This window comes from Pinus tabuliformis, chromosome 7 (assembly GCF_031772625.1).
Source record: "Pinus tabuliformis cultivar Carrire ecotype Pingquan chromosome 7, CPIR1, whole genome shotgun sequence".
In the NCBI taxonomy this organism is placed as follows: domain Eukaryota; kingdom Viridiplantae; phylum Streptophyta; class Pinopsida; order Pinales; family Pinaceae; genus Pinus; species Pinus tabuliformis.
In genome coordinates, this window is record NC_142293.1 from 729,897,773 (window position 1) to 729,969,861 (window position 72,089).

General features: G+C 38.0%; 1 long non-coding RNA gene across 5 annotated transcripts; it reads left to right on the top strand.

Moving 5' to 3' along the window:
* Nucleotides 1-12,171: 12,171 nt before the first annotated feature.
* On the top strand, nt 12,172-48,374 carry LOC149249613 (uncharacterized). Of its 5 annotated transcripts, XR_016265880.1 has the most exons (12): nt 12,172-12,246; nt 12,332-12,608; nt 12,797-12,880; nt 12,969-13,076; nt 13,329-13,706; nt 46,084-46,163; nt 46,338-46,384; nt 46,536-46,717; nt 46,801-46,912; nt 46,992-47,056; nt 47,337-47,612; nt 47,818-48,374. It is a non-coding gene; the product is annotated as an uncharacterized LOC149249613 (long non-coding RNA). The 5 variants fall into 5 exon arrangements; XR_016265882.1 differs by having other exon boundaries at nt 12,209-12,608; nt 46,338-46,438; XR_016265884.1 differs by having other exon boundaries at nt 12,209-12,608.
* The last annotated feature ends 23,715 nt before the right edge of the window (nt 48,375-72,089 follow it).

A 72,089-nucleotide genomic window follows, 5' to 3' on the forward strand; every position in this document is an offset into this window, starting at 1 on the left:
GGCATTGCCATTGCCAACTATCCCTGCACTGCAAACTGCTGCTGCCACTGAAACAAATTTTCAACCATACCCATCTGCTCTTTGAATTGAGTGAACTTAGCTCTTCTGAGAACCTTTGTGAGTATATTGGCCACCTACTTTCCTGTGGGAACATACTGTAGCTGTACTGCCCCACGCTGAACACAGTGTCTGATAAAGTGACAACTGATATCTATATGTTTCGACTGATCATGAAATACTGGATTCTCAAAGAGTTTGATACAACTTTGATTATCGCAATAAACCTTGGTCACTTCCATCCTTTTTATGAATAAGCTCACAAGCAATTCTCTGAGCCATATGGCTTCGCACGTAGCTGCGTTGGCTGCCATATATTTTGCTTCTGCTGAACTCAATGCTACCGATTTTTGCTTCCTGTTGCACTAGGATATCATCCTTGATCCAACACTGAAGCAGTAACCTGAGGTACTTTTTCGGTCTACTAAATTACCTGCCCAAACTGCATCAGTGAACCCATTCAAATTAACATCCTCCCCTCTAGAGTACTTCGACCCATGTTCGACTGTTCCACATACATACCTAAGAATGTGTGTTGTCGCTGCCCAATGCACCCTTTTTGGTTCCACCATGAATTGACTAAGAGTGTTGACAACAAAACAAATGTCTAGCCTAGTGTTGACCAGATACATAAGTGACCCAATGAGCTGCCTGTACAAGGTGGGATCTACTTCTTTGTCCTCTGATGCATCTATTTTCTTCCAGTTGGTGATCATGGGAGTAGCCATGGGTCGGTAATCCTGCATTCTGAATCTCTTCAGAATTTCTATAGCGCTTGTCCAAGGAAGATCTCCCCATTCTTCTGCCAAACATCTAACACCAAAAAATAATGCATCAATCCCAAGTCCTTCGTGTCGAATTCTACTACAAGATTCTTCTTGCAGTTTTGGATGAGCCTAGATGACCCAATTAGGAACAGGTCATCCACATATAGTACCAGAATAAGTGGCTCATTCTCTACCAACAAATAGTAGAGATTGGGATCAACATCACTCTTGACAAATCCCAACTGCTGCAAGTAACTATCAATCCGACCATACCATGCTTTGGGTGTCTGCTTGAGCCCGTATAGGGATTTCTTTAACCCGCAAACATGAGTTTTCTTCTCATGAGTTTCGAAGCCTTCGGGATGTTCTATATACACCTCCTCTTCTATCACTCCATTAAAGAATGTTGCCTTGACATCCATCTGGTGAATCTCCCATCCCATTTGAGCTGTTAGGGATATAACAGATCTGATAGAGGTGTATCGAGCAACTAGGGCGAAGGTCTCTTCATAATCTATTCCTTCTTTCTGAGCATACCCCTTTGCTGCTAACCTTGCCTTGTACTTCTCTATGATGCCTTCTGCAACATACTTGATCTTGTAGATCCATCGTGATTCTACAACCGATCTATCTTCTGGTCTAGGTACTACTCCCAGACATCATTCGTCATGATGGAGTTGTATTCTTCGACCATGGCATCCACCCATACTTGGCGTTGAACAACTTCCTGAAAGCTAGAGGGTTCTTCAACCTGAGCTACCAATGCTTAGTATGTATCTGGTTGTCTACACTGCCTCTTCTCGGTTCTAGGAGCTCCAACAAAATCCTCTACGTCCCTCGGTGTTTGTTGCACTTCTCTGCTCGTTCTGCTCAACCAACTCTTCCTCCTGATCTTGTCGTTTCATTTGTTGAGAAGCATTTGCATTTCCTCCTTCTGAGGAGATACTGGTGTTGGTTATTGTACTCGACCCAGGTGTATGTTCTCTTGCCTGTCCTTCTTGCTGCCCCTGCTTCTCTTGGACTAACAGAACATCTCCTCACTGATCTTCTGCAGGAATTTCACGAGATTTCCTGAAAGCTCTATCTTCCATGAACTTTGCATCTCGTCTTACTACAATCTTCCTGCTGCTAGGAATGTAGATTCTATATGCCTTTGAGGTCTCGCTGTATCTTACGAGATACCCCTTCTCTACAGTTTGATCCAGTTTGCTGCGCTCGTTTGGAATGTGACAATAAGCCACGCTTTTGAATATCCTGAGATGACTGACTTCCGACTTCTTCCCTATGAAAACTCCTTCGGGCGTTCTCTTCCCCAATGCTCTATGAGGAGTTATATTCTAGATATATATTGCTGTGTTGCAAGCTTCTACCCATAGATACCTAGGTAGATCTTGATCATACAACATGGCTTTGGCTGCCCCAACAATAGTTCTGTTCTTCCGTTCTGCCACTCCATTTTGCTCCGAATTATATGGAGCTGTCCGCTCTCTTTTGATGCCCTCCTTTGCACAGAAAAATGTGAAGTTTTTGTCTGTATATTCTCCACCATTATTTGAACGCAATACCTTTATCTTTTTCCTGTCATATTTTCAACAAGAGCCTTAAACTCTCGGAAACGATCAAAGACCTCATCCTTGGTCTTTAAGAAATAGATCCAGGTTTTTCTGGAGTGATCATCGATAAAAGTGACGAAGTATTCGCCACCACTAAGAGCCCTTGTTGACATAGGACCATAATTATCTGAGTGTATTAATCCTAATACACATTCTGCTCTATTGTTACTTTTGGAAAAAACTGCTTTAGCATACTTTCCTAGTGCACATCCTCTGCACAAGTCATCATGTTCACTACTAAGGACTGGTACCCCTGTAACAGTCTCTCTGAGCATCCTCAGTGCTCCATGGTGTAAGTGCCCCATTCGCTTGTGACATAATTCATTTTGCTCCTTCTCACCATTATAGTTGCTACCTAGCAGTGCCATTGGCGATTCGAGCTGCAACCTATACAAGTTGTTGCTTCGAACCCCAATTTGCTTTTTCTTCTTCGTGCTTGGATGCTTAACGTATATTTTCTTTCCTATGAAGTATACATCATATCCCTTGTCCTGTAACTAGGACATTAAAATTAAGTTCATTCCTAATCCTGGCACATGCAGAACATTGGTGGCTTGGATGTTGGTCCCTGCTTCGATCTGAAAAGCTATGGTGCCTCTCCCTATTGGAGTACATTTCGTTTTGTTTCCCATAGTTATTTGGAAGTCCATTTGTTCTTCTTGATAGCTCAAGAAATGTTCTTGTACTCCAGTCATATGAGGTGAAGCCTCGCTATCAATGTACCAAACATCAGCTAATGTAGAATTTGCTAGGCATGCGAATCCTTGTTGAATCTTCTGCTGCGCTGTCGCTTCTACCATTGATAAATTTCGATTGGAAAGACTTACCTCTCTGTCGACTCACTTAGAGAGAGTTTTTCCCACGAATTCCAATTTCCTTGGCTTGAGTTGCCCAATCCTTTGGGAGATTCAAATTTCTAGCCCTGCAGGAATTTCAAATTCCCTTCTCTTCTCAACGCTGGATCCTCCGACTTCTCTCTTTTGCTTCCCTGTAACTCCAATACCATGTGAAAATTTATAAATAGAAATCCTACTGCAATGATTAACATTATTTCTTCTACTTATTACCTCAGAAATAAGTTATCTGTAGTATTCTTACGGCAAATATTGAAATATATTCTACTGCAGCCTTCACAATTAAAACATTGTAGATAGTAAATGTAAGTAAAATACTGGCACAAATACAACCGCAATGACAATTATTTTTGGACAATTGTCCCTGTAAAAACCCAATGTGGGAAAACTGGTGCAATAGATGAGGGTTTTATTATTCTTCAACAAAATCTTCATGTACAAATTACACCCAACAATATATAACAAGACTTTCTGAAAAAATTATAGACGTTCCTGAACAAGTATCTGACTCGAGAGGGAAGTTCCTCCACCCTTAGCATCTCTCTGGCTTGCCCAACATCACTTTCTTTGGCTCCAGGATTGTCCTGTGTAGTGCCAGCGTCACCCAAGTTAGCGCTGCCTCTCCCAACGTCAATCTGCCCAACACTGTCCTTTTACTGCTTTGTGTCTTCGCCCCTATCTCCCTGACTGATGCTAAACCCTCTCTGTCCCTCCTCCACCTATAAATCTCCCTCTGAATCAATTTTCTCTTGTCGACTTCAACTAGTGAGAAAATCGATTTTACTCGGGCAACTGAGTATCTGACTGGTGTGTTTTCCAAATGACCATCAAGCCCCTTCTTATATCTTCCTGTTGGATAACCAACGACCTAGATTAACTCCTTATCAAAGGCTTAGATCATTTTGACTTGATCTCTGTCTTTATCTAGAAGATTCACCCACAATTAGATTAATACCCATTAATATCTTAATTTAGACTTAGGAACCCCATTAAAAATATTAATTATTTTAATAAAACCGTCTCTGGGTGGAATTTCCGAAAATGGTTTTTGGGTTCTTTGGAATACATGTGCCCAAGCATCCTTGCAAAATTTGAGGCCTAGAGCACATTCGATGCTACCCCAAATCAACAGCTCTTGCTCTAAGGACTCCCTCAGAGCTCTGGACTCCTTAAACCTCACATTCGGCCTGAGAACCTTCTTCTTGAGTCCTGGTAGATACATCCTGTATGCTAGAGTTGTCTCACTATATCCCATGAAAATACCCTTTTTTGTTGTGGGATCCAACTTCTTACTATCTTTGGACAGATGGCAATAAAGTTTTGTGCCAAAGATACGGAAGTGTGAAACATTAGGCTTTTTGCCTATGAAAGCCTCCTTGAGTGTAACTCGACCAATATCCTTGTGTGGGTAATATCCCTTTCAGAAATTTTGTGGTATTTTTCTGACAATTTTCTTGATAAAAGTTTATGCCGATATTTTTGCCAAAATCCCATGAAATTAGATCAAAATGCGTGAGAAAATAGGAACCCAGAAATTATACAAGCACGACAAATAAATTGATAATTTGCAGAAGTAAACCCAGAAACTCAGATGATCAGAAGATGCAGCACAAGGAATGACTTAGCTTGATTTATTATAATATAGCATGTAGAGTACAACTGGAAATATCTAAGGTAAAATAGAAAATATGATAGTTGTGTGGACCTCCAAAAAATCTGTTGCTATGTTGATCAGATCTCTCAAAACTCCACAATGGTTGCACTCTCCCTCCAACAACGGCTGCCACTGAATCAACTGAAAGGCGATGAAGCACCAATTGAGGACCTGAATGATCCTCACTCCAATATTCTTAAAGCTTTATGCAACTCTTGGATGAAGTCTCCTCAAGGAGAGTTGACTTTTCGTCCAACACTCAACAACATACCCGAGGGTTTTCGTCCTGGGGCTAGAGAAGTTGGGAACTAAGTTCTCCAAACCTCATTAATAGAAAATATCAACAATCCAAGATGTTCTCAAATGGTCTCCTCCTATTTTTATAGAACCGATGGACCCCTCTAGAAACCTTTATTTTATTATTATTTTAATAAGTAGTACCTTTTCCCTCCTTTTATTTTAATTAAAATACCTTTTTAATTTGGGAAAATGGTAAATCGACTGTCATTCCTCCTCAGACCAAACCAAAAGTCACTTCCCACTATCTCATCTTTTATATCTTCTCGTTCTGGTTCCAATGAGCTATTACATTAAGGTGTTCTATCAAGTATTCCTCCTGGAATGCCACCTTAAGCATAATTAATTGATTTAGGCTCCATAATAACAATGTTTTACAAAGTTGTCAGAATGCAACTAAACAAAAGACAAGATGTGCGGATGATGGAATATGCTAAGTGAATGCCATCAAATCCCAAAGAAACTCCTCGAAACCCCATAAAGCCCCTTCAAAATCACTTGGGCCCGCTGATGGAGTAAACTTGCTCCTGTGACCTAGCTGCCTCCAACCATGGAAGTCCATCCTGACCATGTTATAAGGGAAACCAAAAAAGGGAACATGACAGGTGGACTACTAAAGTGTTGTATGTCTCTGCCCACACGAACATAGGCAGACCTTAATCATGCAACATGGCCTTAGCTGCTTCAACAATATTGCGGTTCTTCCTCTCAGCCACCCCATTCCGCTAAGGTTTGTGGGGTGTTATCAATGCTCTTCTAATGCCCTCTTTCACACACGAATCCTTGAAGGCATTGGATACGTATTTTCTACCATTGTCACTTCTCACTGCTTTGATCATATTTTCGGTCTAGTTTTCTACTAAGGCCCTAAACTCCATGAACTTGGTTAAGACCTCATCTTTCTTCTTCATAAAAAATATCCAAGTTTTCTAAGAATAATCATCAATGAAATTAACATAATACCTGTTTCATAAGAGACGGAGAAGAGAAAGGGCTCGCATACGTCTGAATACACCAGCTCCAAAATCCTGTTGGCTCTCCTACCTTGGCCCTGAAAGGAAGCCTTGGCATACTTTCCAAGTGTGCACCCCTTGCACACATCATGCTAGTCAACATTGCATGTTGGTAATCCTGTGGCTATTTGTTGAAGAATCTTCAACGCCCCATGATGCTAGTGTCCCATGTGCCTTTTCCAAAGTTCTCCAACATCTCTACTCTACTCACCACTTGCTTTGTTGCTCAAGGCTCCACATGTCTCAACTTGCAACATGTAAAGGTTCTTCACCCTCACACCTATTTGCTTCACTGCTCCAAAATCTAAGTGCTTGGGGTATGCCTTACCTCTGCTGAAGATGACATCATATACCTTGTCCTCAAGGGTTGCTACTGAAATAAGGTTCTTCAGTCTTGGAACATAGAGGACATCTCTGAGATGGAGAGGGCTTTCAAACTCCCTCTCAAAGTCGACAATACCAACTCCCTTAGATGCGTACTTGCCATCATCTCCTAGCTCGATCTGAAACTACATGTGTTTCTGCTTCAATTGCCTGAAATACTTCGTGTTCCCAGTCATGTGGAAGGAGGCTTCAAAATCAATATACCACGTGATGCTCCCTTCTGAGCTTGCCACGCAAGCTATCAATGAGAAATATTTCACGAACTGAGAAGCAAACCCATCTACCTCAATTGATGTAACCGCATGATTCTTACTGGACCTCTTAATTCGATTAGGACACTTAGTAGCATAATGTCCAAACTAATGAAAGCACTTGATCTTACACAAATCCTTCTTCTTCTTCTTGCTCTTCTAACTAGACTCGACCTTCCTTTTTCCTTTCTTTCCCTTGGCTTTGCTTGCCAGAGCAAAGTTCTCCTTGTCCTCTGTTTTTGCTTTGATCTACCATATTTGGTCCCTCTTTAGATCTCTTCTTGAATGCCGTCAGTCCATAACCTTTCCCGACTGGGAAAATTCTCTCTACCATTGACAACATCCTATAAACCATACCAAGACTTGTTAAGCCCTAGTAAATCAAAACTAAGGTCCTACTTCTCGAATTGAAGCAAAGGCACCACTTATAATAAGATGCATGATTTGTTACTTTTTACATCTCAAAGGTTGTCTTCTTCTCATGGATATGAGGAACTATATTATCTTTGACCCCTTCTAGAATAATCCTTCTGTTCTTGGTATCATCCTTAGTATGTTAGGTCAACTATTGGGGTTCTTGCGGTGGTGGTATAGCGTTCTTGACGAAGTCTCCCTCCCCATTATCCTTCAAAACTATCATGATCCTCCCTTTCCAAGAAAAGAAGTTAGAGTCTTCCTCTAAATAGTTGGTTGGTCTCAATCCTTAGAACACCATCCTGCTTACGCAGAGAGATGTCCTTCACAATCTAGCACTAGCCTTCTTGACTGATTTGCATTGGTGACAAACTGATCTTAGTGTTGTTCTTTATATTGATCTCTGCTATGATTTTATTGAGAAAAACTGAGCAAACATAATTCTTTACAACTGTTTCAACAGAAAAGAAAGTTGCTCTCACTGCGAATACTTAGCTCAAAACCTCCCTGCAAGAACTCGACACAACTCCTATTTCCTTGTGCTATCTAGCTCCTATTTCCCAGTGTTGGAAATCCCTATTTCCTAGCACAAATCTAAGCCCTTATTTCTTAGCAATTTCTCCCTAAATCCTAGCTCACATCACAAGGAAAATTTTCTTTCACAAACTGCGCATAGGTTGCTCCTTACATGCTTTGTTTGCAAGAATTCTTTCTCACACAAACTCATGCTCAACAATAATGGTTCAATGATGTGCCTTCGACCTCCTTTTAAGCTTTTTGACTCATGCTAAATCTGGCAAGTTAACTTTTAGAACCCATTGTTGTGATTCATTGGTTAACTGAGTTGAACTGACTCTTCTAACTCGTCCTAACCTCAATTAGACACTGAGAGTCTCACTTATCCTTTTCCAAATATAAACTCGCAGTTGAAGACAAGCAAAACTGAGCCTCCAAACTTTGCGCATGAGTTAATTGCTCCATGACTTGTCCTTGAACTTGTGCATGCTAAAGAAGGATTGATCGAGGTCTTTCTTGACTAAGGCAGAAATCAAGAAGACCTTTTAGGATTGATCGAGGTCTTTCTTGACTAAGGCAGAAATCAAGAAGACCTTTCTCGCTTCTATTTTCAACATATTTCTCATAAGATTTTTTGGTCTCTTTTAGTTTAATTTGTGCTATGCATTGTGTTCTTTGTTAGCATGTGGATGCATTTTGGGGTTGCAAAGTAGAGTTTATCTCTAATGTTTCCCTCTATTTGTTCGTTTCTCTTGTTTTTTGCTATTATTTGTATCTTTCACTATTGCTGCTGCTGTTTTTTATTATGATTATTAGTTTTGAATTTAATTTATTTTTTTATTTCTTTTAATTTAAACGTTTGTGAACATGACTAATCTGTTAAAATTTAGATGTGATGTAGTGTAGGTGTAGGAAGATGGAGGATTTCGATGAAACTCTTGAAATATCTTTGTGAGAGAGATGTGGGCCAGTGCAACAAAGGTAAGGCAGATGGTGAGTTCTTATTTGGTGGAAAACCCTTGTATGCTATGCTATGAAACTATTGTCATTTCAAATAAAAAGTTCTCCTCCCTTGGCTATTTAGGGTATGCGATTTTGGTCTTTGAATATATTGTATAATCAATTTTGCATAATATTTTTGTTTTATTTTTTGTCTTTTCAGGATTTTTAATAAGATATTTTTTATATTTATTTAATATTTTATGGTTTGATTTGTGTTTAGTTTAGTGGGTGGGAGATTAATGTAGGTCCTAATGGTCGAAGATTTCATAGATGTACTGGGTAACGGTGAATGTTGTGGTGTATCTATGGTCACATACATGTGTTTGTCTAAATTAGAAGCATTTTACATTATTGGTCATTTGTTTAATTACGAGTGCAATGAAATATAGTTAAAAGAATGCAGAGGATCACTAATGAAAATACTGAAATATCTTCATTGAGAGAGACATTACAGTGGAGTGCAGATACAAATGTGGAGGTAAGTTTTCTTATCTGTTACAAAATCTTCTCGCTGCAAACACTATAGTTCTTTTCCCTCTTTACTTATTTAGGGTTTATGATTTTTGGTGTTTGAATAAATTGTATCTTTTGGTGCATAGGATTATTCATAAGATATTTGGTCTTTGTTTAAGATTTTTGTTAATATATTTTTATTTCTATTTCATATTTCTCACAATATTTGTGTATTTAATATTTTTCATAATATTTTCTTGTCTCTATTTAACACTGTTTTTTTTTATGTGCAGGGTTTCCTTGGTTGGCCATGGACACTTATGCAGAGGATCACTAATGAAACTACTGAAATATTTTCATTGAGAGAGACATTATAGTGGAGTGCAGATACAAATGTGGAGGTAAGTTTTCTCTTGGTGCAAAATCCATTCATAATCTTCTACAAAATCTTCTCGCTGCAAACACTATAGTTCTTTTCCCTCTTTACTTATTTAGGGTTTATGATTTTTGGTGTTTGAATAAGATATACCTTTTGGTGCATAAGGTTCATAAGATATTTGGTCTCTATTTAAGATTTTTGATAAGATATTTTTATCTCTATTTCATAATATTTTCTCATCTCTACTTAACACTTTTCTTTTATGTGCAGGGTTTCCTTGGTTGGCCATGGACACATTTTGGGGTTGTAAAGTATACTCTTATTTGTCTTTTTATGCTTTTTCTGTTATTTTTTATTTTGTTTTAATTGTTGATCATATTTTTTGGTATTGTTTTTTTTATTTTTTTAATTGTTTTGGTTCTTATATCTTTGAATTTATGAGCATGGCCATGCTAATTTGTGGTTTAGTATTTTGTTTTGCTTGTGCCTTTTGATTTATTTTTCTTATTTTTTTGGTTCAATGGGTGGAGAAATCTAGAAATACCTTAACAACCCATAATGTGGGTGGAGGGTTGATGTGGAGTCCACAAGTGTAGTGGGCGAAGGTGAAGAGGTATGTAATTGGGGAATTTACTTGTTTATGGGCAAAGGTGAAGAGGTATGTAGTTGGGGAATTTACTTGTTTATGGGCAAAGGAAAAAAAGGTATATATAAAGGGAATTTACTTTTTTGTTACTACATAATTATGTTGTTTGATGCCCATTTTAATTTAACTGGTTTGTTGCTTCATCCTTATATCATGTGTTTGTTGAAATTAAATGCAACACTAAGTAAGAAAGGTGAATGAACACTAATGATACTATTGAAGATCTTTGTGTGAGAGAGACGTGGAGCACTATAGAAAAATTAAAAGCAAAGGTAGAGGGTAAGTTATCTTTTGGTGCAAGGCTCATGTAACATGTATGTTCTACTATAAAGTCCTCCTAGTTCTTGGTTCATATGCCATGGTTCTCCACCCTTCTTACCAATTTGGGGTTTTTAATTTTTTGTAGCATAAGATGTATTTTTGTTTAAATTATATGCATCTTCTATTATTTCGAATTCTCTTATTTATTGGATGTAATGCAAATGTAGGTAAAGGAAGGTGGTCGAGCAAAGGTGGAGGAAAAATGTTGAAACTTCTTAAATATTTCGTGTAAGAGAGACTTGGAGTAGTATAGGAGAGTGCAAAGGTTGAGGGTGAATTCTCTTTTGGTTCCAATATGCTTATCTTCTTATTTTAAATATAATGGTTCTTCTCCCTCATTCCTTATTTAGGTTTATGAGTTTTGGTCATTGAATAAAATGTACTTTTGCATAATATTACCGATATTTTTTTTGGTCTTGGCTTATGATTAAGATTTATTACAATATTTTTCAATGTTTGTTTAATATTTCTTATAAGATTTGTGTTGTTTGTCTTAGAACTTTTTTGGTTTTCATTTAATATTTTATGGTTTGGTTTTTGTTGGAATTAGGAAGTGGAGATATTGAGGCAGGTCCTAGGAATGGTGCATATTGCATAGGTACATTTGGTGAAGGGGAAGACTAAGCGGGAGGAGGAGGTGGGTATGGTTTCATGCGTATGTTTAAATTAAATGCATTCTATATTATTTGAGATTTATTTGTATCGTGAGTGCAATGCAAATCTAGGTAAAGAAAGGTGGAGGAGCACTGATGAAACTATTGAAATCTTTTTGTGTGAGAGAGACTTGGAGAAGTGTTGGAGAGTGCAAAGGTACAAGGTGAGTTCTATTTTAGTTCCAACATGAATATTTTCTCATTTCGATACTATGGGAAGCTCCTTCACATTTGTCACAAGATATTTTGTGTCACAAGATATTTTGTGTATTTGATATTTCAGTTTTTGCATCATATTTCTCACAAAATATCTTGTGTGGTTGATATCTCTTTTTTGTTATTCAATGGATGGGAAAATTAATGGAAGACCTAGTAGCTCATATTGTGGGATTACAGTTGATGCAAATTCCACACATGTAGAGGAAAAAGGTAAGGGGGAGGTATGTATCACTTGCTTTTGTCTACATAATTTTATAATTCCATGGTGTTTTAAATTAACTCAGTTGTTGCTTCAAAATTATATCATGTGTGTTTATTTAAATTTAGAGGCAATGCATGTAAAGTAAGGCTGAATGCTAATGAAACTATTGAATATCCTTTTGTGAAAGAGATGTGGATGCACTATAGATGAGGCAAAAGTAGAGGCAGAGGAGTTATGGTCCAAGACCCATGTACGTTTTGCATAGATGGTTCTCATCACTTATTAATTTAAGGTTTACAATTTTTGGCCTTACATAAGATGTTCTTACTTTTGCATATGATTATTCATAAGAGTTTTGTTGTTTGTTTAAGATTTCTCATACTTTATTTTAGTTTCTTTTGAATATCTCTCATAAGATTTTTTACTCTATATTCGATATTTTTTAGTTTGATTTTTGTTGGTTTTAGGTGATGGAAAAATAAAGACAAGTCTCAAGGCTGTTGTAGATTCTACTTGTGCTTTCATTAAAAAACACAACTCAAGATGAGGAGGTGTGCATGGTTCTGCTCGTGTTTGATTAATTTAAAGGCATCACATATCATTTCTGATTTATGACAAGTCTCAAGGCTGTTGTAGATTTTACTTGTGCTTTCAATAAAGAACATGACTCAAGATGAGGAGGTATGTATGACTCCACATGTGTTTGATTAATTTAAAGGCATCACATATCCTTTGTGATTTATTTATTTATTTATTGATGAATACGATGAAATGCATGTATAGTAAGGTTGAATGCTAATGAAACTACTGAATATCTTTTTGTGAGAGAGACATGGGATGCACTATAGATGAGAAAAAAGTAGAGATGGAGGAGTTATGTTTGTGGTGCAAGACGCATGTATGTTTTGCATAGGTGGTTATCCTCGTGACTTATCTATTTAGGGTTTACGATCTTTGGCCTTTACATAAGATGTACTTTTGCATATGATTATTCATAAGGGTTTTGTTCTTTGTTTAAGATTTCTCATACTTTGTTTTAGTTTCTATTTGATATCTCTCGTGATATTTGATATTTTTTAGTTTGGTTTTTGTTGGTTTTAGGCAATGGAGAAATAAAGACAAGTCTGAAGGTTGTTTTAGATTCTACTTGTGCTTTCAGTGAAGAACACAACTCAAGATGAGGAGGTATGTATGATTCCATGTGCATTTGTTTAACATAGAGGTATCACATATCATTTGTGATTTATTTATTTACAAATGCAATGAAATGTAGATAAATAAAGGATGAGCAAAGTTGGAATTGCACTAATGAAATGAGTGAAATATCTTCATGCGAGGAAGATGGTGGCAATGACAGAGAGTGTAGAGGCGAAGGTGGATGGTGAGTTATTTTTGATTGTGTTATGAATTTGATTGATGAAACTATTGAAATATCTATGTAGCAACACTACATTATAGTGAAGAGGTAGTAGTAAAGGTGAGTTCTATTTTGGTGCAAAATCCATGCTATGCTATGAAATCCTCATGTTGGTCTTTGTTTTATATTTCTCCAAAGATATTTGGTATATACTTAATATTTTGTATAAAATTTTATTGTCTCTATTTAACACTCTTCTATTTTTTTAATGTGCAGGATGTCCTTGATTGGCTGTAGATGCATTTTGGGATTGTAAAGAAAAGTGTGTCTACTATTTTTCTTTGTTTGTTTTGTTTTTGTTATTTTCATTTTTTTTTTGCTATTGTTGCTTTTAAATTTTGCTATTCCTTTGTTTTTGTACAACTAATGTTATTTTTTTTACATTTGTGAGCATGGCCATGCTAAATTGTGGTTTGGTATTTCGTTTTTCATGTTTGCTTTCTTGTTTTTATAATTTTTTGTTTTATAAACCTTTGTTCTTGGTTTCTGTTTTGGGTTCTATGAGTGCGGAAATTAAGGCAAGCCTTAACAACACATATTGTGGATTTAGGGCTGATAAAAATTCAAAAGATTGAATGGGCAAAGATGAAAGAGGTATGTATGAGGTTCCATTTTGTTTTAACTGAACTCTTTTGTTGCTTCTTATATCATGTGTGCTCATGTAAAATTATTATAGTCAATATGGGTAAATTTATTATAAGAAATATGGGTAAAGGAAGGTAATTTGAATCTTCAAGCATAAAAGCCAAACTTTCTTCTAATTGAGTAGAGTTTATAGACATGGATGAAACAAAACAAAATTTTCAACCCAAGATATGACATACTAGTTTTCATCTACATTTGGGAGGGGTGCTAAGCACTTTGTTCAATCCAAGTTATGGCATACTAGTTTTCATCTAGACTTGGGAGGGGTACTAAGCATACTAGTTTTCATCTACATTTGGGAGGGGTACTAAACACTTTGTGCAATCCAAGTTATGGCATACTAGTTTTCATCTACTTTTGGGAGGGGTACTAAGCACTTTGTGTCACTGGGGAGTGTAGGTTTCTTAATCTCAACATTTTCATTAAAACATGAGACATTTGTCCTTTTAGCCCCATAATATCTACAACTTTCTATATTGTTGCTTCAAGAAAACTTGCATTGAGTAGAGAGTTTGTAGATATGGATGAAACAAAGCAATTTTTTCAATCCAAGTTATGACCATACTAGTTTTCATCTATAATTGGGAGGGGTACTAAGCGCTTTGTGCCATTGGAGAGTGTGGGTTTCTTACGTGTGCATTGCAATCTCAACATTATCATTAAAACATGATGCATTTGTCCTCTTAGCCCCATCTTATCTAACTTTTTATATGGTTGCTTCATGTTTTTATGAAGGAGCCAAAAGCATCATGAACTTCTTCCATCATTCTATCATAGTGGAATGCATCTTTGACACGAACTTATCACAGTTAGGCAATATAAAGGACATAAAAAATATGGCTTGACATAAAAGATATGGCTTCCTAGAGGCTAGAAGTCTAGGAAAGAGTGCATCCAACTTTGACCTCACTCGAACAACTCCCTTTAGCCCTTATCCTACATACATTTTTCTACCATTCCTCAATCAACATTAGTTGGGCCTTAATTCACACGCTAACCTATATTGAGATGAAACCTCATGCTTCATCCTACATATGCTTTTTCCATTCCTAAATCAACTTTCGTTGGGACTTAGGTCCACACACTAACTTGTCTTGAGACCAAGGCTCAGAAAACCTAGGAACATGGTCTAGTTAAAAATAGATAGGGTCTCTAACTAGACAAAAAGGTGGATAAAGCAAGCCTTAAAAGAAACAAATACATTAGAAGATCGAAGCCATGGCTTTCTCTTCATTCTCAACACCTTATTTACTTGGCACTTCCTAGGATTCTTCCATCTTGCCTTTTCACACAATATTGTGATTTCTGCAGAGGGTGAAACAATTTCTAAGCCTTCTCTTGGTGTTAAGATCCATCATTGTCATACCATGAAGTTGCATGGTTCTTCACCCTACTTTGTCATGTTGGTTTGAGGTGGAGGTCCAACACATGCTTGCTCTCCTATACTCATGATAGGCGTGACCACTTCCGGTAGCCACTTGTCCAAGCTTTGTTGCTTTATAATGTTCTCATTACCCCAGGCATTAGCATTGCTATATCTAAGCAATACCCTCAAAATAATTTAAGAATACAACAACTAAAGGGAACATGATCTTTTACCAAACAAAAGGGAGATAAAAGCATGCAACAAAAACAACAAATACATAAGAATATTGAATCCATTTATTTATCTCCATTTTCAAGACCTTATTCACATGCACTTTCTATGGTTCTTCTATTTTGCCACTCCACTTAGTAATGTGACTACTAGCCATTAATATTGGTAGAGGGGAAATAACCTATATTTGATCCTTCTCTTTGGGGCTAAGATACATAACCCTCATATCATGAGGGTGCATGGTCCTTCCCCCTGCATGATTGTGATGGTTTGAGGAAAAGTAACCACATTTATTTGGGTTAAGATCCCCCCTTGTGTGATTGTGCTGGTTTGAGGCAGAGTGATCACATTTATTTGCCTTCATGCACGCGTGAAATTTTTCAAAATTTTCAAGCAAATAAATCAATTGTTGGTAATGCACTTGGTTGTAAATAAATTTAATATTAAATAAAGCCAATTGGGTTCTCTTTGTACAATTCGAAGAATACTAGTATATGATGTTTAATTGTAACGCCCCCAACCACCTTGGGTGATGCCACTCAAACACACCTTAGAATTTTACTTTTACACTCAAAATCCTAGGCAAAAATTAAACCAGAAATATATATATATATATATATATATATATATATTGACCAAATACATTTAACGATTTTCATTGTTGCAAAGCATAACCAGAATTATAAGCACAATTTAATTACAATACACAAATTGAGCACAATTAACCACAAGATTATAGAACCATATGTAAATGCAGTGGAATAAACATAAAACCAGTTCTCAAATACTTATCTGTGAATGTTGCTGCAGGTTACAGATCTCTGACGTTCCTCTCAACCATAGACCTTACGGTTCATAAACTATCAATCGTAGGTCACCCTCGAGCTAGGGCTCCAACTCCACATGAAACGATACCAATAATAATAGCATATCCATGGCCAAGGCACCAACCAAACAGTGACGATTCCAACCACTACGCTTTGCTTCCCGGAATCTGGGCCCAAGTGGCACATCGTTCTCTGGCACCTGGAAGTCCCTCTATGATGCCCACCGTCTAGGGCACCTCATGGCGAGCCAAGAAATTCTCAGCACAAGTCTCCAGTTAGTTCCAGAACCCAAGTGGTACTTTCTTCTTTGTGGCCTGCCAGTCCCTTTGCGGTGCCCACCTTCCAGGGCTAACCAAATCACCCAAACTCTAGTCGGTCCCTGAGTCTTGTTGAAAAATGTGTAACTAGGTTCAGTCTTCATATACATGAAATGTACTTTTGATTCTTGTATATTGTAAAATGAAAGAAAAATTATTATTATTTTTGGAGCATGGGTCATGCTCAAGGTCTTTTATTTTAGAGGTGAAGCACCCATTGAGTGCTTCAAGGGTTTGTCCTAGGTCAAGAAGTCAAAAGAGCCATCTTCATAAGTTGAAGACCCCATCGGGCACATTGTAACTTGTAAAGAGAATTATTTTTGTATTTGAAAGTGTCAAAATACCCTTCGAGACCAAGTCGGCTTGGTAGAGGATCAAAATTGCTAAAAGAAGGGCCTAATAGGTCACCTACTGGCCCTAGACAAGGAAGCAAGTCAAGTGAAGTGGTTGGGAAGCTTTGGAAGGCTAAATTTCAATCACAAGTGTGGATGCAATAGTAGTTGCAAGGGTTCGAAAATTTCAGACCTTTAGTGGAGGCCGAAATTCTGTAGCTGGGGGTTGAAATTATGCTGCTGGAAGATATTTGATTGGGTTTGACTTGGACAAAGGAAGCACATCAACAGGAAAGGTCGGACTTGGTCTTGGAAGGGTATTGGTCTTGGTCTAGAGGTCTTGAAATTCATCAATTGAAGAATCTATAAGAAGAGAAGATATTTACGGGTTTTCCTCTCAAGTGGAGAGGTTTTGGCCCTGGCTTGCAGCTTATATTTTGTGTTCTTGTGTACTATTGTTCTTCTTGTTTTGGCATGATAATAAGAACGAACATAATAATAAGAGAAGAAGCTAATAAGTAAGAAGAAGTAAAAAGATATCACAAGCAGTTATCAAGAAAAGAGAAATCATCCTAACTATTGCCCTATATATTTCTCAACATGGTATCCGAGCTAAGGTTGGCTAAGGGCATGATGAAGATCTCTACTACATTGAAGAAGTGTACAATGGTGGCAAGTCTTCTCAAGAAGGGCATCAAAGAATTATGGGATCTCCTATTTTCTCTCAAGAAAGATATGACCAAGACATCTATAAAGGACAAAGGACTATTGTCAGTACTCACTGGCACATTTGAAGATGAGAATATTTGGGTGATTGATAGTGGAGCATCAAGACATATGATTGGTCAACACAAGCAACTAAAAACATTGTTAAGAGGAAAATCTTCTTACTCCGTTGAGCTTGGAGACAAGAAGAGCTACCCTGTGAGTGGAATTGAATCAACCTCGCTAGATCTGGGGAATGAAGGAAATATTCATCTCAACAATTCCCGTTTGTTCCAGGTTTGCGTAAGAATCTACATTCCATTTCATGTCTAGAAGACAAGGGTGACAAAATTTCTTTCATAGATGGAAAGGTTGTAGTATGGGACAAAAGCTCTATTATCAAAAATTCAAACATGATTGGGATCCGTGAAGGAAGATTCTACAGATTACTAACTCCCCTCACTCAAGCTTTGGTTCACATTATAGCTAGCCCATGAAGTTTTGCCATAGAAGGTTTGATCACCCTCACTACAAAATCTTACGATCTCTAAATACAATGGTAAATGGCATCCTCGAACTCAAGGAAGATCATGAAGGAGTATGTTAGGGATGTGCATTAGGTAAAAATACTAAGAGACCATTTTGAATCAGTACTTCAAGGTCAAAAGAAATATTGGATCTCATTATTTTCGATGCCTGTGGTCCTATGATTCTAAAGCCTTGGAGGTCATCTAGATTCTATACTATGTAACATTTGTTGATGACCATTCAAGGAAAACTTGGGTTTATTTGATGAAATCCAAGGATGAAGTATTCGTCAAATTTCAAGAATTCAAAGCTGAAGTAGAGAACCTTATAGAAAGGAGAATCAAGATATTAAGGTCTGGTAATGGAGGAGAATATACATCAAAGGAAATCATAGCCTTCTGTAAGAAATATGGGATTAAGAGGGAATTTATAGTCCCATATAATCCCAAACAAAATGGAGTTGTAGAATGGAAGAATCGATCTATTGAAGAAAGAGTAAAATCCATGTTACATGATCAAGATTCGCCGAAATTTCTGTGGGCTGAAGATACTAAGACAACTATATATCTTCAAAATCGAAGTCCCCACAGGTCACTAGATAACATGACTCTCGAAGAAGCATTCATTGGGAATAAACCAAGCATGGACCATCTCCTAATTTTTGGTTGTCCTGTCTATATTCATATATTGAAGGACGAGAAAGAAATTGGATCTTTCAGGCATGAAGGGAACATTTGTTGGCTACGTTAATTCTTCTAAGGCGTATAGGGTCTACATAAAGGAAGGAGTTAGTTGAGATGTGATATTTGATGAAAGTATTGCATTTAAGAAATCATAGGATCTTCTGGTGGACTCTGATGATGAAGAACTTCCTATATTTGAAGAGGAAGGCACTAGGGAGGAAGAATAATCAAATCATGAAGAAGGTCCAAGTGAACCCGTGCAACCTATGGTCATCCCCAAAACTAGAAAGACCTAACTGGTTGAAATCTACTTTTTTAGATGCAGAGGGACATGGAGCAGCCAAGGGCACATTCAGGGAAAGTAAGAAGCCCAAAAGATATTTTGGGTATGCAGCATATATGACAAAACTAATAGAAGCAGAGCCATCCACCTTTGAAGAAGTTGTCAATCATCAAGAATGGAAGGATGCCATGGATGAAGAGTATCAATCGATAATGGAAAAATGGAGTTTGGGAGATCGTGCTTAGGCCTCAAGACAAATTTGTGGTGACTTCCAAAAGGCTTTACAAGATTAAACATGCGGCAAGTGGAAGTGTTGACAAGTATAAGGCAAGATTTGTGGCTAGGGGTTTCTCTCGACAAGAAGGTATCGATTATACAACAAGGTATACAACTATACATTCACTGGTCTCTTTGCTAGTATCGAAGGGATAGAATATTCATCAAATGGATGTCAAAATTGAATTCCTAAATGGCACGATTGATGAAGAAGTCTATATAGAGAAACCCTTGGGATTTGAAGTCAAAGATAGAGAGGCTTATGTTTGTAGGTTGAAGAAGGTATTATATGGCCTTAATCAAGCACCAAGGGCATGGTATGCAAGGATGGATCCATACCTACAAAGATTGGGCTTCACAAAGAGTTCTACTTATCTGAATCTCAATATCAAGGTTGTGAAGGATGAGCCTATAATCATTCTTCTATATGTGGATGATCTTCTCTTAACAGGTGTGGAAGCTCAAATCCAAGAATGGAAGAAGCAACTAGTAGCAAAATTCAACATGAAGGATCTAGGGTTGGTGCACTACTATTTGGGACAGGAAGTTTGGCGGGGACCTGATGAGATTTATCTAGGTCAAGGAAAGTATGTGATCGCGATGCTGAGAGGTTTGACATGATGGATTGAAAACCTATGACAACCTCCATGATCACAAACTTGAAGAGGCTAAGGAGTTTTTAATCGAGCGTGGTGAATACTCGACCACACATATGTTTTGCAGTGAATGTTCTCAGTCAGTTCTGAGTTGAGCCGAAGCATGATCATTGGATAGTAGCCAAGCATATACTGAGATTTATACAAGGAACAATCAACTACTTCCTGAAATATGATAAGGGGAATGATGTCCACTTGATTGGATATACAGATTATGACTGGGGAGGCAGTGAGCAAGATGGAAGAAGCACTACAAGAGGATGTTTTAGTTTGGGATCCTCCATGGTCTCATGGATGAGCAGAAAGCAAGAATCAATTACTTTGAGTAGTGTTGAGGCTGAATATATTGTAGCCTGTGAAGTAAGCAGGGAATTTGTTTGGTTGAGGAAGTTGTTGTCTGACTTGTTTGAAGGACCAATGGACCCTACAATGATACATTGTGATAACACCAGTTGTATAAGGTTGTTTGAAGACCCAATGTTTCATGGAAAGACAAAGCATATAAATAACAAGTATCACTACATTCGAAAGCTAGTACAAGATGGTGTATTGCAACTACGGTATATCTCCACCAATGAGCAGGTAGTTGATATATTGACAAAATCTCTTCCTAATAAGAAGCTTGTGTATTTAAGAGACAAGCTTGGTCTGGTTGATATATCCTCCCTAGTTGAGAGGGAGAGATAGGCACATCATTCTTGTCTTCACTTGGGAAGAAAGAATGGAGGATTGGGTAAGCATCTGACATCCGATACTCTTTAAGGACGAGGTAGGGCATCCAAGATAAGAGTAGTCATAGAGGGCCAATATTCTTTGAGGATTGGCTATCCAAGATAAGAATAGTACTGAAAGGACATACTCTGTGAACACCCGGGTGGGGTATGTGCCTTGAGAGACAATGATGATGGTGTCTATAAATCATTGGTCTTGCCAGCATTGTGCTCTCTTCTTGTGGAGAGATAGAATTGTTGGTAAAGCCTTGCTATGTGACAATTTTGGTTGTTATGATGCTAAACAGATGGGTTACCAATTTGACTCTTCTTATGAGATCTTTTTAGATTGAGAATGTCCATGTACCATTTATGAATACCTCCCTAGTTAAGAGGGAGTGTTGAAAAATGTGTAACTAAGTTCGGTCTTCATAAATATGAAATGTACTTTTGATTCTTGTATATTGTAAAATGAAAGAAAAATTATTATTATTTTTAGAGCATGTGTTTCATGCCCAAGGTCTTTTATTTTAGAGGTCAAGCATCCATTGAGTGCTTCTAGGGTTTCTCCTAGGTCAAGAAGTCAAAAGAGTCATTGTCTGAAGACCTCATCAGGCACATTGTAACTTGTAAAGAGAATTATTTTTGTATTTAAAAGTGGCACAATACCCTTCAAGACCAAGACTACCCGACAACTAAGAAGTCAACCTAATTTGAGGAGCCTCGTCCACCTTAGAAGCCTATATAACGGAGGGAACTCGACCTCCTTTGGACACACTCACACTTCTCATCATCCAAGCGTAGGAGAAGCACAAGAAGGCTAGCGAAGAAGGAGAAGGACAAAGAAAAAAGGTTTATGGGCTAATTCTCTCTCACACGTGCGAAGAAGGAAGGCTAGGGTTTGCTGCTTCAAGGTCGAAATTTTCTAATAGTTGGAAGAGGATCAAAATTATTGGAAGAAGGGCCTAGTAGGTCACCTACTGGCCTTAGATAAGGAATCAAGCCAAGCGAAGTTGTTGGGAAGCCTTGGAAGGCTAAATTTTGCTCACACGTGTGGATGTAGTAGCAGTTGTAGGGGGCCAGAATTCAAACCTTAGTGGAGGCCGAAATTCTGTAGTTGGGGTCAAAGTTGTGCTGCTAGAAGAGATTTGACTGGGCTTGACTTGGACAAAGGAAGCACATCATCAGGAAAGGCCAAACTTGGTCTTGGAAGCGTATTGGTCATGGTCTAGAGGTCTTGGAATTCTTTATTTGAGGAATGTATAAGAAGAGGAGATTTACAGGTTTTCCTCTCAAGTGGAGATGTTTTGGCCTTGGCTTGCAGCCTATATTATGTGTTCTTGTGTACTGTTGTTCTTGTTTTGTAACTGTTTGATGATAAGAACGAACATAATAATAAGAGAAGAAGCTAATAAGTAAGAAAAAGTAAAAAATATCACAAGCAATTATCAAAAAAAGAGAAATCATCCTAACTACTGACCTATAGATTTCTCAACAAGTCCAAGCACAAAATTCACCCACTGAAAATCCCTAGTCAGTTCCAGAACCCACACTGGGTTCATTAATTGGTATATAACCATGAATCACTAAATAATCCTCTTGAATGAATGACTGGGTAACCAACTCCCCTCTTCTATAAACATATTTCTCCTTTATTTAATATAATATTTTTTATTATATTATTAGAATATTACCTCTCATCCCGAAACCTATTTTCATGTCATGGAGTCATGGGTTCCCCATACTCCTTTGCCTAGGTTCGCATACACCCATTATGTGTTTATTAATATTCATAAATTAAACATCTTTACCATACTAGGCCTCCCAACGTCATAGCATTTAAAACCATAATCATGCAGACACATCGATTCCAACACATAGACACACATACACATGGGCGTACCGCCCCAATAACAACTTTCGGCTCACCAACGTAATTAATTATGTCTCGGCTCACTAGCCTAATAATCACAGTCCTTAGACCCATTACATAAGCACACAGGCCTTAATCATATTTGTTACTTGGTCCATTGGCCTAACATGTACATACACACAAAGGCATACCGGCCTCACGAGTCTCAGGCTCACCAACCAATGCATTTTATACATGGTTATTACATTACTCATTTGAGGGTGGAACTAGGGGTGTTACATTAATTATAGACATTTTTGTATGGTGACATTTTTAGTCCCCCCCCCCCCCCCCCCCCCCCCACTCTAGCCAAGGACTATAGTTTTTGCGTAGCAGTCAAAATCCTTTGAACGTATATTAGTTTGCTCAGTTTCATCATATTTATTCTAAGTTTTATCAAATTTTAATATTTATTTTATTTATTTAGAAAAAAATGAATTCATTTTTATATTTTTGAAATTTAAAATATCCCTTTTTCATGAGTTTCATTCTTACATGATTTGACTTAAATCTCGAGTCTGGATTTATTTAACTTAATTGTTAGGAATAATTAATCATTGATTTTTGTATTGGTCACTATGTAGGCTTTTTATATTAAATAATTATGAGATTGCAGAGCTCCTTGCAATCAATGCTTTGCAATTCATTGTATTCCATGTTGTAGGTGAGACATTGCAGTCTTGTTCAAATTGCAGAGTTTGCTACAACCGATGCTCCACAGTACAATTCTCTAACAATTGTGGGTGTGTCAATTCTCTAACAATTTGTGATACTTGGTAGCACATTCAGATGACATTCCTCCACCACCTCACAAATAGACCATCAACTGAACTGTGAGTAAGTTCTAGTGTCATCCTAGGCGTCTAAGGCATATCCAAAGCCATAAGCAGAGGAAAAGGCACTAGACTCAACATTCCTTCCCGTTCCACCTACTTTCTTGGTGGAAGCATCCATTACAATTCTCTAATTTCCCAACATCTGATGCAACCTAGGTATGCTCTGGCTTCCACTGAGACATGCACATCTACAACAATAGTTATGATGACTACATATGCTTAAGGTGAGGGAACAACCTCTAGCTACTGCGAGAAGAAGCATAATTGAAGATTCAATTGGAAAAAACAAATGAGAGTGCTATTTTTGATGTGGTGATTATTATTGAAGCAACAATCGACCTAAGTTTTTTTCTTCGTAATTGCAATTGCATTTACCAAGGCCATTGCCTGAAAGAAAGTGAGAAGAGTTATACCACTTAATACAGATTCCCAAACCCCACACTGAGACAAATGTTAATGATAGACAAAAGGTTGGGAAGGGGTAGGATGTGAAGAGGAAGGAGATTTCAGAACAAGAGGAACCAAAAGGGGAGGACTAAAGTTTACTACTAGATGGATAGGGTGGCTATGGATACTACTTACCACAACTAGTCATGCATGTAATGACGTGGACAAGGTGACCACATTGAATTGCCACATCAATTACATCACATGACCGATATACATAATATGATAATATAGGTACACGACATGACATTTATGCACAATGATGGGTAATAAAAGGATTAAATACTTCTGAAATTGAATCAACAAGCTTGCATCATCTTGATAAAAAACATTGCTACTGATGAATTTGCTCAACATGTGGCAGAAACATAGGCAGAGTAGTACAAAGGGAGTGCTAGGGTCTTTGCTCCTTTGATGGAAATGAAAAATCTCATTCATGTGGGAAGGTATATAACTCGACGGATAGTAGATCGTAGTTGGTTTCCCTGCTTAACAGTGGGAGGTTCTCATATTGAGAGGATTTCACTGAAAATGCCAAGCATTTATAGAGGGTAGACACCTTAGGAGAGAATCCTTATGGGTGCAATGGTGGAACAAAGACATAGGTAGAGCAGGACAAAGGGACAAGAATTGGAGCACATAACATGTTTCTATTCAAAGAACTAAAAGCTTCCATTTTGAAATCCATAACAGGTGTTCGATATACTACATGAATGGATGGAGTTGAAAATCCTTAATAAGGGCTGTAACCTAGGCCAACATCCCATCTTGGTACAACTTCCCTTCATTCATTTCCACATGCTTCGAAGTATTCCTTCATGGACCTTGTCTTTCTTTAGTTTTCATTTCAATAATGAATATTTTTTGGCATGCAAGTTTCAAGTTTTCGAACAACCACTATAATGTGGTTCTCCTAACACAATTCTTCTGACGTTATATATTCCTCAGTGAACCTGATTAACCTCGATAAATATTGCCCAAAAGAGTGTCTTCATGCAAAAATTAGTTAATAGGGCCCCTTTAATAACGAAGGCCCTTGCCAAGCCCCATATTAGTATAACGTTTGCTCAAATACCCCCTTATCGAGAGCCCTGCTTCTTCAAATAGGTTTGCCTAGTTGGTTGGTCTAGATTGGAGCATGGTTGGGTATGGGGGTATGAGGCCTTGCCAAGACTTTTTGTCTTTAATGTTGTAATGATTAACATACCGGGTATGCTTTCCTCTTTGGGTCTTTAACGAAGCACTGCCTTGCCTAACTGACAGAGTCATTTCCCGACCTTATTGTAATGCTATAATGATTTACATATCAAGAATTCTTTCCTCTTTGGGTATTGGGCACCAACTCCAATTTGCTCAGGGTCGAGCCATTAGCTATGGACTATGAGCCTTTGAGGGTGGAAAGTGAGGCCCAAAACAATGCTTTCAATGAGGATGGTGATGATAGTCAATTCTATTATAGATTCTCCTCATAGGGTTTCTAATCCACCAGTAGGGAAGGTAGAGTTAGTTATAGCAGGAACAATGCAATAAGGAGTAGTTGCATACCTAGCAATAGTTCTAGTTTACGTATAAGCAACAACACTAGCAACGATGGTGATATAAGGATCATTAGCTACAAAACTATCGACACCTAAGGTAGTCGTAGGAAAAACAAAGGATGTTGAGATAGATGCATATTGAAATAAATATAGAGCTGTCAATTCCAGGTACAATAGTAGTAGAAGAGGTAGGTTTATTTTTGTATGGTTGATAAAGTTGGTTGCATGGCATGATTTTCCATAACAACAATACACTTGGCACCTCATTACGTTCAATGCAGGACATGTCTAATGTTATATATAATGTGAGACGTCACTGAAGTGGGATTCATGTGAGATGAAATGTGTGGCGAAATATGAATCAATGCATTAGGGCGAGCAACTTCTCTAGCTTAAGTTGAGCAACACAGTGTCTTGAGTACCTTGACCTTCCTTCCATGTCACTTCCTAGCCACTGGGGAAAAACTAAAATATTTAGGGACTTCTGATTGTACTATGATATAAGCTTCGAGGTACAGAGAAAAGGCAATATTGTATTCATCTAGATTGGATTCCCAAGTCATGCCTTTGGATTAAATCAATCGAGTATGGGCTTTGTTTTGTAGGTATATCTCTATTTTCTTCTTTCCTTCGTTAGAAGGAGCTTTTAGTTTCCATATTGGTGACCCACACGGGGCTTTAAAATGAAGACTTGAAAATTCAAGTCTACATTTGGTCATCTTTACTGAATTCTAATGGATCCCTAATACCATTCTCTCAATACCAATTCCAGAGATGGCTCAATTGAATAACACAAGAAATTCTAATCTTACTTCGTATCCCCTGGCAAGAATAGTAATGCTAATTTATTTTCTTGTTTATTTTTGGTCCATCTCATGAGTAGTAGAAAATTTGGAACAAATTATAATGATCGGTTCTAGGGTGTAATTTCTTTATCTACAGGGTGATGAGATGAAACTTACAGTGTGGAATTGAGGACAAGTATGTTGGAACTTATGAACTTGACATTTTGAAAATTCAAGAAGTCTTTCTTCCTAGATGAATCTAAGGTCCAATTTGGTGTTTGATATTGGAATTTATTTGGTTAAGCGACACACTATAGGTGCCTTTGGTTTTCTCTTGGCTGAGGATTTACATATACTTAATTCAAACAATGTTGGACTTATTCTTATTGAGGAGCGACAAGGGTCAAGCTATCTATGAAGAGGCATTGGACATTTCTTTATAGAAAGACAAAAAATTCAGCTCTTATTTAAGTTGTCGAGGAGTGACAAGGGTCAAGCTATCCATGAAGAGACCTTGGACCTTTCTTAATAGAAAAACAAAAAAATTGTTATAAAAGTTGATGGTATTGGGAAAGCTAGGCAACTATTGAGAATTTGGGCCTATCCTCTTAGGCTGGTTCTGAGGTTAGTTTAGGTTGTACGTAGTCATGTTGCATTTGAGGGATATTTGTAACAGCTCTTGATTGTGTGTAACAATCAAGTTCAAACTATAGCCTTCTTTGGTTTCGAGTTTTGTTATGCCAATGCATTTTTTGTCTTTTTTGTCATGCTTTGAATATTTAGTAGAAGGGTAAGAAATTTAACTCAATGCTTGTTTTTCCAAATGTTCATTGGTTAGATTGGGTTTCTCAACTTCTTACTTGTCTAGTATGTCATAGAGCATCGTCCTATGATTTGGCCATCTTGTTAAACATAAGTATTTTATTTTACCTCTATCTCTATAGTTTTTATGAATTTGGATACATCATAAGAACTCTCATGGTCAATTTGATATTTAAATTTGTTTTGTCATCTTATCTAATTGCAAATAATATCCTTTCATAACTCTATTTCCATCTTCAACAGGATCTTTCACTGTCTGAGAAATAGAGAAGTTTGGAGATTTTGTTTCCTTAATTCACTACCATAAATTTTCAGATGATCTTGTTTTTTAATATGAATGTCCATATCTAATAACTCGTGATGTGGTATTGGATCTACCATTTCTACAAAATTATTGGTAGCACCCAAACACCAATTAGCTTTTGATTCTTGTGAGATACTAGAATTCACCTCTAATCCCACAATTGTAGAATGCCTTTTCTAGGCTTGCTAGCTTTGCTTCCTGTGCTTATTTCTCCACTTTTTTGCAACTCATGTCTTAATCCCTTGGAGAAATAGCTGTGGAAAAGTTTTCTCCTAGTTCTTGTGAACATAATTTACCAACCTTGCTTCCTGTGCTTATTTTGCCACATTCATATCCTTTAGATGATATAAAAATTTGCAACTCATGTCTTATTCCCTTGGAGAAATAGCTATGGAAAGTTTTCTTCTAGTTCTTGTGTACTTTATTTACCAATTCCCATGTATGATGTTATCAAGTTGTACCGCTAGGCACTCCCTACTTGTGTATTCTTCTATTTTCCTAGCTAGCACTTGAACTATGTTTGAACTTGGTATCCCTTCAAATACAATGATAATATGGTTCCCGATTAAATGGGGAAAGCATCCATAGAGAGGAAAACCATTGTCACAAGTGCATTGATCCATTTAACATACTGATCGAAAAAACATCAGATCCTATCAACATCCTTGGCTCACAATATTTTGTTTTCTCTAATATCCCATACCCCCTCCCACACCCATCATCCATCAACATCATTCGCTCACATTTTTTTGTTCTCTATAATATTTCTTCCCACCCCCACCCTCAACTTCTTGGAAACTTCTGATAATGTTGTGCACATAGAGAATGGAGAGATAGTGAACGAGCTCAGCAAGGGAAATTCTACTACCACACCAATCTTGGAAGAGAGGATTTCAAGGCCCATGCTACCACAACAATCCCGGAAGAGAGGAATTCAAGCCCCAGCCATCGACTACTCAATTTCTTGCTTGCATGCAATGTTTTTGCATTTGCAATATCCTGGATTTTTTAGTAAATATCACAAGTTTATCGGATCTAAAATATCTAAAATATAAAGGCATTCGAAAAGCTTTATTCAGATAAAGATCTTTATTATTATATAAGCACTCTTTATTTTTTAGGAATTGCAAATGCAATAAGGTGAGAAATTAAAACTGATCCATTCAAGATTAAATGCATTTCTGCTTCTGATGATGGGAGGGGATCTTTTCATGTGTAAAGATGAAGAATCCATCTACAAAAATTCTAATTATAAAGATGATATTTTTTCTATTTAACATTTTGTTAGCTCAACAATTGGCTCTTATTGAGATAATCTTTAATTTTTTGTAGTGTGGATGTGTTTAATCAAGATGGTAAGATATTAAATGGAACTACATAACATCAATGCATCTACTAGCTTTCATAGTGTCCTTATAGATGAAACACATGCACTGGGGGATGGGGAAGTAAATCTATTATTTAAGGGTAGAAGAAATATTAATGCACTTACAAACTTGCCTTTTGATGAAGGTGTTTCTAGTATGCCATCTACAAAAGATGGGTTGTTACAGTTTTGTTAGCTGCCAATAGGGATATGGAATTTTCTCCTTTACAGTTCTTCCATCTTGACCAACTATTTACCACATCCACAGACTCAAAACTCCATGAAACTAGCATTTAAAGAGTTACCACATCCACAGACTCAAAACTCCATGAAACTAGCATTTAAAGAGTTACCACATCCACAGATTCAAAACTCCATGGCACACGAAGCAACTATCATTTAAAGAGAAATGCAGTGGTTGAGCATTCTATTTTTGATGGTGCTACTAGTAGTTGGATCCTATGCGTAGGACTCTCTGCTTAATCGACTAGAACCTTGGTATCATGGATAAATATAACTTTATTTATAAATGGATAATATAACTTATGTTAGATTGATTGAAGTAATCTAGTTGGAGCTTGTGTATGCTAAAATCTCAATGATTTTCACCTTTCTTGACTGCTGCTTGATCACAATGATTTTCACCTTTCTTGACTACTACTTGATCACAAATTCTAGCACTTTCATTTTACCAACAATTCCATCGTCCACTGGATCAACAACTTACCATTTGAAAGTGTCTTTAAAATCCACCATCGACTTTCCAATATTGGCTCCTTGTGTTTGTATGCATGGAAATATGTATCTATTGATGCATAGAGTACAAGATTTAATGCAGTGGAAAGATGGACACAGTGGATAGATGGGCACATCAAGTTTTAATGTTGGATCAACATTCTTCATCAAGTTTTAATGTTGGATCAACATTCTTCAGTGCCCATGTTTAAATTTCAAAACCTCTCGTGCCCACTCATTTACCAGTGGATCCCTTGTTTTGTTGATAATTTCAAGTCCGCTCATCGCCTCTAATTTCCTATTTTGTTGGTGAAGCATGATTTCCACATAGCAACCCCTTACACTTGATATCTTGTTCTTCAGCAAGATTAAGGTGAAGATAAGGAGAACCATCCTGCTATTGATGATTCCTTAACTCACTGAAACAATTTGCTTTCCATCAAGATAAATGCTTTATAGACTCTTATAAAGAAGGCTCTAAACAGGGAAAATAAACCACCTTCAACATTTATTTTATTCCCCAAAGGATAATGGACGCAGTTGGGTCTTATGAGAAAACAAAGGTCAATCTTGAAGGAAACCAAATGCTAATTTTTTTTATTCTAAAGGGAATTAACCCAAAAGTTTACTTTTGAAACAATTTCCTATCCATTGGGATAAATGCTTTATAGACTCGTATAAAGAAGGCTTCAAAGAGGCCAAAGAAACCTTCTTCACCATATAATTTTTTCCGCCAAGGACAATGGATTCAGGTGGGTCTTACGAGCAAACAAAGGTAGATATTGAAGGAAAACAAATGCTAATTTTTTTTTATTCTAAAGGGAATTCAACCCAAAAGTTTTCTTAGTGGTGCCCTGAAGGGATTTTAGATTCTTTGTGATCTTTAGTGCTCCATCTTATCATCACATGCACATGGAAAAAATGCACATTTCTGTAATGTTATCCACAGTGTCATACACTACTTTAGTCTATTGTAAACCAAACAAAATATTGGATGCCCTTTTGATTTGCCTCTGCATATGTTATTATTGTCGTATAAGAAAGACTTTGATTTTTATTATATGAATGCTTCACATGTTTTTTAAGAATGCTCATTTTAATTATTTGCTCCAATTCATTATGTTCTATTTTTCTCCCCAAGGAAAAATCGCAATTTTCATTCAGACGTTGAAAATTACATGCTGTAGATGCTTGGAAGCATATGCTGTAAGGGTGGTTGTTGCCACTATCTGTGTTTTACTATAAAAAATAATACTATCCCAAGTTGGGAGACTAATACGTTATACATATGATATGTCTGATAAAAAATATATACACGAATAAACTGAGAAAAATTATGATCACAGTGATATCTCAGAAACCATAAAATCAGGGCTTGTCTGCCCCAAACTGCTGTTGGTCATCATAAGTATTATGGAAGTATCTATAGAATTCTTGCACTGTCTGCTCTTGGATCATCCAGAGCCCCCATGGCTGGAGTGTGACCTCCTTGGATAATTTGTCAGAAACTTGGTTGCATTCCCTGTATATGTGATGACAAGAGATATAGTCAAATTGAGATTTCAGAAGCATAGTCTCATCCAAAATGTTCCAGAGTGTGTGCACGTTACATGCAGATTGTTGGTTAAACCAATTTATGATATGTTTGGAATCGCCAAAATTCTGAATGCGACGACATCCCTTCTCAAGTGCAAAATACAACAAATGCCTGAGTGTAATAAGTTCTTTAAAATTATTGGTTCCATTTCACAGTCCCATTTGGATTTTATAAGAATGATTTTCAACAATATTGTTAAAATTGGAAACTATGGCCAAACTCCATGTGGGTCATCTTATTTATGGCCGCTGATATTTTTTCTTGGATCCCTCTCATCGAGAGGTGTAGGATTGATCTAAAGATCATCCGATTCCAATAAGTATTCATGGAGTTATGAATTTATTTGTGTTATAAGACAATTTGTCAAGGTCGGCCAACAACCAAATAAACCCCACTTGTGCTCAACATTTTAGTATAAAAGGAGATGACTCGAGAGTCATTTCTCACACACACTTCTATCTTGATTTCTCTCCACTTGTCTTGGGTTTTAGTGGAAGAGAAATCTAGGAGTGGAAGCCCTAGACGTTGGAGGAAAAGAGGCTGCCCTAGATGCAGATAGAAGGCATCCCTAGATGTAGATGGAAGGCAACCCTAGATGCAGATGGATGGCAACCCTAACACTATGCTAAGGTAACCCTAACCTACGCTATCTCAAGGGTAAACTAGCAGTAGTCAAGATAAAGATATACGCTGCCCTAATAGGTCCTAGCCGTAACAAAGTCATGGGTCTTTTCGAGGACTGAGCTGCTGTTAGGAGGGCCTAGGAGCTGGGCTAGAAGGCAACAATGCAAGGCCTACTTCAGCGAAGGAGAAGGGACATTAAGGTCACCCTTGTGACCCCTTGAAGAGGCAACAAAGTCCGTGTGAAAGCTGCAGGCCTGTAAGTATTGTTTTGGTGGTCAAAACAACCCTCTACATGGAGCTGTAGGTGTCTCCTCAACCAGCGAGGTGACCTACCTTGTAAAGAAAGGGAGGCCACATAATTCAAGGTGAGTTATGGACTGATCGTTGGACTGCTGTAAGTTACAGGTGGGTGCCCTAACTAGTGATCGAATTCTATCCATGAACAATAGTACAACGATGTTGGATACTGCCACATAAGAGCTGTAATGTCACTAACAAGTAGGACAATGGGATAGCAACATGTTGGGACGACAACTTTGATGGGACAACCCAATGACATAGGATAGCTATGACTATTGTGCAGCAGTGGCACAAGTAAATAGGATAGCAAGGTACATAGTGCTGTATAGATGCATGGGACAACAAGGTACATAGTGTTGTATAGATGCATGGGACAACAAGGTACATGGTGCTATATAGATGCATGGGACAACTGTGACATGGCAAGCATGGATAGTAGCAAGCATGGTGAAGCATGGACAACATGGCAAGCATGGTGCAACATGGCAAGCATGGACAACATGACCAGCCTGGTGCAGCATGGCAAGCATGGACAACATGGCAAGTATGGACAACATGGATAACAGTGGCAAGCATTTGCAAGCACATGAGACATGTTGTATGACAACATGATTATGACACATGGGACAGTAGTGGAGCGTAAGGTGTAGCAGTATGATGTGTATAGCATGGTCATGAGGTCCAGCATTGTGATGATGTGTGCAGCATGGTGCAACACGGTGAGGTGCAGCATGACGACGGGATGTAGCAAAATGATAGGTGAAGGAGTCACCTTGGAGAATCAGTTGAAGTAGCATGTCTTCAACTGATCTCATGTATCATCTTCTTAGAGATGATCTATGCTCTTATCTAGATAAGTCAAAGTGTTGACTTCTGTTGTAAATGTACTATCTCTCTCTCTCTTTGCTGAACTACTGAAGAACATAAAAGAAGAATTGATCAAGGGTTTCCCCACATTGGAGTTTGTCCTTGGCTAGAACCACATCTTGTGTCCTCTTCTCTTGGCTTGTCTTTTGCGATTTATGTTTATGTTCTATCTGTAGTTTACTTTAATGCTGATGTAATTGCTAATCTGGAAAAGATATTGAGCTAACTGTGAAAACTGAAATAAATTGCTCTAAGCATAGAACATACCTAAAATTAACATGGTATCAGAGTTGAGGTGAAGACAATGCCCAAGCAAGAGTGATAGAGTAATTACCGAAGACAGTTGGGAAAGGACAAAAGGATCAATGGATTCCTCATCCTTTTTGAAATTCGCCAAGGGTGAAGTCGAAGCAGAGAACATTATCAGAATGGCGCAACAGAAGCTTCTGATGGCCTACCTAAAGACCACATCATTGGGAAGTCTAGATCTAAGGGTGGAAAGAAAGACAGATGCCTTGTTTGTAATAAGTTCGGCCATTATGCGAAGGAGTGCTCGAATGGCAGGGACACATCTCTTGATGAAGATAACAATCATTCTAGTGACATCATCAATGATCGAGGGAATGACAGGTAATGCGGGTCATCAAGGAAACGACCGACTCTTCAAGAAAGCAAGGAACCCTAGGTATGAAGAATCAAATGTTGTTTCTGATAAGATAAAGAAGCGTTATCTTGTATTGGCCCTCTCTTTTAGATTCTTTGGGAATCTGGCTTATTGATTGTAGTGCTTAAAGGCACTTCATCAGATAGGAGGACACTCTCTCTGACTTAGTAGAGATGGAAACAATCGTGGGATTATACTTGGAGCCGATGCCACCTATCCCAGGAAGGGTGTAGGGAATGTTACCCCTCAATTGAATGAGGGTAACTCGATTCATTTACAAGAATCTCTTTTGTGTACTTGATCGCAAGAAGAACCTGGTGACCATTTTGGAAGGGAAGTCAAAGGTTTTAGGGTGGAATTCATCGATGGAAAGGTACGTATTTGAAAATGGAATTTTTCACATATGCTTTTTAGTTCAGGGTTGTATCAAGTTGTAGGAGGTCCATTGGGGATCATGTCAGTTGTCACATCTCATCTATAGCACTAAAGGTCTACTTATCATGGGACCCTACTCGACGTGAGTCAGATGATGACAGGAATGCCCGAATTCAAAAGGAGCATGAAGGTACATGTCTGAGATGTATCGAAGGAAAATCTTACAAGGGGACCATTCCCCTCATGTAGCATGTCCACAGGTTTGGAACAACCTGAGGGAATCTCATGTATGCAGGTGGAAGAAAGCCCTCTATGGCTTGAAGCAAAACACCCCGGGCATAGTATGAGAGGATTGATCACTTTCTGATGAAGCTGAGACTCACTAGGAGTGAAACTGACCCAAACCATTTCTCAAAGGTTGTGGATGATAGACCTCTCATATCGGCACCTTATGAGGATGACCTATCTGTCAGGTGCAGACCCTCTCATTTGCAGAAGTAGGAGGGAGTTAGATTTTGGATTTGGAATGGTGAACAACAAGCCCGTGACTACCTCGATGGAGCTTAACTTTCAGAAGTTATGTGGTAGGGATACCGGACCTGATTTGGGAAATGCCATTGAGTTTCACAAACCCATAATAGCATTGATGTTCTTGGTGAACTCTCGTCCAGATATATGTTTTGTAGTTAGCATGATGAACTCATATATGGTTTGGCCTCACTGGATTGGTGCCAAGAACTTTCCGAGATATCTTCAGGGCACAATCTCTCGTGGATTGAGATACACTACCGGAAATGTGAAGTTGCATGATTATTCGAATAATGACTGGGCAAGCAATGTGGAGAATCGCAAGAGCACTTCCAAGTGCTGGTTCTCTTTGGGTTCTGTTCGATATCCTGGATGAGCAGGAAGCACAAGTCGGTTGCTATAAGCACTTCTAAGACTAAATACATAGCTATGAGTATGATCTCGTGTGAAGCTGCCTGGTTGTGGAAGATGTTTAGCGAGCTGTTTGTACACATGATGGATACCACTAGGATCCTCTGTGTCAACCGGGGGGGGATTTGATTGTTGAGGAATCCCATATTCTATGATTTGCTCCAGCATATAGACATCAAATACTACCTTATCTGGGATATGGTACCTCGATGAGTGAGGAGGCTCTACTGCATTGAGACTAATGTACAGGTTGCAAACATTTTGTTAAAGCGCCGGGGAAAGGTCAAATTTTTGACTTTCTCGAACGACTTGGAGTTGTTGAGAGACCTTCTTATAAAGGTCCTGTATGATGCATGCATTGAGCTCTGGGAGCTTCGGGGGGCTTGGGGTACTGCTTGGAGCAACAAGTGACCATAGGGTGATTCGCCCTCCCCTAATGGTGCATTGTGTACAGGGTGAATGGCTTAGCCTTCCCCTGTGATACCTTGAGGCGACTTAGGGACAGGATGAATGGTTCTCCTGTTGAGGCATCCTACCCATGTAGTCTGGGACTCATGGGAAGTACCTCTCATCTGGCCAATGAGCAGGGAAATAGGGTTAGGGACCATAGTAGTATTAGCGATGGACGCATCATTGTATCTACCGTACTCCCTATGCTAGGATGATCTCCATTGATCTGGGATCAATGAAACTGATCTGGGATTAGTATGAGTGATTTGAGACACTCTCTTCTGATATTGATCTGGGATCAATAAAACTGACCTCGGGTCAGTACAGAATGGTATGAGACATTCTCGATTAATTCTTCTTCTTCATGGTTCAGCAGAGCAGAGCACTATAGGGCACTGATAGTACAGTCGGACATATGGATCAATGGATGGAGTTCTCCCTAGTTGAGAGGGAGTGTTAAAATTGGCAAGTAGGGCCAAACTACATGTGGGTCATCTTGTTTATGGTAGCTGATATTTTTTCTTGGATCCCTCTCATCGAGAGGTGTAGGATTGATCTAAAGATTATCTGATTCTGATAAGTATTCATGGAGTTATGAATTTATTTGTGTTATAAGACAATTTGTCAAGGTCAGCCAACAACCAAATAAACCCCACATGTGCTCAATGTTTTAGTATAAAAGGAGATGACTTGAGAGTCATTTCTCACACACACTTCTATCTTTATTTCTTTCCAATTGTCTTGGGTTTTAGTGGAAGAGAAATCTAGGAGTGGAAGCCCTAGACGTTGGAGGAAAAGATGATTCCCTAGACGTAGATAGAAGGCAGCCCTAGACACAGATAGAAGGTAGCCCTAGACGCAGATCTAACACTATCCTAAGGTAACCCTAACCTACACTATCTCAAGGGTAACCTAGCCGTAGTCAAGATAAGGATATACGTTGCCCTAATAGGTCCTAGTTGCAGCAAAGTCATGGGTCTTTTTGAGGACTGAGCTATTGTTAGGAGGGCCTAGGAGCTGGGCTAGAAGGCAGAAATCCAACACCTACTTCAGCGAAGGAGAAGGGACGTTAAGGTCACTCTTGTGACCACTTGAAGAGGCAGCAAGGTCCGTGTGAAAGCCACAAGCCTGTAAGTATTGTTTTGATGGTCAAAACAACCCTCTACATGGAGCTGTAGGTGTCTCCTCAACCAGCGAGGTCACCTACCTTGTAAAGAAAGGGAGGCCGCATAATTCAAGGTGAGTTATGGGCTGATCGTTGGACTGCTGTAGGTTACAGGAGGGTGCCCTAACCAGTGATCGAATTCTATCCATGAACAATAGTACAGAGATGTTGGATACTGCCACATAGGAGCTGCAATGTCACTAACAAATAGGACAATGGGACAACAACATGTTGGGACGACAACTTTGATGGGACAGCCCAATGACATAGGACAACTATGACAATTGTGCAGCAGTGGCACAAGTGGGACAGCTGCTAACTAGTGCAACAAAGTAAATAGGACAGCAAGGTACATAGTGCTGTATAGATGCATGGGACAGCAAGGTACATAGTGCTGTATAGATGCATGGGACAACAAGGTACATAGTGTTGTATAGATGCATGGGACAACTGTGACATGGCAAGCATAGTGCAACATGGCAAGCATGGTGAAGCATGGACAACATGGCAAACATGGAGCAACATGGCAAGCATGGACAACATGGAAAGCATGGTGCAACATGGCAAGCATGGACAACAGTGGCAAACATGGTGCTGCAAGCACATGAGACATGTTGTATGACAACGTGGTTATGGCACATGGGACAACAGTGCAACAGTATGATGTGTACGACATAGTCATGAGGTCCAGCATTGTGATGATGGGTGCAGCATGGTGCAACACGGTGAGGTGCAACATGATGATGAGATGCAACAAAATGATACGTGAAGGAGTCACCTTGGAGAATCAGTTGAAGCAACATGTCTTCAACTGATCTCATCTATTATCTTCTTAGAAATGATCTATGCTCTTATCTAGATAAGTCAAAGTGTTGACTTCTGTTGTAAATGTACTATCTCTCTCTCTCTCTCTCTCTCTCTCTCTGTGCTGAACTATTGAAGAACATAAAAGAAGAATTGATCAAGAGTTTCCCCACATTAGGGTTTGTCCTTGGCTAGTGCCACATCTTGTGTCCTCTTGTCTTGGCTTATCTTCTGCAATTTATGTTTATGTTCTATCTACAGTTTACTTTAATGCTGATGTGATTGCTAATCTGGAAAAGATATTGAGCTAACTGTGAAAATTGAAATAAATTGCTCTAAGCATAGAACATACCTAAAATTAACAAATATGTAGTAACACGCCCCCACCACAACCTTGCTATTGTGTTGAACCTTCGAAATATGCCCAAGGGATTTTCCTGTCGATAATCTCAGCAGAGATATTGCGTGTAGTGTGAGGGCAATCATCCTCCGGTATACTGTTATATATTGATCTGAGATGTGCTATTGCTTGAGGCCATAGTGAAGCGGTACCTGCAAAAATAAGTTTATTTCTTTGCAACCAAATGCACCAACATATCAGGAGATGGAGGTTCCTAAACTTGGTTAGGCGTGCAACAGACCACCACGATTGCCATGCTTCCAATATATTAGCTCCATGCCAACGATTGGGAAGGTGTAGATTTGCAAGTACATTATGCCATAAAGAAATGGTAATAGGACATAATAGAAATAAGTGTTCAATAGATTTTGATGCCTGCTTGCATAGTATACACTAGGTTGGTCTGAAATATGATCGCTTCTGTAGATTGTCCCTTGTAGGGGATTTGTTGCAGAGTATACACCACATGAATAATTTATCTCTGGGAGGTGCCTTTAGCTTCCAAAGAGCGTGCCACCACCAATCAGAAGCGGGGGGTTTGTGTGCAGAGTAGATGAGAGGATATCCTTCCTTAGGAGAATAGGAACCATGTTGCGAGTGTGCCCAGATGAGCTCATCCTCTCCCTCAGTGATCCGAACATGTGATTCTGAGAGTGCACTAATATAGGATTGCCAATCATTGTGCTAGATGTTAGGTATACCCAATAGTTCAACAGATTTCCAGGCTTGATAGAAAATAGTGGAATTGTCTTGATCAACAAATTGAGTAAGTCTAGTGATACCTACGATCGAGAGGAAGTGTAGGTGCTTAGGGGGAAGATGAAAAGCATTCCCACATCTAGACCAAGGATCCATGCCAATGCAAATGAGGTTACCATTACCAATCCTCCAGGTTAATCCATCATAGATGTATGATAGAGAGTTCAAAACTGCTCCATGTTGGTCGCCCGATCCAATCAAGAAGATGGACTTCTATATGACCACCTCAGTCCATAGATTCTTTGTAGTAAGAACTTGCCATCCCATTTTTGCTGCTAATGCTTTTGCAAAGGTATCAAGGTTTTTCATGCCCCATCCACCCCATTTATTTGGGAGAGCAATGAGGTCCCATCTTACCCATGCATATGTATGACCTTCTTGTTTCCCTTTCCATAAGAATATGCAACACAACTATTGTATTCTATGCAATATGCCCCTTGGAATCCAAGCCAAGGACATCTAGTACACTGGTGTAGCTTCCAATATAGATTTGATAAGAGTGAGTCGGCCAACCCTAGAGAGCCATTTTTGATGCCATATATTCAGTCGCCTTTCAATTTTTGCCACAAGCCATACCCAGTCAGCTATATTATAATGTATGGGCTTGAGTCGAAATCCAAGATATTTAAGACCATCATCAAATGGGAGAATAGTGAAGGGAAATCGCTGATGAGCATTGTGAGTTTCATTGAGGGAGCAACCAACAGCATTCAGAGTCAATTTATGTTGATTGCATTCCATTCCTGTGGCAAAGCAAAAGGATCTGAGGATAGAAGAAAATGTAGTTGTGTCACCAATCGATCCATTGAGGAAAATGAGGACATCATCAACAAATAGTAGATGGGTAAGGATGCAACTGTTGGTGATTTTAATACCTTGAAGTCTTCCCTATCTTTTTTCCTCAGATATAAGTCGGCTCAAGCCTTCCATGATCAACAAGAAAAGCAGGGGAGAGAGAGGACAACCTTGTCTAAGGCGCTGCTTAGCATGAAAGAAGAGGCGGAACCATTGATAAAAACACTATATGAAACATTAGAAATACAACACATGATCTATTGGATGAAAGCTATGGGGAAGCCCAAATGAGTCAAAATCATTCTCAAGTATAGCTAGCTAGTACGATAAAATGCCTTTGCTAAATCAATCCTTAGGGTCATACCTTTTAGCCTCTTGATCTTGATGGAATGGAGGACCCCCTCGGCGGTGCCGACAACTTCATGAATTTGACGATGATTAAGGAAGGCAAACTGTTCCGGAGAGATATGCTCAGATAAAATAGGTTTAAGGCAATTGGCAATAATTTTGGCTATGATCTTATATATGCAATTGCAAAGAGAGATGGGCCTAAAGTCATTGAAGGTCAGAGGGGAGTCAGATTTGGGAATGAGGGCAATGAAGGTTGAATTAAATGCATCATACATTCGACCACTTACCTGGCATTCTTCAATAACTTGAAGCAGATCATTGCCAAGTACTTCAAAAAAGGCAAGATAAAATTCTACCGGCCATCCGTCCGGTCCAGGGCTCTTGTCTTTCTTGAACCATTTGAGGGTGCCTTCCAATTCGCCCATAGATATTGGCTTGATGAGATCCTCTGCAGCTTCATGATTGACAAATCTAGGAAACAAACCTGCCACTTTGATAATCTCAGCAAGAGTAGTTTCCTGTGGTGCTTTGTAGAGCTGACTAAAATGAGAGGTACTGAGAGTAGCTAGATGATTGAATGATTGTACCCAGTGTCCAAAATCATCCTCCAAATTCCAGATAGTATTGATGGCCCGTCGACCATTTGCAAATTGATGATAAAACTTTGTATTATCATCCCCAGATTGAAGCCAAATGGCTTGACTCCTAAGTCTCTAGGTTTCCTCTCTGTCCTTTAGGATTTTGTTCCTCTCTGCTTCAAGTTTGATAAGGCGATCTTTTGCTTCAGCAGATTCAAATCCTCGACCATCCGCTCCAACTAGATTAGCAAGTTCAATTTCAATATCATTAAGGAGGTGATCATCCCTTACTCTTTTTTCTCTGGCCCAGTCAATTGTTTTGTGCTTGAGGCAGAGAAGTTTTTTAGCAAAACATTTAGTGTGTGACTGTCTAGGAGCAGGGGGAAGTGATTTCCAATAATCAATGACCATTTTGGTATACTCCTCATTCTTGAGCCAGGTCGAGTTAAACTTAAATGGGGCTTTTGGCTTGCGATTTGCGATTCATTATGTTCTATTATATGAACGTTTCACATGTTTTTTAAGAATGCTCATTTTAGTTAAGTGCTCCAATTCATTATGTTATATTTCCAATAGCTGAAATATGAGAATCCAAATACCATTTTCAAGTATATGGTAGCCATTTTGAAAACTAAATGGAAAGCATTGAACATAGAAGAGAAGAAATCATGTGAAGAGAAACATGAGGATGAAAAGAAAGCACACTGATGGGTAAACTATGGAATTATAAAGACTTTATTCACTATGTTATATATTTTTCCATTAGGTTTCAGAGGCTCGCAAGTTAGAATTTTAAAAGTTGTGGGGCTACAGAAACATGAGACTAAAGATCTAAAGCCTCTTTTAAACTATCAAAAACTCAGGTGAACATTTAAGCTTTTGGAACAATATATGTGCTCTCTAGTTGTCTAAAGACTTTAAAAATACAAATGAATATTGTCATTTGTTGCAATTATTTTTGAAAGTAGAAATGAATTATTGTTGTTTTCCTCAATTTTGTGTGGCAGTAAGCATTTGTGACTCTTGTTTTGGTTGTTAAGCTTTGTACATTTGAAATATTTATCCACGATACAAAGGTTTGTGCTAAGCTATCCTACTTGTTTATTTTTATTACACTGATAGGCGTATGCCTATTTTTGTTGCCCTCCTTCGAATGACAATCTAACATCTGTACTAGTGCATATAACAGTTGGCATAGCGGAGTTTCAGCCCATGTTGGAGGGAATTACCGCTGAGAACAGTTCGCCTCGTTAATGGCCACCTTCTGCGCACAAGCAGGTATAGCTTCATGCCCACTACCGCTTACAATACGTGCGAACAAGCAGTTGCAACGCCGTGCCCACTACTGCGACAAATCAATGCTCAGAGTTCAGACTTGGAACGATTGATTCTTTCTAGTTCTTATTGATTTTTTAGTCAAGAATATCGAAATCAACCAAAATTGATCTCTTAAGTTCCAACAATAAGGTGGGAGCAGGGCATTGAGGCAGTGCGTGAACATTCAGAGGATCAAGAGACACACCTTCAGCTGACCCTTAATGGCTTTAGTGTAGGCGTAAGCAGGTCCTTACCCCATTGGTTCCCAACACTTCTCTCTATCCTCCTCCCAGAAGTTCGTTTAGTTAGAGAAGGCACGAGGCATTTGCAGACAATATGTTCAGGACAATATGTTCAAGACTACCACGAATTTACAGGTTTTTAACATAGAAAAAGGTATTAGTTGCAAGCTAAGAGCATCTGTGATGGTCGTTTTGCTTTTACTGAAAGCAGAGGAAGCAGGTGAACTAATAATATTATATTTAGTTTTCAATTTCTCTTTTTATGATGACTTGGGCTTTATTTTAGGGTTCATTTCCCCTATTTTTGATGCTACGTTTTTTGTTATGATGTTAATTATAAAGCACAGAGCTTAACCCTAAGCTTTTTCATGCTTGCACTCAATAGCAACTTGATTTCACATATTTAGATAAAAAAGCTTGACAAATGCCCTCCTATAGGTATCCCAGATGCCCTGCAAGTACATTCATTCGTTATTGGTTTCATACCTGTGTGTGGACAAGTACATCCAAACCCTTGGCCTCGTTATTTCGTGCAGTTACTGATATTAAGCTACTATGTTGAATAACTCATCTCTAGAATTATCTAGTATTTCTATATCAATATGAATGGATCTTCTCATTTGACCAAATCAAATTTTAGTGATGTTTGATTTTGGATTTGAATTTGCATATGCCTCAGTGCTTTATTAAACCCACATTTTCAGTATGGCTTGGGAGGTTTGATAATAGTTTCTCATATAGATTATATATCTTGTTTAACGAGGGCTCTATTTTCTAGGATTGAAATAAGTTCTGTTTTGACTGAACCTCGAGGGTTTTGACCTTAACTACACTTCTTATTATGTATGATATTTTACAACTAATAGAAGGTTTCAAGCTACAACATGGATAAAGAGCATGGTTGGATCTCTAGATATGCCATGCAAGCCATCTGAGGAGTTTTATCTTTGCTTGAGAAGTGGGATCATTTTATGTAATCTTATCAACATGGTTCAACCAGGAGCAATGTCTAAGGTGGGATACCATTTATGCCCAAATGTTCACATATTTGATGAAACCTGTTATTGTCCTGAAATCTAGCCTTCCTTTTCCTACCCTGGTAATTGACTTGGGCTGGTTAGCAGTTCGTTGCAAATCATGTTTCATCACTTCCTTTAGAAGGACGACCTTTATCTACCTCTCAATATTTTGAGAACTTAGGAGTTTCCTTGTCGCTGCTGAAGAGATGAAGTTGCCTACTTTTGAAGCTTCTCATTAAGAACAGGTGAGCATGCCAATCACATTGATATTTGTATGGATGTTTGCATTTGAATCTTTGATTTTAACAAGTTTTTGTTCTGCCTCGTGAATCTTATTGTTTCTTTAGGAAAGCTTACAGCAGGGTTCTACAACAAAGATTGTTGACTGTATATTGGCGCCGAGGGCTTATCATGAATGGAAACAGTGTGGAGGAAATGGCTCTTGGAAATATGCAAGCCCTTTGAGGTTCCCCATGGTTTTGCAAAACACACGAAATTTCTTTTAACACTCAACTCCTTTTGTTCCTGTAAGGGACCTTGAAACTTAGCCAAACCCATCAGTTAGAAACACGGATGAGGGAGAAAAACAACTCTTTAACATCTCTTTCAAACTAAAGGTTCAATTAATGTGTGGTTATTGAGTTTATTTCATGCTCTGAAGTTCTAGAAACTATTCATGCTTGAAAATTAAAAATTCTTTGCTTTACACATCCTTAACGACATGCTATGGTTGACAGACGTAATGGGAGCTTTATTAAAGCGGTTTGCTCAAGAAATGACATATGACAAGGAAAATGTTGATCAGAACCTTGTTGAAGCCATACAAACTGCTACATCGGTATGCAAATATCATACCTATTCTTTTGCACTAATCCTACTCGACTAAGCACAAAACATTCTAAATGCAAAATGTGCTTCAAAACCCTAGTCTTGTTCAGTCATACATATTAGATATGAAAAATTTCTCTAAGCATATTGAACACTAGGTCCTCAAGAGTTCATTTTTTAACTCTTTGTTGTTGTGTAGTAGGACTAGATGCAAGCATTCATGAATCTTATCATTGCAATTTTTGCGGAGAATAGACAAGATAAATTTTCCCTGGTGAGCATCAATTGTCCTTGATGCAAAATGAAATAAAAATTATCTCATTGCACAATATCCATAGGTTTCATGAGTAATACCTATTATCTAGATACCTCAATAGGGAAATGACTAAACAGTGAACACATCGCTTGAAGTAAAAAAGAATAAACCAATGTTCCACCAAGGTTCCGAGATGAGGGGGCGAGGGAGCGAGGATACAAGGGAGCGAGGATACGCGGGAGCAGTCTATGCAAAAACTCCCCACCAATTTTTAGGAAACGTGGGGGGACGTCAGGGTCTTAAAAACTTATAAATATAAAATATAATTTATAAATTGAGTCCACTGTGACAATTGGGTTTGAATTGAAAAGCTGCAAAGCATGATCATTGATATGAATATCATTATCTAATATCATATAAATTTAAAATTGTAATTTATAATCATACATCATACAAAATGATTAAAGTTTAAACCATATTGATGTTCCACTTCTTACTATGAACATTGAATACTGAACAATGAATATTGACATAAAATTATAAAAGTCAAGTCTGATACATCATACATCAAGAGTCAAGTTTTATAGAATTACAAAAGACTAAAGTCAAGTCTAATACACCAAGAGTCAAAATTTTATAGAGTCAGAATAACATAAGAACATCAACATATCAAAAGATAAACGAGAATAATTTTGCTCAAGCCTCAAGGTAATGCCTCGCTAGTCTCTGCATCCAGCTGCTGTATGAATAAATAAGGATCAACCATATCACCATCTGAATCTGAATCACTAGCATTCTCAAACATGCTAAGTGGCACACCAACCAACCCCATTTGTCTCTCATCAAGTCTCTCCGCCATATCTACCTGTGCATCATCCTCTGGATCAACATCCCATCGTGTTGTTGGTCCCTTCAATACTCAGGTGTCTTCCTATGCTCAAGACGTAGGGCACTGTGCACAACAACTAACTTCTCCACTCTTTTAGAGGTAAGCTTGTTCCTCTTGATAGAGTGGATGAAGCTATATGTGGACCAATTCTTCTCTGCAGTAGAGGAACTAGGAACGTCTTGCGAATGGAGTGGCTAGGGCGAATAATGAATTAAATTTATTAAAAAACGAATTGAAACCCTAAATTATTAAAACTAATGTTAAATTTTAATTATAAACAAAAGTTTATTTAAAAAAATCGGGCCCCTCGACCCCCCACGTCCCCCCTCAACCCCCCTCAATTCCCCCCCTCGGTCCCCCATGACCCCTCATGACCCCCTTTTTGGAAACGACCCCAGCACAAGGAAACGGCCCCCTGGCACAACCCCCTGCGTACCCTGTTTTTTGGGAGCGTGGGGAAATGACCCCTTCTTGTCCCCAAGTCCCCGGAGCGCGGGGGAGCTAGGAAACTAGACCCCTAGGGGGGGGGGGACGAGTCCCCTTGGAACACTGGGATAAACCATAAATACATATGCTATAGAGATTCCATCAGGATGTGTTGATTTTCACTCAATCTTCTCTTTGTTTGTGTTTAAGATGAGAATGAGAAGTTCTCTTGTCCAGTTTGATGGCAATTTTCATCTTATGCTAACTATAAATTGCTTTGAAGATTCAGAAAATCCAGGATCAAGACAATTATTTCCTTTCGGATTCTCCAGACGAGAAAAATGGTGACTGTCAAAGTCAGGATCCAAAACCTTTGCATATTAGTCAGGAACATCAAATGCGTTTGGAAGCACAAAGAAAAGAAGTCAAGGTGAGTAATATTTTAACTTTTCACTAAACATAATAAAATTTTTATGCTGTGGAGGCAAATCAGAAATGTAAACAAATGTACTGCAGCATGAAATAAATTCAGTCGCCATTTGATTCAGTATAATGAGGACTATTGTTTGATGAAGAATTCCATGTGATATGTAGAACATTTTTTTGCCACTCTAGGAAGATTATCCTACCATGTTTGCATTGTCTCTGTTTCCATGATGATGCGATAACCAGCGTAGCTTAAAGCCTGATTACTAGTATCTCTTTTTGCCTCATCCCAACATGTTCCTGCTGTCCTAGAGTAGTCTAGTAGAAAACATGTTAAAGAGTTATTTCTTACATGTGCAGATACAGAGTATGCAATCAGGGAGCACCAGTTTCTCTAAATATAAATATGCAATCGGAGATCACAATTTTTTCTGATTCTGTTTGAAATAATGAAACTAAATCATACGAATACTGCTTTTGCTGTACTAAAGCAAACTCATTAATCATTTTGTGATCCATGACTGCCTCATTATTGATTACCATCTTTTAGAAACTTCACAATGCTCATTTTATTAAACAGTGGATATGATTTTCAGGATATAAGAGACATTACTTAGAGCACGGGAAGATGTACAAGTGTTACAGCCAGAGTGGTGAAGGGATTTTGAATTGTTTGGTAAGTTAAAGCCAAACACTTCTACACCTCGACATTTATTGGAGGATTCTTAATTTCTTTAATGTTCGAACTTTGTAAGCTATACATTTGTTTTGTTGTTGTGTATTGCTAACTGAGTAAGCTATTATAAGGAATGACACTGACTTCTTTCTCTCTAAAACATTATTTTTACAGATAACCAGGCCACAGGAATTTCTAATGCTGCCAGTGGATATCACAGAGTAAAAAACAACATCCTTTATACATCCTTTATAATAGCCTTCAAGACCTCAGAGGTGTTTGTCCTGCAATTATTGCCAGAATGGATGCCATAGTTATATTATGACAATTACAGTAATCTCTAATTATAGTTACTGTTTTGTTGGGGCTCAGGATGCATAAGGGTATATTGCAGAATCAAACCCCATTTTGGAGGTCAATCTGATGCCCACGGTGCAGTGGAATTTATTGGGGAAGATGGATCCCTCGTCAATACATCCAAGATGGGAAAAAATGTACAGAGCATATTCAACCTTAATAAGTTTTTTGGGCCATCGGGCCGTCTCTAACACAAGGTACTGATTAAAGATTCTTTTGACCTCGTATTCTGAGATAATTTGCATACAATTACTAACTTGTTTTTTCCATGAATTGGCAGAGGAAATTTACATGAATACACAGCCATTGATCCGATCTGTAATCCAAAATGGGCAAAGATGTACAGAGGATATCCAATTTTAATAAGGTTTTTGGGCCATCTGCTACACAAGGTACTGATTAAGAGTCATTTGGCCTCGTCTTATGACATAATTTGTATAAAATTACTAACCTGTTTTTGTCCGTTGTTAGAGGAAATTCACATGGATACACAGCCATTGACCGATCAAACGGGATATGGAAAGACCCACACCATGGTGAGTATATTTCTTCCAAGGATTTTGTTCTAAAAATTTGATGGTTTCCCAAAAATATATATCTAAAATGGCTTAGCTGGGAAAGCAGCTTCTGATTCTTAACTAATAGATTAATTTTAAGATCTTTCTCAAGGTAACCTGGCCTGACACTTTGGAGTTCTAAACTTCAGAGCGGTCCAACAGGTCCTTTTGAAAAGGAAATGGGAGTCAACTATAGAGCTTTCAGTGACCTCTTCGAGTTATCTCAAATCATTGATTCTTTGTTTTTATGACTTTTTAGCTCCAAACAGACATGCTGAGCGAACTTGCAGGACACCACCTGATCAGCAGTAAATGAAGGTGGGAAAACGAAGGTTGTAATAACCTGTGTTTTGCCCTTGTGGACATTTTAATGCTATCTCGGCTAACCGTTGTTAAGATCAGCAGTCGATGAAGGTGGGAAAACGAAGGTTGTAATAACCTGTGTTTTTCCCTTGTGGACATTTTAATGCTATCTCGGCTAACCGTTGTTAATTGATGTTGTATAATAGATCCAGCGTCTGTCATGAGCCATCAGGTAGGCTTATGGTTCCTATCTAGAGGAAATCAAAGTTAAAAGAAAATTATAAATTGTAAATCGAGTGTAAATCGATGTAAAAGAAAATGCAACGCATTGGGACTACAAGTTTGAATGTCCACTTGAATATATGCTTATAGTTTATTACTTGCAATATGCACCGACACTTTTCTTCTTGTAATTTAATTATTATATTGGTTTGCAGGGTAAAGGCTACTTGTGAAAAATTGGATTAATATATAGAACAGTGAGAAGCGTTGTGGCATGATATGTGTAAATTCAAGTTCACATGTCATTTTCTATGGGACCAGCGTGTTCATTTCAGGATGAACTCGAATCCTTTATGGAATTCAAAATATGAAAGTATGGAAGGTGATTAAGTTAAAGAAAAAAACAGAGTTACCTCCAGCAAAACCCAAAGGATATCAATCCGGGTGATTTTTTTTTTACTTAATATTTTCGCATATGGAAAACAGAGTTACCTCCAGCAAAACCCAAAGGGAAGTCAATCTTTATTTTCCTAACAAAGGGTGGTTTTCTTTGCTTATATGTCGGTCTAGCAGAGGACAATAATTTCATATACGGAAAACACTGTCCATATATATTCCCGCAGGACATATATATTCCCGCAATAAAACACTACGTCCATATATAGGTGGAAACGACTTAGGTGGAAATGACTTGAATATGTTCATACTTTCATAATTGGAGCTAGCAATGTGTTTAATGTATTTTCAATTTGAATATTAATATTATATACAGTTGTTATTGATTTTTTGTTATTAATTTTTTATGTATTTTTAATTTGAATATTATTGTATATACAATTATTATTGATTTTCATTTAAAATTTGTAAACCAATGAGTTATGAATTTAGATTTTTGTAATTAAAACCATTTTTCAATTTTAATGAGTTGGTATATGAATTTAGATTTGTATAATCAAAATGATATTCCAATTTTAAGATCTTAAGTTGAGATAAGATTGAGATGGATTGATGGGTTGGTAAATTAATGATTTTTGATATGGTTGGTTTAGATTTTTTCAGGAAAGAAAAAGCGTAATATATTATATAAGGAGTACAATGATCGGAATACATTGGTAGACAGGAAGCTGCAAAAAAGCTGGATAACGGACAAAAAATCAGTGACAAAATCCTGATAAAGAGGAAAGAGATCCCCGAAAACAGATCGTTCATAAAGACAGTCAATCTTTGTAGAAGGGGCCTCATAAAAGAAATTTTGCAAATGGTTGGTTTAGATTTTTGTAATTAAAAAATTAGATTTGTGTAATTAAAACGATCTTTCAATTTTAATGAGTTAGTATATGAATTTAGATTTGTGTAATTAAAATGATTTTTCAATTTTAAGATCTTAAGTTAAGATAAGATTGAGATAGATTGATGGGTTGGTAAATTAATGATTTTTGATATGGTTGGTTTAGATTTGTGTAATTAAAACGATTTTTCAATTTTAATGAGTTAGTATATGAATTTAGATTTGTCTAATTAAAATGATTTTTCAATTTTAAGATCTTAAGTTAAGATAAGATGGATTGATGGGTTGGTAAATTAATGGTTTTTGATATGGTTGGTAGATAAATTAATTGATGTGATTTGTAAATTGTGATTCTCTACCTTTAGAGATTTAACATACTTCAAATTTATTTATTTATTTTTATGATAAACTTTATTTTGGAATGGTTTAGTTTTTGCCTTAAATTATCATATAAGCATGGCATTATCTTTGGGTGATTAAAATTTTGGGTATTATGGGTGTTATGAATGAATGCATTGTGTTCTCTTATCTTTGTGATTTAATATATCACAAATTCCACATGATAAAGTGAGATTTAATATATCACTAATTTCACATGATAAATTGTATGAGAGATTTTGGTTATTTTGAATGAATGCCTTTGCTTTGGATTGGAAAGTGCATATGTTAAACTGAATGGCGTATACATAATGCTATCTTTTCTTCTGGTTTCACAATCTTTTTTTTTTTTTGAGAATTGTGATCAAAATTTTTATGAATGAATGTTTTTGCTTTGGATTAAAAAGTCCCTATGATAAACTATGTTTTGAAATGATTTTATTTCTCTCTAAAATTTATAGGTAGTTGTACCCTCTAAAATGAACTGTGATTAGAGTATTATGAATGAATACATTTGTTTTGAAGTGAAAAGTGATTACATCTTACAATTGAATCAAATTGTACATAAAAACTATAGACATTATCCTGAATTGTAAATTACAATGTAGTTAAAATTGAGGTTCAGTTCAAGAAAAAAAAACCTTAAAAATATGAATATAAATTGTAGTTAAATCAATCTAGTACAAATTATCTCCCAAATTTAAATTACAATGAAATGATTTTTTTTTTTTCACAATATAGATTCTTTTTTAAATTATAATGAAATGAAATGAAAACTTTTTCTACATTATTGATCCATATTTAAATTACAATGAAATGATATTTTATTTCTTCCATACTACAGATTCAACTTTTAAATTATAATGAAATGAAATGAAAACTTTTTCTACAATATTGATCCATATTAAAATTACAATGAAATGATATTTTTTTTCTTCCATAATATAGATTCACCTTTACAAATTTAGGGAGCATTTTTTAAGTAGATGAAATGCGAAGAAAAGTTAAATATTTTTTTGATGGATAAGATAACCTATTCTTTGCATCATTTTTGTCTCAGCGAGTTTAAGGTTTGTTCTAACCAACAGAAAATCCGTCTTAAGCTACTCATTTGTTCTACCCAATAATAAATCCATACTAAGTTGTTCCAATTTAAAGTACAATAAATTCATAATCCATCTTAACCTTACAAAGAGCAAAGTCTAAAAAGTAAAATTTTCAAATTTCAAATTTTTTTATTCTTTAAATGGTTGAACATTTATTAAAATGACAAAAATTGTTAACAAAGTTGAGATATAATAATACATAGTGCTGAAATCAATAATGCATTGACAAAACAAGAAAACAAGCTTTTCATTAATAAGCGTATGAATTAATATTTTAAGAATGAAAATGTTTTTAAATTGTTTTTGAAAGGATCTTTCATCTTAAATAGATGGTCGAACTGATTTTTTATTCATTGAAAAAGATTGACGTGTCCCCTCGAGTTGCTGAGATAATACGATAAACAAACACTCACACTGCTCCTCTCGTTATCGCATTAAGCCTTACCTCTTTTATCTCTATAAATTTGTTCCGACATAAACATTAGAAATATACACCTTCCTTTAGAAGAAAGGAAAGGTTTGAAGTTGTAGGAAGGAAGCAGGGCAACCAAAATGGGTTCACACTAGAGAGTCACAAGCACCATATCTATATTGTCAAAAGCGTTGTGCTACGCTATGGTAGGATTAGGAGTAAAAAAATCGCAAGAACTATGCGCACTGGAGCCCTAGATTGGGCACCCTCAATCTTACACCACTTGGTAGGGCCCAAATGTCCTAAATATGACAGCTAGAAAGGCTTAGATTTTCTGGCCAAGATCACCTAGATCAGATGACCAAGATCTACCAAATCTCATGGGCATGATTTCTCAAATCAGACAACCAGAAAGATACATATTTTAGGGCCAAAATTTTCAAGTTTGGATGACCAACATCTACCAAATTTGATGGCTATGATCGCTCAATTGGACAACCAAGATCTACCATATCTGACAACTAAGATCTACCATATTTAATGACCACAATTGCCCAGATTGGATGGCCAAAATGTTTGTGATCTGGTGGTTACAATTTTTCAATTGTACAACCAAGATTGCCTAGATCTAACGACCATGATTTACCAGATCAGATGGCCAAAATTTGCTAGATCTGATGGTTGTGATTGCTTAAATTTTACGACCAAGATCTACCAAATCCGATGGCCACGATTGCCCAGATCGGATGGCTAGAATGGACCAAATTTGATGGCTATAATTTTTCAAAATAACCAAGATCTATGAGACCTTATGTCTGTGATTGTTCAAATTGGACAACCAAGATCTACTAGATTTAACGACCACGATTGCTAAGATTGGATGACCATAATGGCCCATACCAGACGACTATAATGGCCCAGATTTGATGGCTATAATTTCTCAAATCAGATGGCCAAGATCTACTAAATATGACACTGTGATTAATCAAATTGGATGGCCAAGATCTACTAGATTTTACGTCTGTGATTGCTCAAATTGGACGACCAAGATCTACTAGATCTGAAGGCCATGATTGTCCAGATCAGACGACTATAGTGGTCCAGATCTGATGGTTATGATTTCTCAAATCAGACAGCCAAGATCGACTAGATATGACAACTGTGATTGGTCAAATTGGATGGCCAAGATATACCAGATTTGATAACCACGATTGCCCAGATCTGCGACCATGATTTACTAGATCATATAGCCAAGATCTATCATATCTAACGGCTATGACTAGTCATATTTGACGGCCATGATTGTGCAAATCAGACAACCATAATGGACCAAATATAATGACTACAACCGCTCAAATTGGATGGCCAAGATCTCTCAGATCTAACGACCATGATTTGTCATATTTGACGGCTATGATTGCTCAAATTGGATGGCTAATATCTACAAGATTTGATGGCTAGAATGGCCCAGATATGACGAATGCAATTTCTCAAATCATACAACCAAGATCACCCAAATCTAATGACGACACTTTACTAGATTAGACAGCCAATATTTTTCAGATGTGATGGTCCAGATTGTTTTGATCGAACGACTAAGATTGTCCATATCAGACAACTAACATCGCCCAGATCTGACAACCACTATTTCTCAGATTTGACAGTGGGTATTGCTTTGATAGAATGGCTAAGATTGTCTTGATCAGACAACCAAGATCACCCAAATTTGATGGCCACGATTTCTTAGATCTGATAGTTGAAATCACTCTGAACAAATGACTTAGATTTTCTAGATCTGAGGGCCAAGATCGCCTATATCTAAAGGCTACAATTTACTAGATCAGATGGCTTCAATTTGTCATTTGACGGTCACAATCACTTTGATTGAATGGTCGAGATTGTCTAGATCAAGGGGTCAAGATAGTTTTGATCGAATGACTGAGATTGTCCATATCGGAGGACCAATATCAAACTAGATGGCCACGATTTCTCATATTTGATAGTCAAGGTTGCTTTAATTGAATGACCAATATTGACCAGATTGGATGACCAAATTTTCTTGGAGCTAGAGCCCTTTATCTAGGTAGTGGATCTTGTGCCACTTGTTAGGAGGTTGACATCTGATGTGTATAAGCTAGTCGACAAATGACATCCCTAGAGTTGTAGATAGCCTGTTGAAGGTTCGATCTTCATAATGACATGCAGTTATGACTGATGTAAATGACGTAATAAAGAGAACAAAATTATTATTGTAAACTTGCTTTGCGGGTTTCATGAGCAAGTGATTTTAGAATAATAGGATTTGTCATTTAAAGTCTAGAATTAATGTCATGTATGAAGAGCTCTTCTTGAGTCTATGTTTAATGCATACAAGTATATAGAAATGTCTAAAAGCCCTCCAAAGACAAGCACAACCCCTCTTGAAGAAATCAACCTCCAAACAAGATAAAAAGTAGTCATGTCGGCTCATATAAGGAGACACATCGGTTCATTGTCATGTCAGCGTAATATGTGGGTCGAACTACTATAAATGGCCAATTAGGGTTTGCGCAAAAGAATAGGGTACATAACTTGGATCCTATGCAATTTTCGGATGGGTACAGTCCTGAGATTTTCGCATCACAGTTCAGATTTTTGGATGGACAACATCTTTGTGTTTTTTCAAAAAGGTACCACAGGGATGAAGTCTCAGCATCCTCATAATCACGATGATCACAATCTTGACATAGTTGTGATGATGAAGATCTCAGTGCATGGGGAGGACACAGTCATAGTCTAGGCATAGTTGAGATGAGAAGGATCACATTGATCCCATAGTAATACATTTTCAACATATTAGACACAATCATGATCTCGGCATTGTGGTAATCGTGGTCTCGGTAATAGTCTTCATAAAGATCTTGGTGCAACTCTCATATGCATATATATATATTTACATATCTCAGTATAGAGATCTCGTTGGTATGGTAAAGGCCTTAGTGAAGGAGCAACAATTATCTCAATGAAGGTGCATCAATGATCTTAGTGAAGGTGCAACAATGATCTCAGTGAAGGTGCAACAATGGTGCAGCTATAATGATCTCAGTGGTGCAATAGTAATGGCCTCAGTGTCGCAGCAGTGATGATGATGATCTCAGCAATGATATAGAAGAGGATTGGTGTCTTGGTCTTGGAGTGGCCTAATAGGTAAATGGTCATGGTCTTGGTATTCATTAACTGGAATCTCTAGAAGAAGATTTTTTTTGCGAGTTTTCCTCTCAAAGTGTGAGAGGTTTTGGCCTTGGCAGAATGCCAACATCTTGTGTTCTTGTCTCTTTTGTTTTGGTGACTATTTTATGAACTAAAATACACACTCTAATAATAACAAGAGAAGATTGTGATAATAAGGAAAAGTCAAAATACCTCACAAATAGTTATCATGGCAAGAAGAATCTCATTAACTTAATTTTCCCTAGATTCTTCAATGTGGTTTCAGAGTTAAGTTTGTTGAAGTCAAAGGAAGGGCAAAAAAGAGACATTCATGGATCAAGATCTATATTGAAGGATCAAAACCTAGATCAAAGAAGTAGTCTACAACAACAAGAAATTTTGTCTCCATAGTCATCATCAAAAGGCCACCAAGACTCTCATCAAGTTGAAACCATAGAAGCAGTCCTGACCTACACTACAAGAAAAGGCAATGTCATCTTCACAAGAAAGGATCATCTCCTTACCCTAGAAGAAGATCATCCAAAGAAGAAACAAATCATCCTTATCAAAAGGAGCAACCTTTTCTATTGAAGAAAGTCTTTCTCATCTGAAAGAATGTCATCCAAGAGGAAGCTCTAATACATCCTCTTCAACCATCATCAAAGAGATCAAGTAGAAGAGTTCATCTTCACTTGTCAAGTAAGTATCTTTCATTTTAGAATTTTGGTTAAATGACTTCGTGTGTGCAAGGAGATCTATAAAACGGTTGGGTCATCGAAATTCCTTGCATAAGAAAGGAGGATAGATATAGTCCCCAGAAGAGAAGTCATTGATGAACCAACTTGTCCTGAAGATGAACCACACTAGTTGGTTCGAAACGCGTCGACAAATGTATGTCTACATGTGATTTACGCCGAAGTTTTTCTTTCAAGTCATTGATGTCTATGGAAAAGTATCTAAAGGTCAAGCATTGTTTGAATGCATGTAAAATGATCAAAGGACTCATAGGATTCTTATGAAATCAGTCAAAGATCCTCTCATCCCTATGTAACAGGAGAGGAGACATAAAAAGAGATATATGAAATGCTAGAAGATATATTCTCTGAAAATGCAGTAAAGAAGGTCATATTACTTAGACTTGATCTACACAAAATTGAAGGTATCAAAGAATGAAGGAATATATTCATGAGATCTCAATTGGGAGACCTGGGAGAGATGATAAGAAGATAATCATCATTGTTCTAATTGATAAGAAAGGTAACAAATGACTAGAAAGTTACCTCATTCAACTTGTGGTCTCTATGCTAGATAAAAAAAGGAAAGTTGAGGGAAAACATGTTGAAGGTTAAAAGAATCAAGCATTTGCAGAAAGGAAAGGGAAGTTTGGTCCTCAAACAAGACAAAACAATATAGCTAAGATTCAATGCTATAGAAAGATTATGAAAAGAAAGCTCATATCGACGGAAAGATGGAGGAACCTAAAGAAAAGCGCCAAGGAAAGAGGGAGTAACAGATCTCTACTATGATTGAGAAGGTATCCCTCACAAAAGGGTCCTATCATCAAATATTTTGTTATAGATGTGACCATGATAATAAGATGCATCGTGGCATCATGGAAGCATTAGAAACAAGAGCTCATAACATCACCATGGGAACCATGAAGGATAAAGTCCATGACAGTCAAACATGAAGGATATAGCTCTTGGGAACCTCATTGAACATTGACGGAAAGGATAAAGTCATCTAGTAAAAGGATCACCATACATCAAGTCAAAAAGGAAACATCTGCCAGATGGGGATATACAAGATCCTCAAGATTCTCTGATGGAATCCTCATTGGAGGGTTCACTAATCTAGAGAGGAAGCAAGTGTTTCATCAAAAACTCCAACTTGTGGAGTTCATGGGATGATGGTATGATGACATGAGAGATCAAGCAGATCGAGGGGTTGAAGATCTTTTCAATGAATCCTCGATGACATAAAGGTAAAATGAGGTATGTATGCTTGTATTTAATATGTTAAATTCATGTTGCATGGTTTAAGGTAACATGGATCATTACTTCTATCTTGAGAAGCACGATCAAGAGAAAAATCATCTCGTCCTCCGAAAGGATGTAGGAAGACATAAGTCACACTAGATGAAATCAATATAACATGTCCTCATATGAAGTATGAGGTGGTTGACTACAATTAAGAAACTTTAATTGAAACCTCCTCGGAATGGAATGTGTGAGGAAGGAAGATATCGTCAAGTATGCAACCCTGATGAAGGCGATCAACATCCAAAAGACCAAAAAGATTTGACTATGAAATCTCCCGAAAAGATATGAAGACTCTGATGAAAGTTTGGAAAAGATGCAGACCCTTGACAATGTATATCTTTGGGAGATATGTCAACATGTATGCAAGATGTTGATACCTACATGAAGATGTCATGATGAAGAGCCATATTGTAAGGTACTATTTGATTTAATTTTATGATTTGAGTTCTTGAATAATATTTCGATGAGTTCATCAGGGCTACTGGAACAAGAGTTGTAAGTACAAGTGCAATTAGCGTTCATGTGGTGGATGGAAAATCCTGAAAGAAACATGATGAAGAAGAAGTAGCCATATGAATAAGGTTCTGGATATGGATCAAGAACGCCACTTTACATGAAGAAAGGAATGACATGATGAACCAAGAAGGAAAGTGATTGATGGTTGATGCCCTACAAGAAAGAAACTCGACTGAATTACATGACATCAAAGAAGGAAACTGATCAAGTAGTTGAAGGACCCATAAAGAAGAAGTTGTTGATGAAAAGGAGAGTCCCTAGTTAAGAGGGAGCTCTGACAAGTCCCTAATTGAGAGAGAGCTTGGGTAAGTTCCTAGTTAGAGGGAACTTGGGTACATTCCTTTATAGGAACCAACATATTTTCCCTACTTGAGAGGAAGAGATAGACACAAAATTATAATCATCTGGCATCTGATGCTCTTTGAGGATGTGTAGGGCATCCAAGATAAGAGTAGGCAAGAAGGCTGATATTCTTTGAGGGTTGGGAACCCAAGATAAGAATAGTCCTAGAAGGTCATACTCAGTGAACACCCGAGTGGGTATGTACCTTGAGAGACAATGATGAAGGTGTCTATAGTCATTGGTCTCACCAACATTGTGCTCTGATCTAATGAGAGATAGAGATGTCAGTTAAGGCCTTGTTGTGGAAACAATGTTGGTTACTATGATGCTATACAAATGGGTTACCAATTCGATTCTTCTTATGAGAAATTCTTCAGATTGAAAATGACCAAGTACCATTATTAATACCTCCCTAGTTAAGAGGGAGTGTTGAATAAAGTGTAACTAGGTTCGGTCTTCATAATGACATGTAATTATGATTGATGTAAATGATGTAATAAAGAGAACAAAATTATTATTGTAAACTTGCTTCATGGGTTCCATAAGCAAGTGATTTTAGAATAATAGTATTTGTCATTTAGAGTCTAGAATAAATGTCATGTATGAAGAGCTCTTCTTGAGCCTATGTTTAATGTATACAAGTCTATAGAAATGTCTAAAATCCCTCCAAAGGCAAGTACAATCCCTCTTGAAGAAGTCGACCTCCAAACAAGATAAAAAGTAGCCATGGCGGCTCATATAAGGAGACACAATGGTTCATGGTCATGTCGGCTTAATATGTGGGTCAAACTACTATGAATACCCAGTTAGGGTTTGCGCAAAAGCACAAGGTACAAAACTCGGACCCTCTGCAATTTTCGGATGGGTACAATCCTAGGATTTTCACATCACAATTCAAATTTTCGGATGAACAACATCTCTGTGTTTTTTCAGATAGGCACTGTTGTAGCATCCATTGTCCTTTTAATTTTATTTTCAGTTTTATTACAAAAATGAAAAAAATCAAATGTTATGTTGTAGCAGAAATAAGGGGAAAAGCAGAAATTTGAAAGGAATAACTTATTTTATTTTATTAATGGCTTTGAATGTGAGAAACCCGCAAGAAGATCTGAGTCGTTCACTTGCAAGGCAATAGATCCGATGGCAATCGCGTGGGTAACTAGAACGAAGTTTATTTCAGAAATCGGACGCGGTGGTGTATGGAATGCAGTTTAATCCGTTGAAGTCCAGATCAATTGCAACCGTCCATCGAAAGGGACGATATCCGATGGATATTGCGTCGAAAGGTAATCGAGTTTTATTTTTAAAATCAGACCCGATAAATCTTTAACTGATAGTTTTATGTCTTATCAAGTCCGTGTGGGAGTCAAAGGGTTGTTGAAAAAATGGACGCGATAAGGTTTTGTTCGACAGGTTTAAAGTTTCGTTGAGTTCTAAGGGATCAAACCATCCATTGAATGGGTGATCGGACGTTGATCGCGCATAGCTTAGGCGGACGCGATAGGTTTATGAACTAGAGATTTAATTCTTTTGAGTTTCGTAGTAACCGAAAGTTTTCCATATTTCGCATAAATCAACCAATTTCGTTGTTTTAGCAAATAACCAAAGTTAGAGGTGATGACCAAAACTTCAAAGGGATGGTGATTAGTCAAGTTTCCTTGTGTTTTGACCAATCACAACACTTTCAATATGTAGGTGGCCCACAAGTCCACGCACAGAGTTTTGTTAAAGTGCAGTGTGTTGTGTTAAAACAGTTTAAATATTATCAGAACATCTACAGATAAACTTCATCAACAGTCAAGCCACAGATCTGAACAACGAACAACCATCATCAGTTTTCTAAATTCTGTTACTTCTTGTTATTTTATTTTCTTGAGAATCGGTGACTTTTACCCTCTGATGTAATATTTTGTAGTGATTTTTACTTTAGACAGTTAGTAGATAGTTAAGCAGTTTGATAGTTTTGGTGATTACAAACTGTCTCATAATGTATAAAAGGAGAAAAATTTACAGAGAAAGGGTTCGAATTTTGGAGAACCTAAAGACTAGGCCACTGTATTCTTGATAAAACTGTTGATTAATGAAAGAATCAGAAGTTTTCCACACATTATCGGGTATGATTTTGTGACTTCTCTGTTAGGTGTCATCATATGTTTTCTTCCTTTAAATATGGTAATGAAGCTGCATGTCTTTATTTTCTTATGTAAATGAAGTTAAAATCCCTTAAAAGAGCGCTCCTATACTTGAAGTTCCTACCTCTGCAATTATTCTAAGTTACGGATAGTAGTTTCTATGTAAGACAACATATTATATTTAACTTCTCCAAGTGTCACAGACAGTAGATTTTGTGTAAAACAACATATTGTCTCTGACTTCTTCAAGCTTTCTTCATTCATCATTTATATTTAGCAATCAAATGGCATTCTGAGATTTTCATGTCACCTAAGTATTAAGGGTTAAAAACCAAGTCTTTTAGGTCCTTCATTTGAGAATACAACATACAATTAAGTGACAAACAAGTGACTATAATTATAAACATTAATGTCTTAGCACAATTTCTACACAGCCAGGAAATTGGTTTCTTAAGGCACAACAAGTACCACAAGGATGAAGTCCCAACATCCTCACAATCATGATGATCATAGTCTTGACATAGTTGTGATGATGAAGAAATCGGTGCAAGGAGAGGACACAGTCACAGTCTCGGCACAGTTGATATGAAAAGGATCACAATGATCCCACAATAATACATTCTCGACATACTAGACACAATCATGATCTCGGCATTGTGGTAATCATGGTCTCAGTCATGGCTTTGACGAAGACAAGGCCATGATGAAAATCTCAGTGCAATTTGCATATGTATATATGCATGCATATCTCAGTATAGAGATATCGTTGGTATGGTAAAGGTCTCAGTGAAGGAGAAACAATGATATCAGTGAAGGTGCACCAATGATCTCAATGAAGGTGTAACAATGATCTCGATGAAGGTGCAACTGTAGTGATCTTAATGGTGCAATAGTAATGACCTCAGCGTAGCAGTAGTGATGATGATGATCTCAGTAGTGACATAGAAGAGGATTGGTGTCTTGGTCTTGGAGTGGCCTAGTAGGTCAAGGGTCATGGTATTGGTATTCGTCAATTGAAATATCTACAAGGAGAATTTTGTGCAGGTTTTCCTCTCAAAGAGTGAGAGGTTTTGGCCCTGGTAGAAAGCCAACATCTTTTGTTCTTGTCTCTTTTGTTTTGGTGACTATTTGATGAACTAAAAGACACACTCTAATGATAACAAGAGAAGATTGTGGTAATAAGGAAAAGTTAAAATACCTCACAAGTAGTTATCATAGCAAGAAGAATCTCATTAACTTAATTTTCCCTAGATTCTTCAACACAGTCGATGACTTGATATGTAATTTGTAGCAACATGGGAACTTTGCGAGTTGGAGGCGTTGTCTGGTAATTTTGTAGGAATGTGTGTTTGTGAGGTTTATAAAGGATCAATATGATTTAATTTTAATGTATGTAGGAGGAATTCAATGTGGTTTCCCAAAGGAGATGTGCAACCTGCAAAACAATAATAATGTAGACAACCATTTAAATCACCTCACGGGGCCTATAATTGTAGTATTCTCCATAAATAGAGGGAATTTAGAGATGGTGGACTTTTCTTGCAACAAATTTAGAGGATTAATACCTTTGAAAGCGAGCTATCAACATAGTATGCAATAGTTGGTTGTGTACACAATTCACTGAGTAGAGTGATACCCTCTTTAGTCAGCATGATCTCAGCTCCAATACCTCTTTTGTTGGGAAATTTGGCATGATTGAAGACTCTGGAGCTCAATAAAAATCGATATGAAAATCGATTTAGTGGAGGAATACCCAATATTTTTTTTTTTGAATCTCATGTCTCTGTTGGAACTGAACCTATCCCATAGCTTTCCTATCTCACTCTACCATGAATCAGATTTGGTTTGTTATCTTTTAATATTCTTAAACTAATAAACTAAATATTTTTTGGTAATAAATTAGTGTTTCAGTAAAATCACAAGAAAAAGGCATAGCCTAAGATCAGAAGTGGTATTTAAACCACTCACCTTAGGGTGCATTAGGTATACCAAAGATTTCATAAATTTTAAATTTAAAAATCGAAAAGTATACATTGAAATTTTCTTTGAAGTTTAAAGTCTTGAAAAACATAGTCACATCACAATAAATTTATGTTAGTAAAAGGCAACAATACCTTATGGTTATGGTTATTCCCATGCTTATTCTTAGTGTAGAAAGATCATGTTATATATTAATGTTTTTATCGTTGATGTGAAGTCTCTCAGCTAATGCGGAATTTTTGACATAACAAACATTATATAGTAGAAACAAAGTCATTATGTAGGTGTATGTTGGGTGATCCCATATCCAATAATTGTACCATCTATGTTGACTTGATGGTGTAGGTTTGGTAAAGATTATGTGTTAACTTGATGGTGTAGTTTTGGTAAGATTATATGGTAGGTTTTTACCACTAAGTTCATCCTCTATTGTGCATACCATGAATTACAAATATGTCACCTCCAAGGAGTTTGTGGTGCACTACCTGGTTAAAGATCAATAAGGGTTAATGAGGTTTGACTCACTTGACCCCATAAATAACAAGTTCAAAGTAGATTTGGATTTCCATGTGCCCAAAATAAGGTATTCTAAGTAACTATGGTCTAATAGTAGGTTTGCACCCATAATTAGATCCATAAATGTAGGAATTGCCCAAGAAAGTGTCCAAAATGTCAAAATGAGTGAAAGTTGGTGAACAAGGGATAAAAAGAATCCAAGGACACCACCTAAGTGTTATACATCGTAGCAAGGCCCCAAATTTATGATAATGTGAAGGGTATTACAAGGAAATGTTCATCACATTAAAATAGTAATTGAGAGGTATTATTTTGTCATTGGGCAAGTTACACATGAATCTAGTGTTGGGTTGAACCACATAATGCACTTCTTATTCTAGATAGGCACATAGGAATCAAGGATGAAGTAGGTGAAAATGCTAGGTTAGATGTATAAAGGGCCAGAGAAAGGAGGTGGAAACACTAGGGTGGCCTTATTGAGTGAAGAGAAGAGAGGTGACTATTCTAGGCTAGATTAGTGAGGACAAAAGAGAAGATAGAGTAATAGGTGTTATTAGTATGATCATGTAGCTACCATTGACCAATTAATACTCATTTTCCTTTAGGAGAAGCATGGTTTTTTACTAAGATTCCTTCTTCTTAATTTGTCCCTACTCAAGATAATGATCCATGAGGATACCAACCAAATGAAAAAGTAGAAAAACAACCAAGAGCTTGGAGATACAGAAGGAAAAGTGACTACCTTGAGTAGGCTCAATTTGTCAAGGAGAGTAAAAAATGAAGGATAGGAGAAGTACAACACCATCAACTCTTAATATAGCCATTAATATTACATACTAGAGGGTCAAGTTGGCCCTAAAAAGGACTTATTCAAATCAATGTTTAATTTGACTTGTTATATCCTTATTGAAAATCGTTAAAGATGAGAAAAATTGTATTAGGGAACTAGTGAAATATTGATGATAGGGGAGAGACTTACATCAAGTGTTTGGATGATAATGGAATTCGAGATAGGAGAGGGAGAGTTATATCTCCCCTAAGCTAGTTGAGAAAAATAAGCATGTGACAAAGTGGTAAGCCCATGTGGAAGTCCCTCAAGGATAATCATGTATAAAATTAAAAATAAAAGTAAATCTTGATACTTATTCCCTAGTCATGCAAAATTTGGAGTGATAAGGAGAGGAAGAAAACTTCGAAGAAGATAGGATACTAGACTAAAGAGACAAGGGATAAGCCTTGGAAGTGATATTTGGAAGGTGAGAAAAGGGAAGAAGATAATAAAAACAAAATAAGTCGTCCCCTGACGAAAAGAAGAGCTCTTCCTTAAAGGTATATATAATCATCGTTATTGCATCCAAATAAGGGCGGCCATGGAAGATGTGATACTTCAAGCCTTATGGGAGAAATGAAAATTGAAAGGGTGGCCATGGAGGATTTTATAATTCAAGTCTCATGGGAGAAATGAGAAATGCGTATGCATTATCTCAGTGCCAAGGTATTAGGGAATTTCATTGACTTTGAGAGGTCTTAGTCTTATATTTTTAAAACTTTAGATGGTCCAAGGAGTGGTTGAAAAGTGCATAATGCTAAGGGTATGACATACATGAGTTGTTATGATGTTACAATGATTCATTTGATCATGAAGTCGTTATAGAAAATCTCACTAAAGAACAAATTCACTAGATTAACCTTTCATTTATTGAAAAATGGTATGTTTGGAAGGTTAAAGGAAAGGAATTGGGCAGCTTACCAAGAATCTTAGGGGAGAACCCAAAGAGGGATTCAATTATGAGATCATTCTGATTAGGGCTTGCCCTAAGTATATCAATAAATTACCTTTGCGAGGAGTGAGAAGAGAGGACTTAGATAAAGGGAGCAAGAGGAAGTTGAGGAAGCTATGGTGTGAACCATTATAGGATGAAAGAGGATAGGAGGGTCAATTTTCTTTGCCAACTTCCAAAAATTGCTTCACTCCAATGAGAGGGAAAGGTGCATTCAACACGAGTCAAGATAAGAGGGGGATCATGCATGGGTTGGTTTGGAGAGATAATTATATGATGAATTAAGAGATTAGTGTCATGGTCAATGAGGTTAGGGAGGAATCCTATGGAGGGAATTCCTTCTTAGGATATGAAACAATCATAACTTTGATGTAATAAGTAGTGGATATTGGTTTTCTTAGGAACTTCTACATCATGTGGATTTTTTCTATGATATTAAGAGGCTAGGTAAGAGAGGGATCAACATGAGCCATCTTCTTTTCCTCAAGGGAAGGAGTTTAATCTTGTTCGTCCTTGGTACCTTGTTTATATAAGGTATAACTATAAATTCTTCTACAACCATGGTTTTGGGTTTGGTAGAGTGATTGGACTAGTGTTTCTCTTAATTTATTTACTTGAATACTCACCAATATTCGGTATTGTTTGTGTCCCACTTGCCATATTTGCTCCACATACTAGTGGTTGAGGTCGAAAGGTTGGGTTTCTCCTCTTTTACTGTGGAATATGGTTAGAGTGTCAATTTAATTGTGGATGATTGTCACTCCATCATTTGTTGCATTTCTATTGGAGATTTGGTTTTTAGTTTATTTGGATTTTGTTTCTCCCACAACAACCTCAATGTAGGTGTTATTCATGCATAACATATGGTTGATTGTATATGTTGTTGATTTGGGGTCTGTTAGGTACCTATACCAATAGGTTTTATATTTCATGATTGGCAAAAGAAATTCCAAATATGCTCTGCTTTGGTGATGCAAAGATCCCATATTTCCAAGAGAATGCAATATGTGTACATAGCTTGATGTAGACTGAATTTTGGATGGATGGTCCAATAGCCTAATCTGGATCATGCCATGTTTCAATTTCTTGTCATTAGAATAGAGAAAGTAGTCTGTCCAAACTGTTTAATCTTGGCAGGCTAGTAGTTAGGTAGAGAATTAAGGTTCCCAACTGCTTAATCTGGGGCCTTGGAAGTAATAAGGTTAGTTGTAGATAGAAAATCAAAAGAAAAAGCCAAAGGACAAGAAAAGGCACATGAGGGTCTGCAAGTCTAAATGCACCCTCCTTGGAGTAACAAAAAATGCTAGGCAGTAGAGGGGTAGGCAGATGAGGTTGCAGAAACATAATTCCTTTATCACTGGCTCAAGCAAAGGAAAAACATGGTGCCAGTGCAGATCTCCTATTCAGCAGTTTCGCAACAGTACAATGAAGCATGTCTAACTCCCTAATTCCCCCCATTATACTCATTTCTAACATCCCAATACTGCTTATGTTCATTGAAAGAGATCAAGGTTTTATGGTGGTTCTTGTTTCTTTAAGAGCCACATTTCTTGTGTAAATTCTTTTCATTTTGATCTACTTCCTAAAACTAAGTTGATTTCATATAAAACTTAGTATTTTACCCCCTCACCCCCTTCCTCCACTCATATTAACTCCTAACTTCTTATTATCTAAATCCCCTATATTCCCCTTTTCCCTTACTATTATAAACACTATGGTGTATAAACCCCAAGCAATCTATAAATATTCCCTCCCCTCTGGCATTATAGCCATACGTACAAAGTCAGGGATTAAATTGACCTCTGGTCAGTTTAACAACCTAAGCCCTACCCCTCTTTTCCCTTCAGAAACCTTTGAAATCATTTACCCACTTCATTTGCAAAAAACCTTGTAAAAAAACCCACTATTACCCTAACCCGCGCTATTCGCCAAATACACCAAAAAACCCACTTTTTCGCTTTATCCAAAGTTTGGTGTGATGCGCATTTTCCACAAAAAATACTTTGAAAAACCCAAATTTTCGTTATATTCCAAAGTCCCCGCCGGGCACGCATTTCAAAGAAAATATTAAAATACTCCCGCACTGCTGCCGTATTGTCCTGGCGCCTTCGCGATCCGTCGACCGTCGGATCTGGCTCTTTCCATCCGACGGCCCACATTCATATCGGGTCGGCCCCGATGACTGCACTTTACCGCCCGAGAAACTGTCAGAGGGTGACGTCAGGCCTCTGCCACGCCTCACCCCCATATTCTCTCGGGCCGCCCTCTGACAAAACCACGACCATATCCAAAGCGGTGCGAGCAAACCATTTACCGCTTCTGGTTTACCCCCTGCCCACATCACCACTACGTCATGCCCACGTTAGTTCAACTCGGCGCCCCGTCAACACCCCCGCCCGCCAGCACTCCAACATGTCCGCCACCTATGCAATCCCCGTGGACCACTCACAGGCTGCCACGTCACTCGATGACGTCATGCTGACGTCACCCCACCCTGACCCCACCTGATGACGTCATGCTGACGTCATCCAAAAAAAGCGCCAATAACCCAAAAAGTCCATATTTTAGCCAAAATTGGTGTTTTTTGTCACTTTTGCTAAATAGACCGTTGCTCACCTCTGCATGCAATTTACGACTATCCATCGCCAACCTGCAGAAATCGACCCGAAGACCATTGGCGCCCTCAACCCACCTGCATTTGTAACCATTGCCGGCAATTCACCAGGTATTTATCCAAATCATTCCCTGCGCGCTTGGTTCTATCCATAATTGTTCAAAACTAAGTTAAAAGAGTGAGGAAGCTTGTATTTACCAGCAAATCCCTGGTGGCCAGCCTTCATTTTCAATTGTTAAGTCGAAATTCACCTGCAGAGCATCATTTAGCCAAATTTTCACAAAAACCACAGTCAGTCCACGCATTCGTGGACTTAAAACCTGAGCTGCACAAATTCACCAGGAGAACAGTGGTACTAGTCCCTGCATATGCTCAATTAACTCTCTTTGGAGCACCTTAAACTATTCTTACCACAGTTTACCCCATTTTGTCCTTGCAATTTGCTTCACTGTTGCAAAAGTACCCCTCTGTGTTGTTCTGCCCACTGAAACTAGTTCTAGTACAAGTCATAGTACTAAACCATGGAAACACCAGTAGCCCTGAATATTCAACCTCTGAATGCCCCACACAGAGAGCTAGAATGGAAGGCCCTGGGTGATAAGGATTACCAGATGATAGACTCATTTGCCATGAGTTCCAAATTTAACATTCACCTGCAAAATGAGTTAAAGGCCCAATACCTCAGTGGAGCTGATATTTTAGGAATTTGGGACTCCAATTTGCCCATTTACAATCTCCCTCAAGTTAATGTCCTCCCAGACTTGATAAATCAATGCCGCTCCAGCTGTGATCCATGTCAAAGAGCTGTCCTTAGCCCCTCAGGCTCAGTATTGTTCCATATCACCCCTGAGACCATAAATGAGATGCTGCACTTTCACACTGCAAAGCCACTAACTCCTCTCTCCATCAATGACTTGCTAAAGAAAGGGGGCAAGCTGTCCAGTGCTCAGATCATCAAAATTAATCAGTTGTTCGTTCAACCAAGCTCTGAAGTTGTGAGAACCCCTCCTATAGGATATCAATACCTCAATGAGCTGGGCAAGATGCTTGTGGATTTGATCAGTTACATCCTGGGTTATGGGTCATATGAGGATGTTGATGAAACCATTATGGCCATGCTGTCCATTTTCTCCCCTAGGATGCCTCCTGCTGTGCACTATGATTTTGCTACATACATTGCCAATAAGATTCATGAACAGTTGATGAATCTAGAAAGGGAAAAGGTGTTTAAATACACTAGGTACATCTATCACTTGTTCTTGTTTTATCAACCAGATGCTTTCCCCGTTCCTCTCAAGAAGCTAAATGCCCAGGGAAACCCAAGGTCTGTGGTGTTTTGGTCTTCAGTCTTTCATCATATAACTTATTCACCATATACCTACTGTGAATTCATAGACCTTTTTGTCCATCCAGCTATGACCTTGTTATTGGGTGTCCCTCCTCCAAGATTGACAGATGAGATGCAAAGGATACTTCACCTCTCAAAGTCCTACAACATTGGTGATTGGTACTTTTACCAACACCATACAGTAATCATAATATATGGCTGTGAGTTGAACCCTTATAGGCTGCCAAGATATGTCCCTATGAGACTGTTTGCCTTAGAATATTTTAGGCAGTTTGGAAATGCAGACTTTGTCCATTTCCACAGTAAAAACAAGAAGGTGCAACTAAAAGTAAGGAACCAGCTAGGCCCATTTCTATACAACAAAAGGGAGGAAGGATGGAAGGAAGCAGATTTGATCCTAGAGACCCTCAAATTGCAAACCAGTTTCCAATGGGTACCTTATGACCCTAATCATTTCATTTCCCTCAGGAGGGTAAAATACAAATTGGGTGGCTATGCTCACATAAGACTGCCTCATATTGAGAAACATGCCAATTCATTAAGCTGGAAAGAGGGCACTCTAGAAGAGCTAATGACTAGAGAGCAAATGCTACAAAGAGAGGCAAAGAATATTGAGAAAGAGGCTGACTTGGAAACTTGTGGGCAGGTTTCCTCTTCCTATCAAAGGCAACTTGGAGCAGCTACCTCATCCTCTACAGCCCAGCAGCAAGCAGCCGGAACTGTTCAACAGGACTCCAGCAAGGATAAAGGGAAGCAGATGGAGCAAGAACAACCACCTCCTATAGCAGAACAGATAGCAGAAAAGCGAGTAGAACAACAAAAAGAGGGGCAGCCAATACAACAAGAACAAACAGCTGAAGCCCCAATATCCGCTGAGCAACATGCTCAAGAGAATGTGCCTCCTAGGCAAGAAAAGACAGTGGAGGCCTCAGTGCTACAAACTCCACAGAAAGAAGAAAAGGGAAAGAAGAGGGATAGAGAGCAGGAGACTCCCCTCACCACATCCACAAATCAAGGGGAGAAAAGGCAGAGAATGAATCCCTTTTCTGAAGAAGAGATGCCCATCGGGCAATCATTGGGCATGGGCCCACCAAGCATGGAGGCATCTGCCAGTTCCTTTCAGCAGGAACAAGAGAGAACCCTTGGAGGAGAAGTTAGCTCCTCAAGTCAGCAAAAGAGAGCCGAGACAGGCATCAAGCAACAATTCATTGACATAAAAAAGAGAAATGAGCCACTCAAGATCCAGATCTACAACCAGTTGCTTAAGATGGCCCCTACCAATCAGCAGAGGCTTATGTCAGCCTACGACATAAATGAGGGAAAAATGACCATGAGTCATTTCATGCCAACCATGCTGCAGCCACAGTCAGCTGCAGACTATATAAGGACCAACCTTGAGGTCCTTGCCAAGGACATCCACCCTATGGACCAAATAGAACTTCACAAGCAAACGGGTGAGATGGTCTATTCAACACTGGCAGATAAAACCTTATTGGCAAATAGGTTGGAAAACAACCTGAACAATACAGCTGCCCAACTTGAGTTGGAGAAGGCATCCTCTCAAGCCAAAGACAACAGGATCAGGTCTTTGGAGGATATAATCAAAGAGCTTGTGCATGACCCAAAGGATCAAAAAACTATACAAAAGCTGCTGAAAATAAGAGATGCAGACCTTGTAGCTCTCAGAAAGATGATTAAAATCCCAACAACCCTTCACCCTCAAACAGAAGAGGTTGCCCAGCAAAGGCAAGACCAGGATGTAGCAACATTGCTGGTAGGACTGCACAAGCAGCTAGTACAAACACAAGAGAAGCTGGAAGAGACAGAGGCTGCACTGCAGGCAGCCCTACAGCAGAAAGAAGGAGCTCAAACTTCTCAGCCCCCTCCAGAGATCATAAACCTTGAGGAGCTCCCACATACTACTGCTCCTCCCACAGGGCAGACAGCTCAAACAGCGCCATCAACATCAGCACCAGCACCAACCTCAGAGCAGGATCCGAGCCTTGATATGCAGAAATTGATGAGTGAAATCAAGATCCTAGAGGCCCAGATGACAGAGCTAAATGAAGCCAAGGAGAATTTAGCTAAGCTGAATGAAAAATATGACAAGTCTAAACAAAATGTGGCTGAAAAAGGAAGAGAAATAAAGGCTCTCAAGGAGAAGATAAAGGAGCTGGAGAAAGAGCTCACCCTTGACAAAGTTGTAACTGAAATCAAGAAAGTTTTATGGGCCAATATTGGCCAATCAATCACAGATCAATGGCAGTATATAGAGACAATTCATGAGCAAATGGAGCTCATAGCCAAGGCACACAGGGAAGTCCAAAGGGCAAGGGCATCTCTAGGCAATATGCCTGAGATAGCCAATAGAATGATCAACGTGCTCAATAACCGCACAGGTCCTCAGCTGGCAGCAATTGGGATCCCCAATAGAACTGAAACCATCCTGCTGATAAAGAGGGTCCTTACATTGAGAAGCCTGGTACAAACACTCGATAGAAGAAGCCAGGACATGCAAACAGAAGTAAACAGATTCATGGATAAGTTTGCAGCATTACAGAGCAGAGGCCTTCCTGGCTTGCTGAACAATGCAGGGAGGCTATTATCACATGAAAATTATGCCAAAAGGGTGAATACATTTGCCACTAACGAGATCACTGCAGGAGCAAGTGCTTCAGAAGAAACAGGACCAACATCTGGGCAAAGTCTCTATGACAGAGTAGAGAACTTATTTTTTATTATGAATGAGATCAAACATTTGTTTGAAGTGCCTCCTAACTTCTACAAATATACAAAGGTAGATGAAACCTTAGATGCAATTTTGAGGCATCAACTGCCTACACAGGAATGGTGGACCAAAATGATACAGTTGTTACTGTAAACAAAATGCTTTCAGCAGGTTTTTCATCAAAAAACATAAGTCATCAGGATCAGAAAGTGTGATGCATACACTATGACTAGAGAAGAGTGGACTGAGCCAACTCAGCAGAAAGATTCGGCCACTAAAGCAACACTGACAGCTGCAGATAACAGGGCCGAGAAAGCTACAACATGACAATGCATAAAGACACATCATTCAGCATTAATACAGAACGCTCAACCGACTCAGTGGCCTCCAAAGGTCAAAAAGACTTCTGACAGCATTGAAGAGCATTCATTTTGTATTTAGAGCAGTAATAACTTCTTTATCTGCTATTTTGTAAAGTTGGTGAGCGTATTTATTTATCAAGTGACTCAGCGGTTCAGATATTTTGTGAAACCGATTGTATATATTCCCCCTCGCATAAGCTTGCATGGGTTGTTGATTTTCTCTTCAGGAGATACTATGTTGTAAATGTTCAGAGTTTTAATATACAAAGCTGATGGAATTTCCAAAGTTCTGTGTTGTCTGATGCGTTTTTGGTGTGATTACTGAATGCTGCAGGATTCCTGCGTATTTCATGGAACAATAAGTTTTCTTTAACCTGTTTCGATATGTTTATTATTCTCTTCATAATCCATTGATGTTTCTGTTTCACAAGTTTAATGGCAAAGAAAAAGAATAGTATCAGGATTTATTCATAGAATACCCTGAACTCAATCTAAGCTGTTATGTATGTTTTCCTCAGTTATAGTTATAAGAGTGTATTTCTTAATTGCTGCATTTCCAAACTATACCTTTCACAGTGATTATTGTTCAGGAATTCAAACCTGCTCCTGGTCAATACATCTCTTTCTCACTTCATCAACTTAGTGGAAATTTCTTAATTGCCTTCCACTGGTTAAACACACTTCATCATTACAAATTCAAAATTGTCTCAAGAAATACTTAAATGGCTCTGTTGTTTCAATAATCACACTCAACAAATTCAAACAACCTGCAGCTACAGACTCCATTGCCCAATGGTCTAAGACTGTCTGAAGATATCACCTTAAGTACTGAAAGACATCATTCAACCAAAACTCTTAAAACAAACCCTCACCTCATATCTAGCCTAAGATTCTTAAGAACAAAGTTAAACAGTCAAAGAGAGAGCCCTCTCTAATTATAGGTAGGCTAGGACCTATAATCCAAAGCTTGGTTAGTGGTTACCCCGGCCGTATTCCCTTGGGGGTCATAGGGAACAACCTGGGTGTTAACATAAATGGCGACTCCACTGGGGACCTGGATAAACTTTGCAACCTCCTATCTGAATCTTAATGCTGTAGATAAAGCTTGAGTGACAGCCAGATAGCCTTAGAAACTGCCTCTGCTTTGCATTTGCAGGAGTATATAAAAGCTGCCTCAGTCAATCTTTATTTAGTATTAATTCTCATATAGTTGTGCTATAACTGACCAGTCCTTATCAAAAGATCACTACCTCCTTAGAAATTCTCAAAAAGAAAGTTATAGAAGCTGGCTCCTAAGAAGAAAACTCGTTACACAAGATCAAACCCAGATCCTGATCCAACACCTGAGTTTCAAAATCCAAACTTGATTGCAAGAATCCTCAAGAGACACAAATCAGAAGGCACCTTATCAGATTCAAGTTCGGAAGCAGGACTCCAAACTGACATTCCAACCCCTGCTAAGGCTTCTCTACATCCTCATACAACTGGCCCACAATCTCCTAGTTCTTCATACACTTCACAAGGTATCCTTTCAACCACTCCATCAACTTCACATACCCCTTTCATCTCATTTCCTCCACTTGTCCCATTCATCCCTGCTTTCCCTATTATCCCACCAAACATGGCCAATAGATATGCCCCACTGCAGTTACCGGCCAATCCAGCTCCTATGCCTCAAGAGTACCAAAGCAAGATCTCATACTTTGATGGTACTAGCTCATATCCAGCCCTTCAACATACTAAGAAAATGCAG